Genomic DNA, 72,089 nt, shown 5'->3' with positions numbered 1-72,089 from the left:
CTTTCATCATGGTAATGGAGATATATGTGCAAGATACAGTGTTTTTCTCCTATGAAATTAGACACCCCCAGTTAAACAGCTATCTTGGGGTTTTGTATCAAACCACATATCTAGGAGTCCCCAAAGGGCTTGTTTTCCCACAGTTCCTGCAATATCTCTCAGTGTTTTTCTCCTTTCATCCCAACTCACATGTACAGTTGAAAAGGTGCTCCAGGAACTTCTCTTGAACTTCCTTTTTCTTTTAATTGTAGCGGGTTGGCTCTGTTTGGTATTCCAAGTGTGTCTTTTTGAGGATTTTCTGTTACCTGTCATTGTAATGTGATGGCATTAAAGTTAGATTTCAAATTCAGCTGATGCTTGTAAACATATGATGTGAGAAACTCTAAGGAGGTCAAGTGACTGTGGTCACTTGTTTTTCATCCAAACAGGTTGTATCTATATCATTTTGGAGCTGGACAAAATGTCCTGGGCAGTCTTTTTGTCATAAACATAAACATTAAGGTCGTCATGTATTGGGTGTAAGGATAAACATCCTCGCTTGTATTTAAATGTCCATCTTCCTCTCTCAATCAGATAGTGGAGTGACAATTGTGTGTGGGGTTTTTTTTGTTTATTTTGATTTTGTGGTGTGGAACACTCATATGAGCTTGGCTCATGATGGAATATCTCAATCACTGGCATATCCCACACAGGTTACATCAGTGCAGCTGAAAGCTCTCTCTGTAGTTATGCCACACAGGTTTACCTCCGTGCCCATAAAACCACATTCACCAGGGACCTCATCAATGCAAATACACTCAAGAGCAGCTAATGAGGATTTTAATTTAGCTTTAAATGCCTTTGGTGCTGGGTAGGCCTTTACAGCACCAGGCGGGGAAATCTCCGAAGCTCTGGCGGCTTTCACCATAAATGTCACTGCACTGTATTTATTGTTTGTTTTAGCTGCGTTTCTAATGACCAAAAAGCTCATTTCTCAGATTACACCGATGCTGTGTGTTGCTTCCCAGCACCTCGGTTTGTTTAAACACAGTGCAAGATGCAGGAGTTGGCCAGAAATAATTTTCCCTTATGGGACCAAATGTGCAAATGAGGGAGAACTGACAAAACATCTCCGGAAAGACTCCGAGGGAGACCCTGGGAAGGTCCTGACTTCACTGGGTGACAGGATTTTATGGAGGTGTGTGCTGAGGTGTTACAGATACCTGTGATCCTCTATCAGCATGGATCCTTGGAAGGACTTTCCCCAGGGTTACTCGATAAAGAACATTTTGCCGTATGTAGTTGAGCCAAACTTGTAAGATTAAGGTTTGTCTTGCCAATGTTTTATAACTGCCCAGACGTTTGCAGGCAACGATTACTTATTAATGCTGCTGTTATATTGAGTGTCACCTTTCCTTCTAATTCCTTCAATCCTCAGTGAGTCATTATAGACTTCAGAGCTGACTTCAGCCTTTCTCGAGGCCTGTGTTTGCCAGACCCTATCAATGGGAGATTTATTGCCCTGAGGTGGTATTTTCCAGCCTAGCTCCAGAACTGCTCTCATTTACGACAGGGTAGGGGCAGAGTTTTCAGAGGCTCACAGTCTTGGTGCTTGTTTGAGGTTTGAGGCACCTGTCTTAAGGTGTTACATACTCCCACTATGAGGTAGTTCTGGTGCTGCTCCTCCTCTTCTTTTTCACTTCACTTTTTTTTTATTTTCTCTCACCTGACACTTTCTCTCACCTGACACTTTCTCTCACAAACTTTCAAGAGTCCCTTTTGCACCACTTTTCCAGCTGATCTCCTACCCTTGGAGTGCCCAGAAATTCCAGCTTTTCTTCACCTTTTCTGCCTCTGCAGTTGACTCCTTCCACAGCCTGTTTCTCTTCTCGTGTTCCTTACAGTCCCAAGTTTTTGTTACCCCTTGTCCTACACAGAAAATTTATATCTGGTCTTATTCTGAGAGCTAGTAAAAAAAAAAATCTCAGTCACCAGCTGTCTGTGATTTAAGGCCACAGTATCTTATATATTACATAACTTCTTTAAATCAGGGGGAGAAAACCAAGATCCCCAAATCCCTTTTACCTTAGACACTGAGATGCTGGGCTATATCATCCCATGTCAACACTTGGTCCAGCAGTAGTAGGACATGAAGTGTTGGGCAAAGGGGCCTGATGAACTGCTGGGATAATAGTTCTTTGCTGTATTCCTCCAACTGGTTTAGGACTTGTAGTGCAGGCTTCTAGGAGTCTGTTTGCACAGCTGGAAACCTGCTGTAGCCAGCATGATTCCTCCATTTATAATGTCCTACTGCCTGACATGTTTGGTAGCTTTGGTGAGGTGCCTCTCAGATCTCACACCAGGGCCTGGCCTTGCTGTCAAAAACGCACCATCCTTTCAGCTCTGTGACCAGCCTCAGCAGAGACCAAGGATTAGCTTTGCATAAGCTTGAAGTACAGATAAAATGAGGTGAAAATCCCCCTTCTGGCTTTTCTTAATAGAGTTTGCAACACCTGCCTTTCCCAGGTGACAGGATTAAGTGCCCAGTAAACATGAGAAATATCCTTCTGTGTATACATTCAGGCACTATTAAAAGCCCACTACTATGAGCCTGTGCTCCAAATCCCAGCTTTCTCAGCTGTTTAAGGCCTGGCTCCTACCCCCGAGACATTGCACTGCTTGACAGCTGCTCTGAGGCCTTTATACAAAATGAGTCTGAAATCTCAATTTGATCATTCCAGGACTTGCAAGTGCATCACAGAATCCCTCTCACATCTTGGCAGCTGGGAAGGACATGCTGTAGATCTGGAGTTGGATGAATTCCTCTTGGAGTTTTGGAAACAGGCCTGCAATGCTACGCAGAGGTGCAGAACCAGAGACCTGGCAGACTTGGCAAAGCTTTCCCTTTCCAGGCTTGTACGTTGTGTTTGAATCCTGAAATGAAAACAATTTTTTCCAGCCCTTTAAAACTTGAAGAAATCTGTCCCTCTGTCCCACCTTCCACCACGAAATAGTTTCCTTCCTAACACCTGTTAGAGGCTGACGCAGAAGTCTCTGTGCTGGCCTGTCCAGGGAGACGCGGTGGGCTGGCAGGAGCCACCCCACAATACCTCAGCAGTTAACACTTCAGCTCACAGGGAAAGCAGCTGCTTTGCTCCACGCCTCATAAATCCCTGAACAAACTTTTACACATTTGTGCTGAGAGAAGGAATAGATACTCCTTATCCGCTTCCCCGCCAGCGCACAGCACGGCCCGGCAATTCCGACGGGCTGTAGTTATCAGGTGAGCAATGAGGAGGAGTGTGAGTGGAGATGGGGCTGGGCTGGGCACTGTGGCAACGAGCAGGTTATTGCAGCTCTGCTGGCGCCGGCGGGGCTGGCGCGCTGGCTCGGTGGCCCGCGAGGGAGGGCCACGCTCAGATGGCTCCTCACCCGAACAGAGATCAGTAAACAACACCCAACGTGACAGCCAGTGCCAGCCCTTGCTGTCACCTACCCTCCTTTATGGGGGAAGCTGAACTTTCACCTTGCTTCTGTTTGCCAGGTCTCCCTTTTGTATGTGCCCTGTCAAAATCAAAGCAAGGGAAGAGTTGGTCACTAGTTTTCTTCCTCACAACATGTCCTCCCCAAAATATTTTCCATGGTGGTTTCCAAGCAGTTCAGGAGCATCTGTCTGTGTGCTGGCTTTTCAAGGCTCTGTGCAGTAATTCACTGTCATGCTAACAGACCAACACTCCTCTGAAAAACCAGGACCTGTGTTACCAGATTTGTCAAGGGAGAAAATTCAGCTTCAAGTCTGAGGCTGTATTTACCAATCCAGCTGTTAAAACTGTGATTCTAAGTCAAGTGTCTTGCACATCAGTAATCACAGGGACACGAGAAACAAGGGGCTGAGATATATCAGGTTGTTGTGTTCCATTTTTTTCATGTATTGTGATATCAAGAGGTACAGAGGGTTAGTGGCAGATCTGGAAGCAGAATTGGGTTGTCTGATCTTGTGGGAATATATCTAAAGATCATCATTAGATTACTAGATTCTCAGTTTCTTTGTCAACCTTTTCTTGAAAGTAATCTTTTTTTAATCATAACACCATGCTTTTGATTTTTAGTGCTAATTAAAGAGGACACTTCTTACAGTTTCAGGAACCATCTTTTAATTATATCAGCTGATATGTATTCCAAGTTAAGTTTACAGAGAAGATTGAAATAAAGAAGGAAGTGTCCTCAGAAAGGAATGAAGAATCTCCTAGCAGTAATGAAGTGAGAGATGATCTGGCGGAAGGGCCATGGGGGTATGATCCAAGTCCCTGGAAATGCAAAACCTTGTGCAATCTGGGAAACCTTGACTCTCATTCTGAGCAGTTATCAGAGCATTTCTTCATCCCAGGGGTGTTACTATATGACAGTACTGTAGGAGATAGAAGTGACAGATGATTCAAAAGGAAAAGCAGTACTTAACTTGGATACCAATTACCCTTCCCCTTGTTGTAGCAAGTGCTTTACTAAATGGGGTTTCTAAATACGCTTTCTGATTTCTCTAGACTCTAGTTGTTCTTGGGAATTCTGAGTAGGTCTGAGATACTGAGTTCTGACAATCTTCAGTAACTAGCAATGCTTCATTAGCTAATTGCTCAGTGACAGTGACCTTTCTGGGTAAGTCCAAATGACAACCACATAAATACCACTCTACTGCTTCCTGATTAACTTTATAAACCATTTGCTGTATAGCTTTAGTCCTCAGCTAACAGCACCTTTGGCTTCACGTGACTTTGAGTGTCAGGGCTGGCCCAGGAGACAGGCTTTGCATGTTTGGAGTCCACAGGGAAGGTCAGCCTTCTCTTCAGGAAATACCTGAGGAATTTCTTCAGGGAACCCAGTCAACAGCACATGGATCGCTATTCTAGCAGTGGTGTGTTCCTGAACACCCTGCCCATGACCTGGCAATGCAGGAGCTTGTACTAGGTGTAGATAGGAGATCAAAGAGTGATGAGCAAAAGAGAAAATATGGGGTGAAACAGCTGGTCTTGGCCAGAGCTATGCTTTGCTGGCATGGTGGTGTGAGGGTGGCCTAAGGCAAGAGAACAGAGGTTCCTGGCAGTGTGTGAGTTGTGCTGCTCCTCTGCTGCAAGAAGGTCCAGCTCTCAGGAGGTTTCAGTGGGCAGGCAGTGCTGTGATGGGCTCCCCAGTGTCTAACACCCACCCTTACCCTTCATGCATCTGTTATCTGGAATGATAAGAGCTGCCCATATTGGGAGATACTAGCCTGGTATTGAATCATGGATCTTTTGGGAGACAGTATAAAGACAGAACAATTATAACTGGTCCATCCTTTCTTCCCCATGTGGGTACCCAAGGCATCAGAAGATTTCAAAGTCCTGTGCTTAAATGCATATAGAAATGATCAAAGTAGTAGAAAATTTGTTTAATCAGACTAGGCCTGGTTGTGAGGGTAGTTGATGCTCCAAGTCTTTGAAGTGTTTTCCTTACATTTTTAAACCATTGTGTTTTCCTTTTAGCAGCATCTTGAATAAACCTCTACTATTTTCTTTTATTTTCTTACTATTTTTTTTTTTTTTTTTGTGCTTGGGACTCTACTTAAGACGGATGATTTATGCCTAGCCCAAATATGTAAGCTATGGGATAACATCTCCAAAGTTTGATATCCTTCCCTCCTGTAGCTTAGTTAAAGATATGGGGCCATGTTGTGGAGTCATGATTTAACCCACCAGCTGTGGGTGAGAGTTTAAACACCATTTAGTGCCTCAACTCTTTTTTTTTTTTGATCTGGAGATAATGAGGAGGTTAAATAACTGCAGCCAATCTTAATGGAGATCACAACCATGGCGTATGTGGGTGTGGCCCATAAACTTTTATGATAGTCTTGCATATTACTGAGAGGTTTATGGCTATCTTGTCTTGGATCTTCAAGGATCTGCCTTTCATAGGGAGAGACCAGGTTACAAGTGGTTGTGTTGCAAAAGCCCTTAATAATCATGGGTATATGCAAAGGGTTGATGCTGGCTGTGGGCTTTGCTTTTGGATCTGTAGAAGTTTCAGTGAAGGCAGGAGGAAAACTAATCTGACACCCTTAGAAGAAAAAAGTTCTCCCTATTTCTGGTCTCACATTGTGCTTGTTATCACATGGGTTGTCACATCCTGGTCACTATGTGAACCTCCGGAGCATCCATCTCTCAGGTGACAAATCCCAAGGAAGAATTAAGGATGCATCTTGCAAAACCTGATGCAAGTTTACTTTCAGCAAGCATTGAATAAGATTGAAATTGGAGAGAGTGGAGAAAGGAGTGGCTCAGCAGAGATTTTGGTAAGGAAAGAAAGAGGACAGTTTAATGGAGCAATTTTCCTGTTGTTTCTCTTTTGATATCTTCCACTTCTCCTGGTTTTTAGGATCCCCTCTCTAGTCCAGTCTTGTTCAAGTTCCTGCTAAGAGCAGTGTTGTCTGCCCAGTGTAAAGCGTGGTTTAAGGCCTGACAACCAGACTTTTAAGACTGCTTAATTAGATGTTTCCTTCCCACCCTACGGCAAAGTAAGCTGTTGGTGCCATCATAAAGGCTGGTTGGGAGTAGATGTCATCCCAGTGACAAGAGAAGCATTGTTGATCATACTGGGGCCTTTTGGCATGTTTTTGGATGTGCCCTGTGTCAGGCATTTACACAGAGCAGAGGTTGCCTCGATGGGTTGTCTGTTCTGTGTTTCCTTACACGCTTGTGCAGTGTTGCTCTACACTCAGTACTGGGAGTTGTTTTGAATTTGGTGACAGTTGATTTATGGTGGGATGTATAATGGTGTAACCAAGGGCAGCACAGGCTCCAGGATATGAGCCTGGTGTTGTTGCCTCTGAAGTTAGGAACAATAATCCTGAGGATGGGTTGAAAAAAAGCCTGCAACTGTTCTGTCATCCCAGAGCCTTTTCCTTGTGGTGACATTTCAATACAGAGAAATTATATTCTCTATCTCTTTGCCCTTTTTTCCCCTGGGTTCTTTCTCTTTTACTTCCTATGCCTCATTTGTTTCACTGTTCTGAATCATAAATAGTTCTGGTAGTAAAACACATCTACCGGGGGTTGTATGAGCTGTTCTTGCAGTTCTTATTCCTTTGATGTATTCTTTGAATCCGTTATGTCTTACTTGGAGCCTGAAGAGATGTGACAAGACAAGTAATGCAGCTGGTAAATATTTTAGCATCCCACTTGGAGCACTTGAGAGCAGTCTGGTAATGTTCTCAGTGTCGGTGAGTTATTTTCACATGGATAATGCAGTGTCTTCACTGCTCCAAAGGATCTGAACTCTCACATCAGCTCAGATTTTGGGTGAAGAACACTGGAACCTCTGTCCCTGAATTTGTTTGGATGTCTGGTCCTGGGGTCTTATGTTGCTGCCTGGTTTTCCAATGCTGCTGAGAGAAGTGAAAATAAATGTTACCGCATTGCCCCGAGGAAGTTCACCTGCCTTGCACCAGAGATGGCCCAAGGTTTTAGTCACAGTTTATGAAGCTTTACACTTGATTAATTTTTGGGTAGGATCAGTGCAGCATGAAGCCAAACTTTCCCATTCTGCTGCAGCCTTTGCTGCAAAACCTAGGTTTCAGCCCCTCAATTCAGTTGAAGCAGCCATGCTGAATGTCTTGCTGAACTTCACCTGTAATTTTCAGATTCACACTCATTGCCCCAGATGTTTTCAGGTGATGCAGCCTCTCTAGGGATGCAGTTGGTGGGGCAGGATGGACCTGAAGCCATGATTCTGTTAGTGGTGGCCCTGAGAAGAGCATGGCTTTGTCACACTGCCACAGATAAGTGACATTCTGTGGCAGAGCAGTAGGAAAGGTCTGACTTACCTGAGCCTCATCTTCTGCTGGTCTAAAGCCCTTACAGCTTAACTTCACTGAAGATTAAATCAGACATTCAGTAGTGATAGTCCTGGGCTTCTACAGTGTTCTGAAATGTTTCTGTAGATTTAACAGGAATGCAATGAACAAGCTTTTCAGTTCAAGGCTAGTAGATAAATATGTAGATAACCTAGAGAAAGAAATGGGCACTGTTCTTTCTCCAAGACTTTTAAAAATATCTCTGTGGAATAACTTAGTGAGAACATAAATAAGAGATAAATGACAGGACCATGAATCCATACATAGCTTTTGCACTTGGCAAGTTTATGCTTTATCCTCTTTTTTCTGTATGTCCTTGCTGCTGCTATACTGAACAATGCCACAGGGCATAGCACAGGGGACATTTTTTCAGTGTTTTAAGGTGCAGCTTTAGTGCTGAGGTGACACAGGGATTTATACAGTCAGAGTCTATTCTTACCTGTGGAAAGCTCTATTAAATGCAGCCATCAGCTGCCCATAAAAACTTGGGTGAGTGTGGGCAAATGTCTCTTCATTGACTTAAACCACACCACTATATGAAGTTATTACAGTAGCAACTAGAAGCCACAACGAAGATCAAGTCCGTGTTTTATGCACCTAGAATGAGTGATTGCCTCAAAAATGGAAAAATCACATTTTAAAAAAAGAATAGTAAGATTCTTGCTGCCATTTCACAGATGGGAAGCGTGAAGAACAGTTGTGTGCTTGATGTCATAGGGGTTGTGTGACAGAGCTGAAATTGGTTTGCATGTCCAGTTCAAGGCCTTAATGCCATAGATTTCTCCTCTTCCTGGCTTATTCCTTCTTGGAGCTGCTGGTATTTTACACACCACTCCAGCTTAGCCCAGGCTGTCTCTCATTTGACTCCTCCTGACAGAATACTGTGTGCTACTTTTAAAAGCCTCCTGGGCTTGGAGTCTTTGGAAGCTCATCCCTCCCAGAGGCTGGTAGTGACAGCTCTGCTGGTTCCTACTGGCACTGCTTGGGAGTGTTGCAGAGGAATGGGAACAGGGTGTAACTGATCTGAAGTCAGGGCATGTTCATGTGATTTACATGCTGGGGGCCAGAGAAAAAGGGCTGCAGTCAATATTCCCACTGCCTTGTGTCTCCTACTCCCCACTTCCCTTCTGTCCCCTCTGTTGGGACATCAGAGGCAGCTTCTTGTTGTTGTTAATTGCTTACTGAGATGTGATGGACACATCAACTCAGGACAGGATTTACCCTCAGGGCAGAAAGCCTTTACTAGGAAAGGTGAAATTGTAAGGGTTCTGGACTGAAAAAAAAGAAAGAAAAGCAAAAAAATTCCTACCTGGGTAACTGAGAAATGGAAATCTGAAGAAGGCATGCTCTGGGCTGGGGAGATTCTTCATGTGCTTCTGAAATCATATTTCCTCTGAGACTGGGGCAGAAATGGTGACATTGAATTTCATTTTTCTTTACATTTGTATACCAAAAATAAACCCTGCCTAAGTCTTTCAGTGTCTTCTTGATGGTTTAGAAACAGTCAGGATGACAACAGCTGCTGGTCAGAATTGTCAGAATCAAGCCTCATTATCACAGCTTGCAGTACTTGACCTGGTGCTCTGGCCAGGAGGAGACATTCAATAGGGTTCCAGATTCCCTTTGAATTAAGATCTTGCATATGGAATTTGTGCTTCCTAGAAAGATGCTCTTCCTACTCACAGATATAATCAGGGAAACACTGGTACTAAGGTAAAATGGATGGGGAGCTGGACACCTCCAGTTCTCTGTTCCAAAGCCTTTAAGGGGTAAATCAGAGTTACAGAGAATATTCCCCCTCTGTGGGAAGGGTTCAGATGAATGAAGGGTGTGGTTTGCAGAGGAGTTCCATATCTGTTTTTTTACAGATAGAAAATCTGCACACTTTGCAGCATGGCTTAATTTTAGCCTCATGTCCATTGTCAGTTCCTGCCTTCCCTCCTCTCTTCCCTGCCTTCTTTTATCCTCTGTCCATCCCCTCTTGCTGAATCTGATCAAGACCTGAGACAACATCTTGGTACATGTGTCCTCCAAAATGTTTGTCCATTTTTTCCATTGAAATCAGATTTGTTACCAAGTTTTCACACAGTTTGCCCTTCAGCTTTGTGCTCAGCCCTCTAAATCAGAAGGGAAAGTTTGAAAATACTTGGATGAAGGCAGAACGGATGTCATAAAACTTTGGACTTTCATATATAAATCTTTTATCAAGGTCTTCAGAGCTGTCCAGATGTAATCAGATCTTGTGGTTTTGAGAATCCTGACTATTTCTGTGGGAAAATTCTTCATTTTCTATGCACACTAGGTTTTCAACAGCACAAAAAGAAGTTAGAAATATATTGTTTTAAAAATACTGGCATATCTAGATTTTTATCAAGTCTCCATAAAAAGAAGAGGGTTTGGCCTAAAAACTACAGAGAAGATAGATCTTCTATCAGTGCACAGCTTAAAAAAAGTCATTATTTTTAGCCAAACATACAAATACAAATGCCTTTTTATTTTTATGGGTTTGTTTTGGTTGTTTTCTTTTTACATCAAAAAATAAACTATAGACAAGCATGGGAAACAATAAATCTGGGTGTGTCAGTAGTAAATGCTCTAACAAGTTCCCATTGCATAGTGCTAAGAAATTCCTCTGGGAACGTATATTTTTATATACATGTCAGAGGTCTAAAAATACGTTACTAGAATAAACCATAGTGTTAGAAAAGAGGAAGAGGACTTTCCAATTTGTTTTATTGTTCTGTTTTGCAAATGCGAACTTGTAATCTGAATGGGAATTTTTTTTTTTTTTTTTTTTGCAAAACCTATGACAGAAAATCATCCAGATTAGACTGAATTAAGTGAAACTAAGACTGTGAGACTCTTCCATAAGGAAATGCATTGTGTTCCTCTGGAAATGGCTGCTGATCTTTCCATCTGAAATGATTGCTGGTCTTTCCATCTTTAGCTAGAGCTGTGTCAAACCCAGCAGTCCCAAGGGTTGTTTTCCCTCCAGTGCAGGCAAGAGATGATGGATCATGGAATGTTTTAGGGTCTGCTCTGCCAGCATTGCTTGCGTGGTTGTGCCTGAAACAGTGAGACAGGATCCAAACGTTGAGTGAGATAATGTGGATGTTCAGCCCTTTGTCCCTCTGGCTTTGGAAGCCTTTTCAGAGATGCTACATATGGTGCTGCTCCCCCTCTCTGGGAGTGGGGCTCAGAGTCTGGGAAAAAGGAGGTGCTCTGCTGCCTTTACAGCTGCCTCTCCAGGGCTGTGTCCCACCACAGGTCACCAGAGTAGCTGGAGATCACTCCAGCCCCATCAGCCCCACTCAGGAGCCCTGGGCCAGGCCCTGAGCTTTGGGAAATCCCTGTGTCCCTCCTGGCTTTGTTCCAAGCAGGATGGCCCCAGTTTGTGTGTGCTGAGGTTCTGATGCCAGGGCAGTGCGTGTGAAGCAGGACTGCTGGGATGGGATTTGGGCAAGGACACTGCAGTTCCTTGCTCTGCTGCCAGTGGAAAACAGGAAACGGGCAAGGTGGTGCCTCCTGTCCATGCCAGACTTAGAGCAAGTGGCTCCTTTATTCACACTAACTCTAACCTTGCCTTTGATATTTATGTTTCCTTGAGCTGGAGCAGTGCTGGGAGGCTTCATTTGGAAAAGGAGTTTGTTGCAGGGATGAGTACACATCCCCATACATAGGTGCACATGCACCTTCACTCAGACACACAGCCCTCACTGATGTCAGGAGAAATGGCCAGTCCTCTGCAAAACTGCTCTTTATCAGCTGTGATGAATGGAAAACTGATTTGGAAACAGATTGTCTGTCTTATTTATAATGGCCTAATCAGGCAGATCAAGAGAGCCTTTTTACCTGTGTTTTCTAATCAGAACATGCCACCAAGTCTGTTTGCTTATCTCTTAAACCTCTGCTGTCCAAACAGAACAGAGTATCTTTGCAATGACAAAAGTGAAGTCCTCAAACCCTGTCATCAGAGAGAGAGCTCAGGAAGATTTAGAAAATAATGGTGTTGTTCTGCTGCTGTCCATCAGATGGAAGTGCTGGGGCTGCCCTCACTGAAGGTGGATCCGGCTCCTCTCTTAGCTAGTGCTGGCCTGCAGTAGATGGGGTGTGCACTGCTGGGTGACCCCAACTCATCCTGAACAGCCCAGAGGCAAATGATGCCCTGTGAGACGTGTAACCTCAGGTACAGTGGGAATGTTTAGATCAGGAAGAGGAATAGTCACTGACTTTACCGAGCACAGACCCTGTGTTAGTGTGAGCTTGTTGTCATGGGTGGAGTCAGTTCTTTCTAATTTTGTCTTCTTTCTACATATTCTGGCAATGAACCTGCTTTTCAACAAAACTAGACTGGAACAGGCCAACTTTTCTTTTTTTTTTTTTTTTGTCATGAAAGACAGTATAGATGGTGTGAGTGAAGAAGAGGCAAGTATCAATTACCTTTCAGTTATACACAACACATGTCTCTGGTGTATAAATAGCATGAAGAGTTAAGCCCTCCTTAGTATTTCTCCTTCTTCTCTTGTACTGTGACTGAGTGATGACTGCGGTGACTCCCCTCAAACAAACACCTCTCCCCCCTCCACCCCTGTGCAGAGATTCTTCCCCTTCCCTTTCTTTTTTTGCCAAGATAAACTCTGTGTGTAAATTGGATGAGCACTGAGTACATTAAGCGGGAGGGGGGTGGAACAAAAATGAGACCCTAATTAATAGTTTTGTAACTAAGGGAATGAGAGGAGAATAATTCGAGGAATAACAAGAACAGCTTTCAATCTGTTACTTGCTGTGTGTTTGTGCATGTAGTTGTACACTAAAATAATTCCAGCTGTTCTTCCTTCTTTTAATAATGGTTCATTGCTTTCCCGTTGTGGGGCCATATTTGGACAAACATTAACCAGATCAAAGCCTAATGGATAGTTATGATGGCTCTGATTCAGCAAAGCACTTAAGCACAGTGTTTCATTGTAACTTCAATGGGACATGCTTTGACTTCAGCAAGATATAAGCACTGCTCCAGCCAGTGACAGGAGAAATGCCTGTGTGACTTGGCGTGGGTGTGTGTGCTGTGCTTAAAACTCTAAGGTAGAGTTCCCATTCTAAAGGATAATGGAGCCTTTTTCCTGTAAGGTATCACTGTTGGGCTAAGCACCTCTTTGCCTTCCTTAATCTTGGCCATTCCCACTGTGGAATGTTTTAATAGCTGTGCTAGAGCCAGAGTCAGTACTAGAGACAGAGAAGGTTGTGGAAACCAAGAATTCCAGTCAGAGGGAGGAAAGACAGAGGACTACCATGAGGGAAGAATGGGAATGTGCCCATGGAGCAGGGCTTCTGTCTGATGTAACTGCTGGAAGGTTCATCTGTCCCCAGAAATTCTCTCTGGCAGTGCCTTACAGCTGGTGCTTAGGAAGAGTTTTAAGAAATGGGAGAAGTCCTGAATACTCCCTTCCTTGGTGAGAGTCAGTGGCCGTGGGGATATGCTGAGCTGGACACTACAAATGGACTGTGATGGTTATTTTCTGTCAGGAACACAGTGAGGGTCCCTGCAGCCCTCCTGGTACTGGAATGATTTCATAGGAGAATTTAATTGTTGAGCAAGACATGAGAAAAAGAGGCTGAAATTATTTTTGCTGAAATCCTCCTGTTGATTCATCCTTGATGGCATAAAATCTTAAGAGTACAATTTTCTTGTCTCATCCAGGCCCTTAAAGTGTAATAAATTATGGCAGCTTCTAGGATTTAAGATACTTCTTTTAAGTGGCTGGGCTACACCACCTTGGAAACACTTGGAATTCCCCTTTGTGATTGTCTGGGAGTTATTTATAGTAAGTCTTATTCTGATGGCAGAGTCTACATCACAGAACTGCTGATTTGAAGGGGGTGTAGTTTCATTTAGAAGTATTGCTCGCTGTGTTTGCTGTTTCATGTTTCTGGTTTTTAAGCCGCTATCATGAGTGAACAGAAGCAGTTTGTGGCACGTTGCCACCACACACAGGGCAGGCTTGCTTCGCTTGGAGCACTCCCTCTGGAATAGCTTCCTGATGGGAACATCATTATCAGCATGGCCACGTGTATTGGGCCTCTGATGGGCCAGACTGTCCTGAGGTACCGGGGTGAAAACCTGGAGAGAATTGAGACATCGGGGGAGGAGAGGGAGGGGAATTTAATTTCCTTTGCCCTGACATTGATGTTGTTGTAAACTCTCTAAACTGGCACCTTCTGGCTCAGAATTAAGTAGCCACTATGACATGTCTCAGTTTGTCCAGACTGGTTTTCTTGTCCAGTTAAAGTGGGCGAGTCTTATGTCTTTAAAGCTTCCTGGCTCCCAGAAGGAAAATGCCAAACTTGTCAGAGAAAACAAACAGTGGCTGTCCCAGCCTGTGTGTGTTCCGATTAACGAATCTATTAGGCTATAAAACCTGGGACCCCCTTTCCTGGAGAAAGAGCATACATTAGGAAGCTGTTGACAGTTCCTAAGACTGACCCCTTGCACAGAGCTGGAGACCTATCAGCAGCTCCGAGGGGCTGTTTGTTCCAGGAGGTCTTGGAGAAGTTTTTGACGCTCCGTAAATGCCAGATGCATTCTTGTTGGTCTTGTTTTAATCTGTAACGTGGGAGGCCAGAGGGAGAAAAAAGGAGGAGCTGCAGCACAGCTGAGTGTTCCTGTTCTTTTGGTGTAATCAAAGTGTGTTTGGAGGCACATTACCTTGGGCTGGGATAATGTTGAGCAGGCCCTGCTTTATTGGCAAGTTCTTTGGTGGGTTTGCTGCAGTTACAGCAAACACCCAGTGTTGCAGTTGATGGCATCCCGTGCTTTTGGCTAAATGGGAAGGAATTGCCAGTGTTACATTCAGCATTCACTTCCCAAGAAGATGCAAACCCACAGTTGTGACATTTGAGGACATACAAACCCCATTTTACAAGAAAAGGAGTTAAGCCCTGTGTTCTTGGTGTATTTTCATGAAAACCATTACGTCTTCCTCATTTCCCCCTGCCCCTTTTCTGTGTGCTGTTTGCTTGTTAGAGAGGCAGCTTTTTTCTCTGGCATTATGGTATTCATCAAGCAGAAATGCAAAAAGCTCCTGCACTCCTTCATGCACTGCTGAGTGGTTTTACACATGGAGTGTTGTTGGAGCATTTCTCTTATGAAGAAGGGCTCAGGGAGCTGAGGTTACTCAGCCTCGAGAAGAGGTGGCTGAGAGGGGCCCTCAGCCCTGGGTATCCCTCTGTGCAGGGAGGGTCAGAGCAGGGCCCAGGCTCTGCTCCAGGGGCCTGGCAATGGCACCAGAGCCACAGGCAAAGACTGAGCCCAGGAACTGCCCCTGAACAGGAGGCAGAATTTTTTCCCTGGGCAATGACTGAACCCTGAACAGATTGTCCAGGGACGCTGTGGAGTCTCTTGCCTGTGGAATATCTCTTAGGGATATTCCAGAGCCCCCTGGACATAATCCTGTGCTCTGGGATGGCTCTGCTGGAGCAGGGAGGTGGCACCAGATGATCCACTATGGTCCCTTCCCACCTGACCCATTCTGTGACTCTGAAAATTTCCATGAGTTTCAGGTCACTACTCTGTCCCTAGCTGAGCCCCAGATGCACTGTCACAGCTGAAGGAGGCAGTTGCAGAGCAGGCTTTTGCTGTAATTCCTTCCCAGCCAGCCATGCACACAACTCCCAGCCTAGCACACAGCCAGCAAGGCTGGTCAAACCAGTGGTCTCCCCAGCCCATGCCATGAATGAGTCACCCTGCTTTTTGTAATTAGTAATTAAGATAACAAATATGTGTCAGTGAATACTGCAGAACGTATTGAAGAGTTACCAATACGTGACTCAACACGCTTGAGACAAATTGCTGTGCTGAACCAAACTTTGCCAAACCACGGAGAAGTTGAGCAGGAGCCCTGCAGTCCCAGTCCCTCGTGTCCCTGGTGGTCACAGGTGGGTCTTGGTGCTCTGCAGCCCAGGCTCTGTGTAGCAGGTGGCTTTTACCCTTGATAGAGCACACACCATTTAGGTCAGTTCCCAGGAGAGCTCCAAGCAGGAATACTGCAATTCACTGTAGCACTTTTAATTTGCTGGATGAGATCTCTGGTCTCTGGAACACAGGACTTGTTGTGAATCACAGCAGGAGATTCTCTTAAAGAGCCCAGCAGAGAGCTGCTGACAGTGTCCCGGGCGATGCTAATCCGACATCGCATTGGTCATGGCTCCTCGGGTTACCCGCGGCCCCGTCGCACAGGAGGCCTGTTAGTGTGGGAATGGGGGACCTCGTGCTGCAGGGACACAGTCGGGGCATTAGGAGGAAGAAAATCTATCCTCTTCCCATCACTTCCTGAAGGGAATGTGTCAGAATGACGCACGTACTCTGGGCTTTATTTGATGAGGGGGCCGAGGGGGAGCGGGAAAGGAATGAGAAGGTCTCAAGGGATGCGCGATTTGCCTTCACCGGGTCACAATGCTCTGAAAGTTCATTTGGAGTTGCTGAAACTGAAGCAGTGGAGAATAGTCCTGGCTGGACACACATTTGTCATCTTCGTGACTCAGGAGGGCTCTTGTGGATATTTTATACAGCCCAAGGATTATGGTGGGCTTTTCTCAGCCTCATAAACACGCCTCAGGAATGAGATGGGAGAATCCAAGGTGGTGGGATATGCTGGCTCTGTGGACATTCTCCCAAGGTGCTTCTGGGGTAAAAGCATCCCTTTCTTCACATTCCATCCTGCCCTAACCTCAGGCTAAATTGCAGTGTGTGTCTCGTAAATCTGTGTCCTCTCCAGCGCAATCTAATATTGACACAAGAAATGGAGCTTTAATCTTTTGGTGAGATTCTCGTGTTCTCTGATTGTCCATGCTCTATGAATGCTCTTGGGAAATAGGGCACCTCATGAATAGAAAACTTCCAGTCCAGTGTGTACTGACCAATGTGCAGTTACTTGTTGGCCTTAATCTCTTGTGTTCCTTTCCCACTCAGGAAATACAGATGTTGGTCAAATGAAGTATCTCAAAAATAGGTCCTGAAATCCATTGGTTAAAGCAGACACCATGTGCCCTACTGCTAGTTTTTGAAACTAGTCAGTACACTGGGGGGAAAAAAGCACTTTGGTATTTTTGTTTCAAATGAGAAACTTAGGAATTAACTTCAGTGTTATTTTTAAGTGTTTTTTCTTAGATCAAATTTAATGTTTTGTTTGAGGCCAAAACATTATGTGGCTCTGTTTTCCAGTTCACTGAAAAAAAAATTCAGAAAAAATAGTGTTTATTTTGGGCTGCTGCCCAACTAATCTCTCTTCCTTTATTTTTTCTATAATGCAAGCAAAATACAAAATCAGTTATTTATGCATCTCAAGTTTTAGCTTCTGTTTCAGCCATTCATCAGATTAACAGATACCACAGTATAGTAATTTTTTTTTACTCTTCAGACACAGAGCTGTATTTCTGTGCTTGTAAGGATTCTACAGTGAGGGAAGAAAGTCCTGAAATCAATGCAATGTTGGGTTCTGTTTGCTGGGCTGTTGAGTGATTCCCCAACTGAATAGAGAGCCTAGTTGAATGAAGGTGTTAACCTTGATCTTAATGCCAGTGTCCCCCTTGCCATTTGAGGAGTCAGCAAATGATTTGTTTTAGCTCTGGAATGATGGTTTAGTCCAGGTGCTGCTTCTCACAGCAAACTTTGTCTGAGGATAAATGGGAAGAGGCCATTGGTGTCCAAAAAGGAGGATTTGTTTAACGCGAGAAGGAAAGAACTGAATTAAAATACAAGAAGATCACATAATCTACCACCTCCTGCAACCTCATCTGGAGGCTTAACCTTTGATGCCTACTTTATTTTTCTTCATTTCTGCTGTTGTCCTCAGAATTCTCCATTTTCCCCACAGCTTGAGAGAAAACCCTGCAACAGAGTTTTACCCTGTGTACACGTGGCTTGTGCCTCAGCACTGGAGCCCTGTAAAATCACCCTCAGCCTTAATGGGGTTTGGTTGTTATAGGATTATTATTTCATCATTATTTTTTGTGCTCCTTTCATCAGAGCAACTCCTGTGGGCATGTACACATCACCTGGATGCTCGAGGTGCTGTTCTGGGTGTCGTGCCCAGGTGGGAATGCAGGAGATGACTCAGGTTTAGAGCAGTTTGTCTCTATTCCTCACTGCATTTACATGTCACTGCTTGGGCTTGGGAAATCAGTTTCTTTCCCTGTGCCTCCCTTGGCTGAACTGTCCTTCTTGCAGGAATTTGGGCTCGGCAGCACCTCTGAGCAGGTCTGCAGTTTCAGCGGGTGCCTGTAGGTGCTACCACAATACAAACAATAATCAATCACTGACCAACACCTCTGAGGCTCTCACTGAAACCAAACACAATAAAAAAGCCTCCCCAGGGGCCAAATCTACCAGGCTGTGTAAACGATTTTTTAGTGAAAGTGGTAGAGCCCTCATCTCCTGGGACATTTAAAGCACACTGCAGAAAGCTGGAGCAGTCGGTGTGGTGGGGAATAGACGTATGTTGGCCGAAAGATCAAATAAAGAGGATTTCATTATTCAGGAGTGCCTGTCCAGCAGAGATCACCATAAGTGAAGGCTCAATGACTTTCTAGATCTCTCTCAGCTTCTGACTGCTGCTCTCCTCCTCTGTAGGGGCTTAAAACCAATAAAGGAGGCAGAGAAGGCCTCAGCAAGATGGAACATGTATTTTTAGCCTTCTGGCCAAAATTTTGTATTTCCCTCAATTAGTTTTAGGTTTACTTAGGCCAATTCCTGAACTCCTTTGTTCAGGTCATTTGCTCCAGCAAAACACAGGGTAAATGTCTGCATTTGGAGATGCATTAGTAACTAATTATGGAGTGATAATAGCATTAAATCAAAAGTAAAATAAAACGAGAGAGTCCTGGTGAAGAACTGCAGCTCAGTGCAGGGGAAAATAGCTAAGTACAGATAGGAGAGGTTCCACCTGTATGAACCTGTATTAAACTGCATAACTTGGATTTCATTCTCATTTGTGTTTTTCAGTTTCCCCCATTCAACAGAACATACATTTTCCAGGTAGGTGAGTGCAGGCAGGAATGGAGTGAAAATCACCCAATGGAACGAGACAGGGTCATTCTCTAGTCCATATTCTGTTCTTACTCACCACACTAATTAGCTGTTGTGAGGCTGCTCCATCCTGGGTGGAAGCAGTGGCCCCCGCCTTGGAGCCGGTGCTAATCCCGACGAGAGGCATCTTTTCCAGGCAGCCCTGCAGGTGGCACAGCGAGCCTTGTCTTTCCAAGCCACGGGAGCAGTCCCTGGCTTCCCTTCCCAGCGGTTCACAGCAGCAGCAGCTGCGATGGGGGAAACCTTCCGTACAGAGAGGAGGCTGGCGTGATACGCTGGCTGCTGAAACATCCTCTCTGTTCCCGGGCTGTTTCAGGGCTTTGCTTTAGACAGGGACAGAGAAACCAAACCATTTTCTTCTTACTGCATCAAGATGTTTTGAATGCCTGTGTGCTACTTCCAAGCTAAAGTTGAGAAATAGAGTGCAGCCAAGCTCCTAAAAATCAAGATAACTTGGTTGTACTCTCTAAATGTATTCACTGTCAGGCAGGTCTCCTTATCAGATAATCTCTTTTGAAGCCATTGGAATAAAATGGAACTGATTTGGGACTTGTGGAGAAGGTGGATAGAAAAGGGCCGTATAGCCTGCAGGCCTGCTGGGAATTCCTGCTTGTTAGTCCTTATTCTCACTTTGCTTCTCTTCATGGCCTTGGGCAAGTCACTTAACTTCTTAATCTCTGGCTCAGTTTCTCTGCCTGTAAAATAAGATAACTATTACTATCACATACCTGTCTGACAGGATTTTCTCCCCTAGTAATAATTAACATTTGTAAAATGTTCTTTGACTATGTTTATTTTTATTATAATACTTCTAGATTATATTACAATACTGACGCTGTTGCTGTTGCAGATTTGAGCTCCTGTACAAGATTACACCGGAAATTAAGTAATTTCTCTAATAAGATATAAAACGACTTGTGGTCGGTGTGGTTAAGCTGAGTTTAAAGCTCGTTTGCAGCATGACAACAGTGTGAAGTAGCTGAAGCATTGCAGGGAATCTAACCTCAGTATCTGTGACAAAATGAACTGCATGCACTGAAGATTATCCATGATCTGATCTTACCCCTAACAGAAAGGTTACTTATTTAAAGTATTTGGTAAGTGGAGCTGAAGGTTTGAGGTTTCCTTTGCATTAGCAGAAGGTGTAAAGTGCCCCTGCACTCTTGGATCTGCAGTCCAGACTGAGCTCTGAAGAACTGGACTGAGAATTTGTGAGGATGTCTGCAAGGCTGAAGGATCTTTATTTGCATTTCTCTTTTTTTTTTTTTTTTTTTTTTTTTTTCAACTACAATGATAGAATGGGTTTGGATTGAGTTTGAAGCGATATTCAAGATCATCTCCTTCCTCAAGCATGAATTACCTAGAAATAACTTCAGTTTTCCCTCTGATGAAAGGAAGGAAGTCAGACTGAAACCTTGGCTCTGTGAACCTGCTGTTCATGAAGCTACTTTCTACCTCCAGCAACTCATCAGCATGAAGTTTGATTTTGTTAATGGACTTGGTGGTTCCAGTACCTTTGTCTCTACCTCTTGGATGCTCTGCTATCAAGACTGATCCCTTCCTTGTCTCCCTCTTTTCTGATCTCATCTGTATCCATGTAAACTTTCAGTATCTATCAAACTCATGGCAGTGAGTTGCACCATTTATCAGGGGTCTGGGTAAAGAGATGCTGTTTTTGCTGCTCTGAGCCTGATGTCTGCTACTCCATCCAGGTGTGGATTGGACAGACTTTTGTTTTCACTGCTTTGGTGAAGGATGAGGCTCTTTGGGCCTTTCCTGAGCCAAGGGAGGCTTGTCCTCATGGCACCCCCAGCTGAGTTCTTGAAGACTATCCAGGAAAGGTGTAGGGCCTTGTAATCCAAATTCCATTTCTGTGATGGGAGGAGGTGAGGGAAAGGCAGCAACTCCTTAAACAGCTGCTTCTCTGCTTGCTGTGCTCATTAGCACCCATGCATGTGACCTGTCCAAATAACACTGAGGAAAGTGTAAGCTAAGCAGGAATCAAATGCAAAGAAGTAGAAAATCAAAAGTGACTCCCTTTAACCTGACAAAGAGGAAATTGTTGACAAAGTTTCAGGCTTGATTGAGCAAACTTTTTTTTTAAACTCATCTTCTCCCCCCTTCCTGCCCTCTGCTCCCCTGGAGAGAAGTCTGGATGTAACACTATTGCTAGGACTAGGCCTATGATTAAGTTCTGTTTTTCAAAGGTGATCCCAGCATGATTAAAACCAGGTGGCCCCATGGCGCAGCAAGGGAGCCAGATGTGCTCTGCAACTGGATTGCCATTTCCTAGCCCAGCTGCAAACATTTGATTGTCCACTCACTCTGGGTATTACAGCCGTGACCTTCTCTCTTCCTTACCTCCCCCGTCTCCTGTCTGCTTCCCCCAGTGACATTTGAGAGCAGGAAAGTCCCCTTAGACTTGTTTGTCACTGTTACAACCATCCTTTTCTCCCTTCACCTCCCCACTCCCAGCCTGGGTTCTGCACTTCCATTATTCACAGATGTTGGAGGGTAGGAGCTGACAGCGTTGGCTTTTACCTCTCTCTTTCCTTCCTTGGATTTTTTCCCCTCTCTGTGTTCCGGCGTGTGTGCACTGACCCCAAAGCACTCCCAAGTCAACTGGCAGCGTCTGAATCCACTTAGAGGTGAAGGGATAAAGCAATTTTCTTCGAGATGTGGCATAAACTGTTTAGGTTTTGCTGTCTCCGAAGGCCTGTAATGAGAGGGTGGCCCTGTCCCAGAACAAGCCCTGATCTATAAAATTTGGAATAGGTTAATCTTTTCCCCCAGCACTGGCCTGTCAGCCCTTTTGTGCTGAATTAGGGCTCTAATGCATGGATGGTGTCAATAATTGCCTAGTAAGCCATACTTAAAAAAGAGTCACAATCAATCGTCCCCACATTAGGATGTCATAATGCATCAGTCCTGCATTAGGAAGTTGTAATCCATCAATTTGACATCAGAAGGGACAGTGTATGGTGGGATCTCAGCTCAGGCCTAGTGCAAGCTGGAACCACCCCACGGGCTTTGCATCAGCACTGGATTTGGTCTCAAAGGGTCACATTGTTTTGTTTTCCCACCTACCCTTTGCAGTTTAGTAATGAATTTAATGAATATTGAAATCTCTGGGAAGAGAAGGGCTCCTGATGCTGTTTCTAGGAGGTCTGGGACAACTGAGAGTTTCTCATCTCTTTCTCTCTAGCAAAGTAACTTTTTTCTTCCTCCATTGCATGAATTATGAATGAATTATGATTAATCCATAATTATTCCTGTCCTGACTGGTTTCCACTTTCTCTGGAAATGCTGATTTGTGCTAATTTGTAGATCACCTCTTGCATTATTCCATTTTATGATTCAGCTTCCCCAGATCAAACCTCAGTCTGGTCTGCAGCTCCTGTATAGAGCCTTCTCTGTTGTTTCAAATCCACAACTCTTCCTGTTGAGGGCAAACTCAGCTGCTTTTTCAGTTTTGTGACACAAGCCTGAGGATGGGAGGTGGTACTTGCAGCGAGGTCTGAATTCAGCTGAGTGCAGGTCAGGCTGTAGGGTTCTCTGGACACACTGTGTGTATATTCAGGCCACAGTTTTCAAAGCATGCAGAATTCCCTGAGTACTGTGTTGGGTGTGCAGTTCCAGCACAGGCTCCAGGTGCCTGGAAATCACCTCAATGCTTTTCTCCTTTCTTACCAGTTAATTAATGTTTCAGTGTTACAGGTTTGGAATGCAAGAGTCTTTATCCTGTGTCCTGAGGAAATAAAAACCAAACCAAGAAGCAAGCAAAATATCAGGAATTACATGGATCAGTTATTTCCCAGAGGCTGTGGAAAGGCAGGTCTGGGCTGCTCACCCACCTTTTGGGCAGTGCCTGTGGACAGCTGACTCTGCTGGTGTTTCCTCAGCTCTTCTGTCTGTCTGGTGATCCTGAGGTGACAACAAATCCCTAATGTCACTTGGGGTACCCTTCCTGAGCTGTTGGGCAGCTTGTGAGGAGCTGGGTTTGGGTGACAGCTGTGGGAACAGGCAGTTCTTGTCCTACTACTAAGTGAGACCTGCCTGAGTGCTGGAAGCAGGGCAAAATGCAAAATAAAGGTTTGACTGGTCACCCAGAGCAGAAAAAGGGAGAGGAGTCACAGGAGAGGAAGTCTTGGGGAGTAATCATTTCATTAAAAATGGGATGTCATTTCTTTTCAAGGGTGCAGGGAGAAGCAATCATGATGGAAATGTGAGTGCAGGAAAGGTGATGTTTGGTCAGTGGCAATGGGCCAGGTGGAGCATCCACAAGGAATGGCCACAAAGCCAAACACAGACTGTATTCTTGTGTCTGCTGACAGCACTTGGTTACTTTTTTGAAGAACTTTATCAAAATAGTTGGTTTTCTTTGTGTTTCTTACTTGTATTGTGTAGTTTCCTGTTTGAGCCCAAGTGTTATGAATCTTTACATTTGCTTGCCTTGAATTTAGTAATTACTGGCTTTGTGTGCATAGATGATGAACTGAATAAATACTAATGGTATTTTTTTTAGAGTGAGGGACAGCTTTTAATGTGGAGAGACAGTTAAGTTTTAACTCCTGTGTGATGTTTTTCAGTTAGTGTCCAATCCCTCAAAATATCAGAAATCCTTTCCTTTGAATGCCTTAAGATAGGGCTGAGATTAGCAGAGATAATATACTATAATAGTAGTAGTAATAGCAATAATATAATAATAATTTCCCAGCACATAAAGTGCAATTCTCTTGCTTTTAACCCCACATTGAAGGGCTCTGTCACCATGGCTAAAGCCCCTCTTTGGTGGCTCAAGGGCTTGGTGGCATTGACTGAGCAGAGACTCTGGTGCTGTGTCCCAGGGAAATCCAGATTTCTCCTCTATTCCCATATCATATTCCTTAGATCCTTTCTGGGTGAAGCACTGAGATGGTATTGAGAGAAATGCAGCAGTTTTGCTTCTGAAAGGTCCACACTGACAAGGCTCAGGCTAAGGGCTGAGCTGGGGTCAGTTTTAGGCTTAGCCTCTGGCTTTGGCAGGCTCGGTTAATCCTCTGGGAGGGTTTTAACCATGCACCAGCAGTGCCAAGAGTGACCACTAAATTCAGCTTTATTGGCTGAATTATCTCTGATGCCACGAGAACACCATTCAAAAGTGACCTTCGTAGTTGATCTGGTTCTAATTATAATCCAAGTAGTTTTAAACATTCATTTAAATGTCTTCTTAATTGCAACCTAATTTCTTCAATTGTAGCCCATTCATCAGTTGTTAATCATTTTTTAATTGTGTGGAAAGTTTGAAGGGTTAATAACAAGTCATTTGTTAGCTAGAGGTCATGAAAAGGGTTATAAAAATTGCTTGGCTAATTTTAAATAATAAATTAACAAATGGATGTCTTCCCAAATTTTAAGGTGCTTCAATATTTGCAATATTGCAAAATTATTGCAGGTCAGGAAGGATGGATTATATTTCTTGTACAAATATAGACTTTGGATGTGTGTTGTAAGTTAAACTCTGTTACTCTTGCTTCTCCAGAAAACAGTGAATGACAAAATGAAGAATTTTTAATAATGGTCTAATTGGAATTGGATGGAAGTGGCTGAGAATTCTGATGGTAATCTTTTAAGGCACGCACATTATGTGAAAGAAGGGGGAAAGAAAAGCAGTGCCTTTTTCAAGGTATATATTTTTAAAATAACATCTCTTGACTGCTTCTAATAAGAGCAGCTGTGAGCAGGAGTCGGTGGAAGAAGAAAGGATGTGAAGCTGAAATGAAACAGTGTTTGGGATCACATTTGTCACATCCGCGCATTCAGATCTGGTGTTTCAGTTCGTGCCTGCCTTGCTCTCCTTCCCAGGGATGACCTTATCTTCACTCCAGGCTCATTCCTGCAGGGAATCTGGGCACTGGGAGCTGCTAGGGGTGTTTTCTTACAGAAAAGCAGAGACTCTCTGCACCTTGGTAGTGTTAGGCTGAGACTCGAGGTGATGTGAAGCCCCAGCTGGAATAAATGTCTCAGCAGTTCCTTCTCTTTGGATACAGGATCATGGTGTCAGTCTGAGCATTGGGAGTCTGGGAAAATCCCTGCCACACTGTAAAAGAGTTTAGAGGAGTAACAAGAGTCTGAACTGTTCTGAAATAATCCCAGAGCATCACACTCCTCACACTGCAACAGTTGAAAGCCAAATTCCTCTGTAACTTCCACAGGCTGGAAATAGGCAGGGTGATGGCTACAACTGGTTGTATTTTCCTGGGAGGTGGGGTAGCAGAGCAAGACAAAAATCCTGCAAGGTAAGGCAGCCTTGATAAGAATTCTGTCTTTTAAAAAGTAGAGGGATTCCTTACTGTTTTTCATCTCCTAAATACAGACATTCCCCAAACTATTACATTTTTTCAAATGGTCTGTTCTGTACAGATGAAATTTTCCATTTATTTCTCTAGTCATCTTCCTTTGCCTCACTTCTCAGCTTAATATTTTGTAACTTTTGCTCCTGGTAAGAAATCCCACCTTCCTCCGCTCTTGCAGCGACCTCAGAGATGTCAGGGATGTGATTTAGTGCCGGGTTTCTATCGGAAGGTCCCTCCATTCAGCTGTAATTTAGAGCCACTGCTTAAATCCCTCCAAAGTTCACTTCTGGGAGCTTCCCTCCTTTGTACCCAGCCCGGGAAATAAGAATGCACATCTTCAGAGGAGGTTCCAATCTGCATCTGGGCAGGAGTGAGGATGGTGATTGGAAATTGAAAGCGGCTCTCTGCCATATATCAAGGAGGTATTTAGGATATATCATCTTTCCTGATGGGATGGGAAGGGAGCTGCAGGCAAAGCTCACGTATGGAGCACTCTCACCGGAAGGAGCAGATTACCAGAGGGAAAAACCCTTTAGACAATGCCTATGGAGCAGCCCAAGAATATTCTGTCCTGTTGGGACTTTCTAACCCCAGTGAACTATATTCTTATCCTTCCTGCTTTTCCCTCTCCCCACATCTGCCCCTGAGACTGGCAGCACTGAGAAATTTGTCTCCTCTCAAAAAGAGAAGAAGAGAAGAAGAGAAAAAAAATCCCAGGGAAGGGATAAAGCCCAGTTTTCCTGACCCTGATGCCTCACACAAATCACGCTATGGGAGGTGCACTTGCAGGGCTCAGTATGGCAGCCACAAGGCAAAATCCAGCAGTATGTACCGGGTCCAGCTGGGAAACTACCAACTCCACAGCTAGTGATGCATCTGATTTTATCAATTTGAATATATTTTATATCTTGCTTTGTATTTCCCAGCGTGGAACCCTTCTTTTTGCCTCTTCTTTTAATGTCAATTGCAAAGAAATGTGAATGAAGAGAAAATGAAGAGAAAACTTCTCTCACTTCCATGTACTAACCCTCTGCAGAGGATGGTGAAGGAGCTGGAATCTTGCACAGTTTGAGTCAATTTCTATAAAATAGGCGCTCATTCCATGAAAAGAGAAGTTTTACTATGGTGACTTTGTGCAGATAGCATGGAGCAGACCTGTGATTGAAATGATCTGCAAAAGACTGCTCCTAATTTTGTTTGCTTATTTTTGAGGTTAACCCAAGTTGCTTCTTTATTATTAAAGTCTCTAAGAGTTCTCTATTTATATTTGTTTCACATTTTTAAAAAAAGTATATTACTTGTGTCTTGAAAATACCATAAATATGAATTTACATCTGTTTTTCTGGAAGTGTGGTTGTGTTTGCCAGAGATATTCAGTGCTCTGGAATCTCAACTGGAGAGATAAGGGAGTTTTTAATGGAAATTATTTATGTCTGATATGTTGATAGTAATAGTCTTAAGTGTTGACAGAAAACCCCAAAAAGCAGACAACACTAAATGTTTGGTTGCTAAATTCCTTTACTTTTCAAGTTCTTCTTGACTTGATGCCACCATTTCAGTGGCACTCAGGGAATTCAGCTTGTGGCAGGAGGGGAAGCCCCATAGAGAGGGTCAAGGGGAAGGAGCTCTTTGCTCATACCTGCTCTGAGGGCTCATCCCAGCCTAGCCTCAGACTGTGGTGAGAGGAGACTTGGACAGAAATAAATTAAACTCTTCTATTTGTCAAGGGTTCTGAACACAACATTGCAGGCAACTTTTAAATGTGTAGAAGAAAAGTTATTTCTAATGGGGATTTCATCTACAACTGTGTGGAACTGTGCTCTGATCCAACAGTTCTGAGCAGCTGAAAATGCTTCTCTTGGCTTTCGCCTTTGTAACTGTGTGCAAGTGAAATAAAGCCCAAGCCCTTATGCTGATACCAATCTGTAAAGCTGCAGCATTTGTGTAGCTTTTGAGCATAGTGCTGATTATGTATATGGAATGTAATTTAATAATGATTTGAACTTTAAACCTTTCTCTTTGTATGCAGTTTTTCTTCAGTGGGTGATTTTCTTCATTTAAATATAAATCTTGTTTTTATATATAAATATATATATAAAGAATATAAAACTTGATACAATTTTTAGGATTTCTCTGCTGTATTCTCATCAAGATGACAGAGTAGTTAGCAATGAAATGAACTCACTGTTTTGGAAAAGCTCTCTGGTTTTTCATCCTGCTCTGTCTTACTGTGCTTTTGAGACCTATCTTTGGCTACTTGTCTGAATTTTCGTGTTCCAACTGACCAACCTGTCCCTTACTACATGGATTTGGTTTGTGGATTTGAAATGGAGCCTTCAAAGGAGCACTGGGGCAGGCTCAGGTGGGGCTGTTGTTCTTTCTTCCCCTCACTATTTCTAGGGTTTGGGAGTGCCTCAGGCCTGAATTTGGCTGTGCAAGTAGTAAGGAGAAGGGTTTTAAAATTCTGACTTTATCCTGCCTGATATGCTTTGAAGAGTGAGAAAAGGTAATGGAGTAAGAAAGGATGAGTGACTCTGAGTCACATCTTGGTAGGAATTAATTTCCTACAATTGCTGAATTAATGTGATCAGTAACCAGGGTCTATAATGGGCAGGAAACATCCAGAGGGACTAGAACAGTACTGAGCAGGATTCTTATTGAAGGAAGTTTTTGTATGAGAGAACTTCATTAAAACTTCTTTGTTAATTGCTAGGGAATGCATTGGTTTGGGATTCCTCCATAAAAATTAACAGTGGCCTTACCTTAGACATGGTTCTCTCTCACCCTCTGCTTGGTGATTCTCATGATTATTTAAGATTTCAGGCATTTAGTGGGGTGTGTCCTCATTCACACAGTGACTTTTGAATGTGTCTATTAAACAGAATTGTTGCAGTGGGCAGAGGGTCAGCAGTGTCCATGGAACATGTGAAGGTGCCCTGTGACCTGAGGGCTCCCTGTGAAGGGCTGAGCTGTGAAATATTGCATCCTGGCTGCCTTGGCTTTCTCCTCCTGGAATCTCCAGGCTTCTTTACACAGTGGAGCTGCTTGTAGAAAAAAACCCCATTTTTGCTTCCAGAAGCAGTAAATGGTAAACAGACCAGAGGGTGATCCAGCCCCTTTCTCCCCTGAGCCTTTCCAGGGGAAATTTTCTGGGAATGACTTTAGCAGAGCCTCTTGAAGAGTCATGAAATACACAGCGATGAGATCACAAGGACTCTCTTTAATAGGATTTCTTTTTTGGGGTCCCAGGAGTAATGTCATGCCAATAATTCACTACTGCAGCTCCCTTTCTGTTTCCTACCAGCAGTAAAGAACCCTAAACAGCTTCCTTTGGAAAAAAGTATCCTGAGTTCAAGGGCCTGATCCAAAATGCACAGCAGTCAGCAAACACTGATTGCAGTAATCTTTGTACAAATCTGATGCAAAACATCTTTGACACCAGCAGGTCTCTGAATTGTGTCTAGTTCAGGTTTCAGTGTGTTTCACCCTTGACCCTTAGAAAACAGAAACAAAGCAATAAACCTCAAACCCAAAAAGCTGCAAGGAAAATTATATTTTTGAAGGATGGACTCAGGCCAGATCAGGAAATGTTGAGTTATCCCATCAAATTCAGTAAAGAAAACATATTTACAGTTACAACACTGGCTTTGCGTAGAGAATTCACGTACTAAATGGGGAAGTAGAACCATGTTCAAAATAAAAAGCATTTCCTGAACTCACTTAATGTTCTTTCTGGGGGAGAAATAAAATCTAGGGGAGAGTTAAGCCTTGGAGCCAGATCTTGCAGGTCATTTGAAGGGAATGTGAATAAGGTAAGTGTTTTCCAGATCCCAGACCTGAGGAAGGACCTGTCCTGAGGGGTTTCTGGCTGGAGAATTCAGCTGGGCTCTGCAGCAGTCTCTCCCAAGTCCTCCTGCAACTGAGATGCTTCCCAGAGCTCCCACGGCTCTGTAACACACCCAGTGTGACCTTTCTCGGGGGACCCTGTGGCCTGTCTCTGTGGCTTGGACTTACTGGGTAAAACAGGCCCTTCAGCCATGAGGGGTTTTCATGAATTTGAGACAAACAATTGGAAAAAGTGACGTAAAGTGCTTTTTGACACAGTTTAGCCTTTTCCACTTCTAAGCCTGAATCAGAAAGTGCAAAACTTAGAGAATGGGGGTTTTGCAGCATTTGAGCATCACAGGATGATCTCATTTGAATGCCTTGTTCTCCCAACACTGGTATTTGGGAGGGCAGGCCAGAACAGTGGGAACTAAATCTCTGTGGTGATTTTTGGATGCCTGAGCTGTTATGCTGAGGACAACTGGTGAATGGGCTGGCACTTGTGTTTCCCTGCCCACAGTGTGTGTCCTTCAGCAACCCCCCGAAGCCTCCTCTTGCCTGTCATCTCTTCAGACAGATCATAGACAGCTCCCCCACCCCATCCTCCTCTTAAAGGGGATGTTAAGCAGGAACACAGGATTAAAGAAAGTGAAGTTTGCTTGCAGCTGCTCTGTGCTGTCCGTTCCACTCAGCATCAGTGGGATTAAATGCCTTCTTTTGGGTGTCAGGTTCTGTCTGTGCCTAGCACTGGGTTGCCAGCACAGCCCAGTGCCCTGATCACTCTCTCTTCCCAGATTGGTTCCACCTTTATATCCATTTCCTACCCCACTGGCTGGTGTCAGCAGCCTATTTGAAGTTGAATGAATTAGCACTGAAGAAATAACTGATAAAAAATACGCATTAGCACCAAGCAAACTACAAAGAAGGAACTGGCTTCCTGACGTGAGCGTTCAGTACCATCTGGGAACTCTCAGTGTCCAGGGACAGGCTATGTTTTGCCACAAATATTTGAGCTTCATTAAAATTTTTCCCAAAGGAAACAACCAATTCTGACACACAAATATTATTTTGAGTGGTGAGGCACTCAAAGTAAAGATTTTCCATCATGTAAATTGTCTTTCAGTCAGAATGGTCATTGTAAACTTACCTTTTTTTCCTTTGTAAATATAAAATTTTCTCCAAGTATGTGGATATTGACAGGACAGAGGAAATGTGTGTCCCAGGCTAATCTTTGGAGAGAAACATGCAAATAAAGCAGTGACAATAATGAGAATGGGCAGTTCATGTCCATGAGCTTTTTGGGAACCAACAGAACCCTGGCTGCTGTGATGGACTAAAGCCAGAGAAAATTCTCTTATTTTGGGTCATTTGTGAAACATCCTGAGTATTGTTTTCAAAGCAAGGGAACTTTCTAGGAAATATTTCCTAAGTGTTTTCATCTGTAATCCGATGTTGAGCTGCAGCAGAGCCTGTCTCTGGGATTTAGTGCTGATCCTCTGCACCTTCATCTGTGTTAAAGCCTTTTGTTCATTTCTAACCCCTAATTTTAGTGAAATGATCTCATGAGGGACCTCAATTTGCTTGACAGAACTCCAAGGGGTCTCACACACCCAGCTATGTGGCACCTTTGTAGGAGAATTCCCTTATCTTCAGGGGGGAAAAATGGCTCTGGGAATCCTGATGGCTGTTTTCCTTGGTTTTAGATCCCTAATTCTCAATTTCAAGGATTCCCAAGAGCATCCCTCCCTGCCCGGGCACCAAGCAGTGCTGTTAGTTCTAAATAGGGCAGATTGGAATCTATGGCAGATAAAAGGGAATTTACTTTTTTTTTTTTAAGATGTACTTGATAGACTTGAGATATTTCCTTAAAAAACAAAGTATCCCTATTCCAGAACATGAGCTGTTTGTTAAGATGTCTTACAGCATGGATTCTCCCATGAACAGAGCCTATGCTTTTTGCTGCTGCTGCATTAAAACCCCTCAACCTTGTCTTACTGATATCTTTATCAAATTCTTGTGGAAACATGTTGTTTTTTTTTTTTAAACACACACACACACACACACACAGACACAACCCAGCAGTGAAAGCTCTAAGTTAACGCCTCATGTTCTTCTCAGATTTCCAAAGCACTGAGGCCTTGAGAATATGTTTCCAATATCCTCTCATCTCTCTCTGTTAGTGTTTTACTCAGCTCCATGCTGGGGAGGTCCTGACCCTGGCAATCTCCAGGGAAGGGGGTGGGAAGGGGGGTCAGGCCATGGTGGAAAGCTGCAGGCCACAGCCTGTGAAATCAGCCCCGTTTCCTCGACTCCTTTAATACATTTAACCTGGAAGAGGCCGTCGCCGGCCAAAGATTAGATTACCAATGTTGGCATGTTTGGCCTAACAAATGGCAAATGGATGACGTGCCAGGCAACAGCTAATCAGTGCTGACACAGATCCATGGGCAGGCCTTTTCCAGGAGGGGATAGTGCATGGCTGCAGCCAACTTTTGTCCTGACGACTGAAAGGAGAGTTGAGAAGGGCACCAGAGTACCTGTCTCTTTGAATCTCAGGGCTCCCAAACTCTGTGTCATTTCTAAAGGTCTCACTGGCCCTCTCAGAGGACGATCTAAATGTCTCCTGCTCCTCCAGGCGATAGGACACAAGAGCTTGAACCTCTCTCGTAGCAAACCTGCTCTGTGTCTCTCTGTGTATGCACCTATATCCTGACTGTCACTAGTTCCTGGGCAGAAAGGAAAAGGATTTGTTTCTGCAGTGTTGGTTTGAAAGGATAGTGGGGTCACCAGCCTTGCTCAGAGCAATGGTTTTGAAAATATTTTCTGAAATGCCTTTCCGTGGCCGTGGCTTTTGGAGTGTTTCTGGCTCCTTTTCTGTGACATGGCTCTCACAGAGGGGTGCAGTGGGAGGTGATGACTGAGGTGCTGCTGGTCTCTCTGGCCCAGCAAGGCTGCTTTGCAGTGCTTGAGTTTAGTTTCAAATTCTCGTTCTTTGGTTCCTCTAATGTCCAGGAGCCTGTGTTGCATCTGTATTTTGCATTCTGCGAGTATTTTCACCTTTACTCCTAACTCACCTATGTGTGTATACCTGTCACTGGTGGGCCAATGAAGAAGAACCTTCTCTAAGTGTAATCAATTAAATTAATCTGAATTTTGGAAGGAAGAGCTGTCTAATTGCTAAAACTATCAGTCAGAAGATCCCAGTTCCATTCCTAGCTACTATCCTCTATAGCCTCAGTTGGATTAATGTCTTTTAACTTTGCAGTTCTCCAACTCTGAAATTAGGTGGAGTGTTTTACTGGATAAGTGGGTTCTGAAGGGGGTGAGGAGGAGGAGGAGCAGAATTGCTCTGAGACACTGAAAGAGTCTAAACAAGGCTGGGGAATAGAGATTGCAGTGAGGTCCTGTTTGAGAGCTCTGACTGTTGTTTTGGATAAGCTCAGCCTGTCTGGAACTCACTATGCTAAATCAAAGAACCTTTAGATTAAATAAATGTCCAGAGAAAGTCCATATGCTGTGCTCTGCCTCAGGAGGGATGAGTGGGGAGGACATGGAAGCAGGAGGTGATGGAAGGGGAGAGGAAGAGCACTTTAGCACAGTGTAACATGTCACAGGCTGAAGCTTTGCATCCAGTGAGCAGCAAACAGAACTGGATGTCAACTAAGAAATTATTGGAAATTCTACTAAGAGAGCATATGTTTTGTTTGCCTCACTGAACTGATGGCATTAGATCCAAAGTCTTCCTTTCTTGCTTTCCTGTGAGTATTCTGAGCTCATGTGCTTGATGGCAGGATATCACTCTGGTACCTTTCTTAGAAGGCATCTGCACAGTTGTGTTTGATGCTGTTGACAGCCTGGTCGGCTGCCAGTCAACTTTATCTTCAATGCCTGATTCCACTTGTAAGGATTTCTGTTGCAGATCAGATGTGCACCTAGATGCTTCAGACCTTCACAGACCTTGTCAGGCCAAGATACATCACAGATAATGTTTCCTTGGTCCAGAGCTCATCATATTTAATTTTAGACATAACTTTGGTCAAATCAAAGAGAACTGTCTGTGTTTCTAATGTAGTCATGGGAGAAGACCTGGCTGTTCTGCAGGGACTGTTCCTTCTGTCTTGAAGTGGAAGATCATGATTGAAATCAAGGAGTAGCCCCTCTGGAAGCTGTTCTCTCTTGCAGATAAAGGGAACCTAGTAACTAATTTAGATCTGGGATGCTGTTAGTCATGGGAAATGAATCCCAACTTTTGAGAGGATATCTGTGCCAGAAGTTGAAGACTAAGTACCTCTGGGAATAATGCAAGATCTCCAGGTGCCTTCAGACCACTGCCAGTAAAGTCCTGAGACACCTACCTTGTGCTGTAGCAGAAATAGTTGCTGCTGTTTGAAATTGCTTTTCTTCACATGTACTCCCAGATTTTGGATGTTGGCTCATGGTTGGAGAAGAGCATTTTGCCTTGGCTCCTTTGCTGTTCCTGGCTATTGGGATAGCCACTGCTTTATTATATTTGTACTGACAAGATGTTTTATCCTGTTTCATTGCCAGCAGAGCCATCAAGTACTAAAAGTGTGAGATTTGTCTTTCTAAACACAGTTACTGAGAAAAGAGAAATGCCTGCACATTGATGAAGCTCATGCATTTGTGAGGCCTGATCCTTTTTAATAATTTATTTACATTCTGGCCTTGCAATGTTGTTTTTAAATCCATATTTGGTTTGGGAAATACTTCGTTGCTTTGTTTAGCTTTAGTAACTGGAGGAATTAATGGATCTCTGCCCTATGGACATCTGTAGAGGGTGAGTCTTTCTTGCCAAGGTGGTGAGGCCCTAGCACAGGTTGCCCAGAGAAACTGGGGCTGGCTCATCTCTGGAAGTGTCTAAGGCCAGGTTGAATGGAGCTTGGAGCAAACTGAGATAATGTAAGGTGTCCCTGGTGGAACTGGATGGGCTTTGAGGTCCCTTCCAGTCCAAACCGTTCTGGGATTCTTTGATAAGGTGGTCTTGTTTTTGTTTTTGGAGTGATGGTGAACCTGCATTTGAAATGTTCACAGTCCAAGTAAAAACAAGTGAGGGAAGTAAGACAGAAAGTTGAGGGGTTTTCCCAGGATATATGTTTGCTGCTTTTGTTTTATTCAGGAATGAAGAGAAGAATAAAAGTGGGGAGGCAAATGGGCCAATGTGCCTAAGGAGGCTGGAGCTGGGCAAGACAGAGGCTGTGCAGCTCAGGGAAGTCTTATCAACCTCTGTCTCATGCTGAATGCTGCTCCTTGGTCATGCGTGCAAAGGGGATGAGATGGAGGCAGAGGAGGACCTGGGGGAAGGAAGAGAGCAAAGATGTTGAAGGGGGTGGGGGAAGATGTGGAAAAAACAAAACAGTTCCAGGGCAGAGGAAGGGAGGATGGTTCTGTTTAATTAGGAGGGAACATGAGCAAAAGCTCCAAGAGCACACGCACACACACGCATGCACACACCCTCTGCTCCACACCCACACCCCCCAGAGAAAAAAAATTCATCACACCGATTTTTTCATGGTCTGGCAGTCAAGTGATAAAATTATCAGATGAGGGTCCCATTCTCCTTTCCTGCAGTCACTTTTGCCAAGTGCACCACGTCTGAAATAATGAAGCAGATTTGATTAAATTTTCGCTGGCTGAAGCAGCCACGCTAATTTGGAGATGGGCTTATTAGTTTAATGACCGATCCGAATAATCAGAATTCATTAGCATTAGTGCCACTATTGTCAGCTCAACATTAGCCCTGGGCTCCAGTACACAAAGATGCATGCTTATATATTTATATAGAGGGAGGCTGTGTTTATAAAGGGTGAAATGGAGAGGGGGGGGGAGAAGCTAAAGAAAAACTATATATGTGCATTTACATTTTATACTCCTATTCTTATCCATTCCTGCATATCCTTGTGCATTAGCAATCCACTGAATGAGGAATCAAAACAAAACAAGGCTTTGTGAGAGGGTCAGTGTTGCTGTGCCCTGGGCCATGCAGCCCCGTGCTCGGGGCAGGTGAACTTCGGGGCCTAATTTGCAGATCAAAGCATTCAGGGCTGTTTCCCCATAAGATGCTGCTGACTTCGATGGCCATTACTTGGATCCGGAGATGCTCAGGAAGTCCTTAGGGTTTGGAGCTGGGAGAAGCCACGAGGGAAGCCCAGAGATTTTAAGGTATTTACTCTGCTTCTCTCTAACGAAATGAGTGAGCTGTCACTTGGTGAAAGTCTCTCAGAAAGACTTTGAGCTTCATTTTCTGTCACTGTGAAGGTATGATCTGGTAGTTCCTCTACCAAAATCAGTGAAGCTTGCAGAAGGTTGGCTTAAATGAAGAGAAAAGAAATTCAGTTCCCAGAGCTCTGATGGTGGTTGCAATTTAGCTGTCAGCTCCAACTACTGCTCAGTTAAATGCAATAAAACAAGATTAATTTAACATTAAGGCTGCACAAAATGTCAAAAAATACAAATTATGAACCCTGATGTTTACTCAGGCTGACTGTGTGTCATGTCTGTCTTCTGATAAACATCTTTTCATGGAGAGAATACTATATTAAATCCTGTACTTAGCAGAAAATGCAGGAATGTGCAAGACAACTTATGCCATAGGAAAGAATGAATGTTGTAGTTATTAGTAGTGTTTGCATTTCATTCCACTGGGATCATTTAAAATGGTGAAATTCTATCACTATATCTGTTGCTTTTTTGGGTGGTTGGGATTTTTTATCTAAGATTCTCGTTCACATTTATGAAATGTATGTTATAATATCTAGGTTAATATGTGTCACCTTAGAACTAAAGCATGCAGGAAGCCTTCACTTTCCAGAGGATTTCTCCAGGTATTGGTCTAAAATGTGTCAGGCAAATAGTTTAATGAGTGTAGGTTTTATTCCTCACAGAAGCTTGGCCAGTGTCTGTTCCTGTGCATGACTTGCCCTGGCTTTACAGTGTGTTGGGGTGTGGTGGGAGAACCCTGTGAGATCCAAACCTGAGATACCTTGTACTGACATCCATTTAATTCCTGTTGCAGCACATGTGTTTCTGAGACAGTATCTAACACATCTTGCTCATTTTCTTTCCCTCATTTCTCTGCTGCTTTGAACAGAGGTGCTTTGCTTTTCACCTGGAGGGGCATTCCATCACCATTATATTGACAAAGTAAGATGTATTAAAATAATATTTTAGGGACTGGGTATAAATCACTAATATTTGGGGAAGCAGTGTAACACCCATCTGTCCGTGACCTCTGTTTATATATTGATGTATTGGGGTGAGCACAAAGCACTGGAGTCAGGTGAGTAATAGCAAAGGCAAAAGCATTTACACACCTAAGGATGATTGAGTACAGAGTTCCTCACCTGCTGCATTTGAACCCATCTGAAAGCTCTGCTGCAGGCAGATATATTGATTTTAACATTGCACCTTCAGCTTAGATCCCTGGAATGGGATCCTCAGTGAGTCTCATGTCTCAGAGAAGTACATCCTGTGGAGAAATGTGTTATAAATGTGCAGTTCAGTTGCTTTCACGTAACCATTGGTATCACTGGATTTAATCAAGTTTGGGGAACTGAAAAAAATTCCACTGCCTTTATTAATTTCTGCTCCTCAGAAGTTTCACCTCTTGGGATGCTTCTCACTGTGCTCAGCACCACTGACAGTCTCACTGTGTCCTCCCCCTGGGTCTTCACAGCTGCTGTCGGGCTGGGCTGACAAACAGGTAGTTGGAATATTAATTTCTCCAGGCACATGAGGTTAGGACTGGGCTTAAAATCCCAGCAGCATGGTATTGGTGGGCATCTAAAACTGAGGCCATGCAGTGTCTTGCTGTTTTCAGGAGAATCAGATAAAGGAGAACTCAGTACTGGTGTTGGGGGTCACTTTTTACTTGTTTCCACTGGGTGTAGTTTAGTGAGTCTTGGACTGATTTGATGAATCCCATCTCTGCATCACTGACTGATTCTTGTCACTCATTAGGTTGTCTCTTTGGCATCTCTTCATGACTGCCAGATGTGGGAGTGGGATCTTTTAGAAGTCCTGATTCCTGTTTAGCCATCTGAATAAAATGAGCAGACTGTTACGTGTCCAGCCCTCTTCTGGAAATCTGCCCTCTAAGGCATTCAGTAGATGTTTAGTTATTGGAAGTCTGGTGCTGATTTGATGGGTTTGAGTCCTTTAAAAACCTGACTCTTAGTTCATTCAATAGTCTGACTCCATGTTTCAGTTTTGGATGGAGTTCAGAGTGACAGATATTAACCTTGAATTGCTGTTTGGTGTCTTGGTTCATGCAGTGTTGGGTGTTGGAGATATTGATCCTGGTTTTTGCTTTGTTATTAACTTGTGGTGCAGATGAGGATTTATTTCTCCCTGTGATCCATTGTCCTGCAGAGCTGGGGAGTCTGGCTGAGTCCAACATTTACACTGGGCTTGGTACTGTCCTAGGAACAGTAAGTGACAGTTCACTCCATGTAGATGTGTATTGCATGTAAATTCACCATCATGAAGGTCTGCAAGCTGTACACAAAAAGGCTTCACTCCTTCCATTAATTTTTGTTGGTGTTCCTGAGCACTAATGTTTGAACAAGAAGTTGAATCTTCAGATGTTGGATGGATCTTGCTGGGTCAGCACCAGCTCCAGCTTCTCCTTGTCACCACTGAGGCTTTTCTGCTGTCTCACTTGGCAGAGGGGTGGATGCATGAAGGGCATTTGTTTCCACTTTGGGCACAATGAGGGGAGTTATCCACACCCTTTTTCACTAGTTGGCTGTTAGGAATCACATCCAGAAGAATTGACATCAAGGGTGTTCCCTGCATAGTTGAAACAACTGCTGGCAGCTGTCCCCCTCTCTGTGAGCTCAGGGTCTCTGTGTTTCTAGTACTGTACTGAAGGCACAATTAGCGTGAGACTTGTATTGCCAAAAGGCCCTAATGGACTTCAAGTGTCTGCTGGAGCTTCGATAGTTAATGGGAATATCTTTGGCTAGTGTACCCATGGGGATTTTGAAGAAGCATAACACTTTTGTGGAGAATGAAATGGAGGGGAAAGGTTGAGAGATCTTGATGAGGGTGGGGATAGTCTAGAGAGAATCCCAGAATCAGTAGGATTGGAAAAGCCCTCTGGGTCTCAAGTCCTACCTTTGACCCAACACCACCCTGTCAACCAGACCAAAGCACTGAGTGCCACATCCAGTCTCTCCTTAAACACCTCCAGGGATAGTGACTCCGCCACCTCCACAATAGAGTGGAGTCAGGAGATATTTTATATGAAAGCCATTGTTAAGAGGCCAGGACATGGAAGAAAAATGAATCTCCCATAACAGGAAATCTGCTAAAATACCTAATATAAGAAGCCAGGTCTCCCATCAGTGTGGAGACATGACTGAAGTATGCACAATTGCAGGGATGAGAAAGCCCTTCTCTTCCAGCAGAGGTAAGGCAAAGCTGAAGCTCACTGTAGGGTGTCTGTGTGTCAGTTCTGTTGACTTCACAGCCTCTGGGAATGAGGCAACTGGAGCTGACCAGCAAAGTCTTTCCCCAGGCCATTCCATCTCTAGTCTGGGCAAATCAGGAATGTGTCAGCATGATGGTATGAGGATGAGTAAGTCTGCAACACCTAAAAGCTGGCACGAGAGAAGTACAGTGTGATTTCCTGCCCAGCTGGCACGGATCTGGGGCCAGCAGCTCGACATGAGCCAAGTGGGGAATGGAGGGAAACTGAGCTCGAGCTTGCTTGGTCCAGTGCAGGGCTTGCACACAGGATCCTGCCAGAGGTGAATGGTTCCTGTGCTTCTGTAGGAAGAACTTGGAATCCATAAAACACCTACAAATAAGCACCTGGGTCATTGTCTGACACACCACATCGTGTGACAACGTGTCTGCACATGGGTAGAAAGGTTTTTTGGAGAAGTTTAAAAGCTTTTCTTGGTGAGACCAGGGAGCAGCAGGTGTGAGTGTTATCCTGGAATTGCTGTTTACAACAGCCTCTTTTGGTGGCCAAAATAGCACTAGGACATGGCATCAGCCCAGAGTTTTCTCCTCTGAGCAGTTTCTTGAACAGCAGTTCCTTGTGACTTGCATTGGAAAGCTGGCTTGGGAGGAGCAGCTGGGCAGGGTGGGTTTGGAAGGAGCTTTGCCAAGCTAAATTTCTAAGTTGTGTGCACTTCTCCTTGTTTTGAAATCTTTGTTCTGTTCAGTAATCCACTAATTTTCATGCTCTTCATACTTTCCTGTGAAGAGAGTATTTCTTTCCAAGGACCTGCAGGTTGTGCACCAGTAATTAAATAATAATTTTGGCTTACCCTCAGTAAACCTCTGATTTAGCTTGTGTGGTTTTTTGTTTTTTTAATTCAATAGGAAAAAATACTCTGCTACATAAAAATAACAAATTTATAGCACATCACTTCACAAAACACTTGAGAATTACACCACTGAACAGAATGATCAGCTGCCATGAGAATTAAAACACACATTTAGGTGGAATGTTATTTACACCATAGACAGCTGAATTTAAAATCAGTGAAGGTTCTTTTCCAGGTTTTTGAAATTGGAAACCAGCATGTTACATTGCATCATTCCTTGGGAGTGTGAGGCAGCACTCAGGTTGGAAACTACTTGGATTGTGCCCTGTGCCATGGGATTCCTGCCCATGGAGAACATTCCTCGGGCTGTGTCTGTGCCCTGACTTCACCTGCAGCCCCTCAGAGCCCAAGTGTTCATCGGGCCATGGCCCTCACAGCACCTTGCTCAGCACACCTGAAGGCACTCAGGGTCTCATAAAACTGCTTGTTATCTTGCTGGGGAGTGGCAGCAGGAAAGCTCCTTTTGGACTGGGATTATGGGATACAAACCACGCACCTACGCAAACATCCATGTTTCATTTCCCTGATTTATTGGTTTGAGCTTCTTGCACCTTCAGGGATGGAGTATTACCTGCTGTTCCTGTGAAAGGGAAATGCTCTTGCTCCCTTCTTTGTTGGCAGCTGGAGGAAAACCCGTGGCTGTTGCAGAGCAGAGCTTTGGGAATAGAATGAACTGCAGTGGAACTGCTACTCCTTTCGAGCTGCTAAAAGATGCCATGGGATACAGTGGGGATTTAGAGCTGTTACAGTCCCTGATTGCCCCACAACAGAGAGAAATTTCCAAGAGGAGTTTTAATCGAGTGGCTGGTGCCTCCAGGCTCCCAGTTCTGCTGGAATACTTGGAGGGAGAACTATACACACTGCAGCTTCCTGAGGTTGGAAGTTCTGCTCACTCAGAGGACTTGCCCTGCCCTGGAGTGCTCCATCCAGGACAAATGCTAGCAGGAAGGAGTGTCCAGAAGCTGAGGCAGCTTCTGCTTCACTTTCATTTGGGCAAGAAGGGAGAAAGGAAATTCACTTGGAATACCAAGGGAATACTTGGAATACAATCCTGCAGTCTTGTGGCAAATGCTGACTCCTGGTCAGCTGCAGTGGGTCTGTACAAATCATCCTCTCTGGTCACCCACTGACAGCCCCAGTGTGTTTCTGACAGGCTGTTACAGCAAATGTGAAACTGGGAGGGAATTGGTTGTTGCCTGCTTGTCAGGAACTCTCAGTGGTGCAAAATAGAGCTTTGATATTTCTCCATGGCTGTCCCAATTTCCACTTAAAAGGAAAAAAATAGGTTTTTCAATAAAGGGGTTCTTGACAGGCAATTATTGTAACACTGGCACAGATTCTCAAGACTGGCTGATTTGAGTGAGCCAAGATTGCAACACTTTTGGAATCTTTTGGTCAGAGGTATGGAGCTGGCTTTCTTGTGAGGTTTCTAGTTCTTCTTGGCGTAGAAGGAAAGGTGGGCTGCCAAGAGGTAGAGGCATAAAAATCTTTCCTTTTGAAGTTAATCAAATAATTTGAACATTTCTCACCTCTACCTTAAGACTGTTGGGATTAATCCAGTGGCATGTGGTAACCTTGAAAGACCTCCAGCATCCATATCAGAGTTGTCTCTCTGGTTTTAATATGTGTGAATTCTCCCCTGCAATCTTTCCTCATTCCTGGTGATGTTACCAAATCTCTGCACAGCTCTGGAGGATTTCTCCAGAGATGCCCCAAAGCAAGAGCAGCTGTGGCATCCGAGGAGAGCTGAAGGATCAGGGCACTGTGTGCTCCCAGGAGAGCCTGAGCAGGGAGCCTGCAGTGAAATCCTGGGACACAGGTGAACTGGAAAGTTTATTTATTTGCAGCTCTTTGTGCTTTTCAAACTTGCCGTTTACTTACAAAGTAACAGAGACAAAACCTTGAAATTGCTCTGAGAGCATTGTAGGGAGAAAACCAAGGAATTTGGGAGCTCTTGGCTACAGCAGATGCTCCTGTCCTTCTGAGGATGCCCTGCTGGCAGTAGTTTGAGCCTAAGGACATGGCAGAGCTGGATGATTCAATGGTGAGATGCAAACCTGGGAACTGGTGGATTTATGACAGAGTCATTGTCACTGTTTTGTCAAAACTTTCTGTGTGATCTCATGCAAAATGCAAAAAGATTAGGATTGTGAGTTTTGAAATGTGTTTTTTTAAAAAGACCAATAAAACCCAAGGCCACTGTGTTTGGAGCAGGCCAGCCTGTTGGTACTTGCACAGTAACTTGAGCAGCAGCTGGTTTGGCTGTAGCTAAACTTGCCAGACTTTGACTTCCTCAGGAACAGGACTAATTGTTTTTTGTCACCTGACAAAAAGCATTGAGAGGATGAAAGGTTGTGAAGTTGCCTTTAAATTCAGGTGTGAGGAGAATGAAATATCACACAATTACAGAGGTGAAGGGAGCTCCTTCATCCATCCATGAGGATATTCTCTCTTTTGCTGCAAGACAATGTAGGTAAGCCAAAGGTGGGGGGAATAGGCCATGAGCAGCATCTGAATTACTGCTTTTACACAGAATTGTTACATCTGTGAGGTTATAATTGAAAAAACCTTTGAGGTCATCCTACTCCAACATGGGATTATTTGGAAGGCATGGAGATTTCAGAGACTTGGCTTTGCTTTGCCTCCCAAATAAAGAATTGCTGCTGCTCCTGAGGTAGGAGGATTTACCCACTGAGCTTCTGGAGCAGCATGATGGGAAAAGCCAAACAGCAAATAAGTTAATGTAAAAGAAAAACAGATGCAAATCTTTATCTAAGAACTAAGCTGATACAGAACTTTGGTTTTTTTTCCTTCCCCTGACTTGGAAAACAGTTCTAGTCATTGTAATTATTCCTTATGGGTTTTTTTGGGGCTGCATGGATCCAGAATAAGAATGCTCTGAAGCTCTTCAGGAAAGTTCCCTGTGGTGTCAGCCACACTGTATTCCAGATTACGCAGCAGTTAAATTCAGATAAAAATCTGTACTTGCTTTGATTCAGCAAAGCAATTAACCATGTGCTTTAGATCCACTTGGGATTTGAGCATAACCTTAGAGTTAAGCATGTACTTAACATTTTGCTGAGCAGGGCCCTGAGTCTTTAACCCTTGCTGGGACCCCTTTCTAATGAGTGTTGGCATAGAACAGGCCTGTTTCTCAAAAATGTTTGATTTTTTGCAACCTAGAAGTCTTTCTCTTAGCTTCAGTGGGCTTTGGATCAGGGCCCAAGAATGCAATCCAGAAATAATAATTTACCATATTTACATTGCATGTAAATTATATATGAAGAAATGAAATGGCATAATGAATCAACCACAGGGGCTTTTCTTCCCCTCTGATACCAGGAGAGAAAAAGCCTGTAGGCAGCTCACAACTTTTCTTACTAATACTCTTGAGCCCTTCTCTTATTAAGTCTTCTGTTTTCTCTGGCAAAGCCTTCCCTAATGTTACCCTCAATACAACCTTCTTAGTCCATAAATGAGATTTTGATTCTGCTGTTATTAAAATGTACCATTGAGCACAGGGTTTACTGGTGGGAAAATCCCATTAAGTATTTCTGAAATACCCTTTAACTATTTGATTTTTAAGATGATAGGCAAAACTTAACACTCCTCACAATTGTATGTACAATAGCTGATACACTCACCAGTTTGGAGATGTGAAGGGGAAAAGAGTAGATATAGTACTTGTGATATAATGGCTTTGCTGAGTGAGGGGTGTGGAGGGCCCTGATTTTAATATAAATTACTGAAGCTTTGAGCTTGTTCTGTGAAAATACACTGGGATGAGTCAGTCCAGGATCACTTACAAGTGGAACTGTGAATCAAGAGGTATATGAGCTGGAGGTCTCAAAACAAAAATGCATTTTGTGTGGAAAAGGCTCCACCACTGGAGATGATAGTCCAGGGGGTTCCCTGTTCCTCTACACTGCCAGAGCTGTGTCAGCAGTTTGGCACAAATGAGTGGTTTAGGTCACTCAGAGCAAAGGTATCAGCAACAGTGAAGTGAAAGGGCAGCAGAGTTTGTAGGCTAGTTCACTCTACTACTTACTAGGTGCTGGAAGCACACAGAAATATCAGATTAAAATTTAAATTAATTAATCTGAAACTAAAATCAACCTAAAATGATCCACATGGAAGCTGGGGATAGAAAAAGGGTAAAGATGGGAAAGAGTAAGGAAAGAAGGGAGTAAGGGAGACCCTTCCATTGAGTCACAAGGTTCACTGGGTATATCAGTGAGAACTTTCTAGGCAGAGCTGGAGTTGGCACATACACACTTAAGAGTTTCTAGTCCAAGAACATTAAACAGAGAACTTTGCAATAGTTTGTTTCATTACTGGAATCTCTGCCTCCATTTATTCATTCATGGCTGATGTTTTCCCCACAGGAATCATTGAGCTAGAGAATTCTGGAAAGGGTTGGGTTGAGAGGGGTTTTAAAGCCCATTTCATCCCATCCCCTGCCATGGGGACACCTTCCACTATCCCAGATTGCTCCAAGTCCCATCCAACTCGGCCTTGGATGGGGCAGCCACAGCTTCTCTGGGCATCTTGATGTTCTTCCTCCCTTATTGTCCACCTCTGAGATGGACTGATCCCACAGAATTCAGGGAGTTTCAAAATACTTTTAGGCTGAACTAATGCATCAGATGTAATCTCCAGGAGCAGGTTTGAACTGAACCCATGATTCAAAATCAGTTTCTTAGGCCCGGTAAAACATGGCTGCAAAATGTGTAGCTCTTCTTCTTCTTTGGCCAGTTGTTATTTCTCCATTTGGTGAAACATTACAGTAAGAGTATATTCATAAATAAATTTAAAAGGATTAATGCATGATGAATAGACTGTGTAAGCATATTACAGGCATGGTTATTATGTGATATAGGTGATCATAAGTCATGGTTAAATGCAACCTATTGACCAACTGGACTCTGTAAAAGTCTGTAACAAGACATTAGCCACTTGTTAACAGAGCTAGTAATCATTTATTGATCTTTCATGCAGTATTTATACATCCGCCACCCTAGAAAGTGTGGAATCCAATTCCAGGATCTGCTTTCAAGTCCCACTTACTCTAATGGGGGACACAAATCTCTCACTTCAGAATGTTGAGCTGTCAGAAATTGTCAGGGCTGGCAAGAGGTGAGTGCTGTTCTCAGGTGCATGAGGGTCTGATGCTGTTCTGCCATAGTGGTGTGAGCACTGGGCTGCCTGGCTTGGAGAGAGAAGTAACTCAGCTTTTGTGAAGGATATTGATATTTTTTGCATTTGGTTTTATTTAGCTTAGAAATGAAATACCCACATTTGGAAGATCATCACTGACAAGTATTGAGACCATCAGCAGGGACAGCCCCAGTGATGGGCTTCCTAAGAGACCACTGCTGCAGAAGTCCCAGTCAAGGCTCTCAATGGGAAATGAGGCAGACCAGCCCATACCTGCTCAATCTTTGTTTAGTAATTTCCAAAAGAAATGCTTTGCTTGAATTGTTCTCTCAATCTTTCTTCATCTCATCCAAACACAAGTGAGAAAGCAGAGGGATCCAACTGTCCCTACACAGTGAGATAAGAAACAAATAAGGTCCTCAAAAGTCATAGTTAAAATTTTAGCTCTAGTGACCAGACCATTTGGTAATGATCTCCCTTTGAAAGATTGGTAACTGGTGTTAGGAGAGTGGCAAATTGTCAGAGTAGATTGGGCAGGAAGGAGGAACAAAAGGTCAAAGGTGCAGGGAAATGAAAGAGAAAGAAGGAGAGAAATAAGCAGTGAGGAAAGGGAATCACCCTTGTCCAAGGAAGGCAGTGCAATAATTGGAAAGCCCACAGCTCAGTCCTGGAGTGTAGAGTGACACTGGAAAGAGCCCTGCATTTCTCTCTTTCTGGTGGGTGGAAGGAGTGATTTTATCATGAAAGTGAGAAAAAAATGATGGAATGGCACGTTCATGAAACAACAGAGTGAGGAAATGAAGACACACAGCGCTGGAGGCTGGCAGAGGATGGCCCTTAATTCCCTGTCTCCCTGTGTTCCTCTGGCTCTGGGCCTCGGAGCACACACAGCCCATCTGATTTAATAAAGGCAGGAAGCAAACGGTGCTGGAGCCTTGAGAGACTGCAGAGAGGGGTTGGAGAAGGGTCAAACTCATTTGTCATATGATGGGATGAGGAGTGTGGGGAGGGGGAGATGCTTGGAGGGTTAAGAGGAGTGGAAATAGTTACAGTGCTGGAAAAATGGATGTTACCACAGCTGACCTGAGTGCTGTGCTGCAGTGTGACTTCTGGGGGTAAGGACAACATCCTGGCCTTTCATCCTCACCCCTTTCTCACTTTGGGACAGGGTTTTGCAGTTTCATTCTTTACAGCTTATTCAGTGTCCCTGAGAGCTGGCTATATTTAGTGTTGTAGCACACAGGGACTCAAGTCAGGGGTCCCTGCAGGGCTACTGCTGCTCCAAAACATCTGTCCTTCACAAACTGATGCTCCCTCCTAATTGTAGCTGGGGCTTCTCAAGCTGTGTGTTCCTCCTGCAGCAAGACTCCAAATGAACTTTCCACTCACATGCAGAGGGACTTCAAAGGGTCTTTGTTGACCATGGCAAGTGATGAAGCACAAACTCAAGAGATAACAAGGGAGAGAACTCTCATCCACAGCCCACACATTCATTCCTCTCGCTTGGGGAGAGCCTGAGGAAAGGTTCTGGGATGTCCACTCTGTCATGGGGAGTTTTCCTGCTCATGCTCCTTGAGAGCAGGAGCAGCACAGGCAGCTGCCCTGGTGCCAGGCTGGGGGCAAGGTGGTCACTAATTTCCCATGAGGGGTATCTGGGTAATGCCTGGACTTCAGCAGGAATGGTCACAAATAGATGTCACCCTGTCATTAATAAACTGCATGAATATATATCCATTAAAAGCACATCAATAGTTTAAAAAGTGCTTTCATTCCAGGAGGAAGTTCAAGAGTTCTAGGTGTTGTGTTGAATCTCAGGACAAATTTTGCTCATGGCAACAAATCTGTTTATTTCTATTGTTGTCTTTTTTGATTGAAAACAAGTTGTTGTTTTGGGGTTTTTTAAAATATGAAACTAAAACCAGATCAGCAAACAATGAGAACAGATCTGAACTTTCCCTCAGAGATGTTTATTGAAGTTCAAGGGGTCTTTCTCACTCCCTCTTTCTTGCTGTGGAAGGAAATCCTAAAATAGCACAGTCAGAACTTTTTTCTCAGCATGTTTCTGGTTCAGCAAGGAATTAGAATTATTGAGTCATAAAGGGTGGGAAAATCCAGTTTTTGAGAGAAAATATTTTCCTAATTTTTCTCCTTCCTAATTTCTCTGAAGTTTGAAAGGTATTTGCAAATTTCATAGTCTTATATACAGCTCTGTAGCTGACTGAAGCAGGTACTGTTCCCTGAGGTCTCTATTTCTGTCCCCAGTTAAATAAGCAAATTTAATTTGGCAAAAACTCAGTCTGTACCAAACATTATAAACTCACCAGCCCTAAAGATAATTTTTACTTCTTCAGTGCCTGCTCCATCCACATTGTCTCTAATAAATGGGCTGATGAGTGACAAGGCTCAGGCTGATGGCTGATACAGGATCAGGAAAACTCTGCAGATTGATATCCTCAGAATATCTTGTCCTGGGTTTACTTGTGCATCTGTAATTCAATGTAGTATCTCTTAGAGATATGTGATACCTTCTCTCTCCTGGGGTTCCCTCAGCATGGCTCTGCAGAAGATGGCAAAATGCCTTTTGGGGTCCTCTCAGCACCCCAAAACCTCACAGAAGGCTGCAAGCACTGGCTGTACCTGGAGTAGGGTAGGGATGAGACTGACAGAATATACTTCAGGCTGACTGATGGAGGAAGGCTGGCTTTTCATCCTTACAAGTGCAAGTGATAAATGGTGAATTAATGCTCATTTGCTATGCTGAATGGTTTAGAGCTGCAGCTGAAATCCTGGGAATGCAGATCCTATCAATTGATGGATTAGTCATAATTTCATACAAGCATTGTAGGACTGGGCTGTTTGAAATGCAACATTTGGAGAGGATTTCATTGCATATTTGGCCCATTGTGTGTTCAGATGCACCAGAGGTACCAAACACAGCCCAAGCAATGGGTTCTGGCTTTTTCCATGCTCCAAAGCCTGGTGCCTGCCTCAGGCAGGAAGGTCTCTGTAGCTATGCAATTTGGACTATGACAATGTAGAGTGGACACTTGGGTTTAGTGCTTTGATTGATGTTTTGTCATCCTACTGCATTTTTAGACCAGGCATTTATCCATAAACCATTATACATTTAGCAAGGGTTTTCCTTATCTTCCTGTAACCTGCATTTACCTCAGTTTTTCTCTGTCAGCAATGGCAAAGTCTTTTTAGTCTCTTTACCTTGTTTTAATACATAATTATTTCGTTTACCCTTGGATCAGGCACCTGCAGCATTCTGGGAGCAGGCAGATGCCCCGAGCAGCAGTGACTTGTGCTGTACCATCCCCTCCTTTGTAATTAAGCTTTTCTCCCTTCCTCCTTCAGCCCCCTGGCCTAACATGTCCTCTGCCGTTTTCCCCAAGTCAAACAAACGTGTTCCTTGGAAGGTCAGTGTAACCTGTAGGAAATTCCTGCTGTCTCTGAGCTGGCTCATTCATCACTAGTCATAACCATTCTGGAATGTGAACTCGTAGTCTGTTATCTGGCTACTGCTAGTGATGATGCCTGGAGACGACAGCTTGGTTTTCAAAAGCTGGGTTGACCCTGAGGGGCGAGGAAAACTTGTTTTGACAGAGCAAACATGACACGGAAGCAACACAAGTGCCAATATGTGCAGGAACAAGGTGTTATTTTCTCAAGGTGGATACTTTTTTTTCCCAACTGGGGAAGGCACAGCAGTGTACGGGAAACAAAATATTTAGTGTTTTTTCCTTCCCAAAAATGCAATTAAAGCACAAAGGCTATCTGTGTGTACATTGAATGAGAGAAAAAAAAATGAAGCAGATTCATCTGGGAAGGGAGCAAGGTGTGTCCTCATTCACCTGTCTAACAGATAAGCTGTGAGTTAGTGGTCCTGAGACTCCGCTGCTGTCCTGCCCTTGTTCTCTCCTCTCTTTCCCCATCTTCCCCTTGGGAAGTGCTCTCTCTGAATGGGGGTCTCTGGTCCAGTCCTAAAAAGAACAACAATCTCAACTCTTGACCTTGGTGCAGTCATTGTTCCTACATGTTCTGCTTCTCTGAAAGACAGGACAGAACAGATGACTGTGGATATTTTAAAATGTCAGCCTGACATTGTGGCATTAGTATAATTTAAGCCAAGCACTGCCAGTTAATTCACTTTGCTTTCTACTGGCTGAATGTCTTGCATGCATTGTTTGTGGGGTTCAAAGTCATGTGATTCCATAACACTCCTGATCCTGCTAATCCACCATTTCCAAACTGGAACAGGCACATGCTTCTTCCATCACTTGTGCGTGGCCTGGCCTGTGTGTGGGGGCTGTGACTGTCACTGGCTGTGTCAGAGAGAATAAAATGTCTCTCTGCTCAAGCCACGCTGTGATGTGGCTCTTTTTGGGGAAAAGAGCTTCTCCCTGGAAACCAGGACTGTCACTGAAGTAGGGAGGAAGAAGGACAGTGCTGAGGCAAAGCACTCCACAGATAACAATAATGTTTGTGAAAACCAGGAGTGGAATTTGCTTCTTACTAGCCTCTCTCCTTTTATTTTTTTTTTTTTTTTTTTTTTTTTTTTTACAATGACATCTGTGACAGACTGGTTTTAAAGTCCCTGGTTCTGTGTGCTGCTAACACACCTGATAGACCTATGTGGTATTTGAGAATACAAGTCAAAAATATGATCTTGAGTGTTTTAGCAGCAACTTAGGTCTTAGAGAAATCTGTGTTTGAAGGCAGAAAATGCTTAGCTAAGTAGACAAGAGTCTCTTCCTTAGTCCCTGTAAAGTACTTCAGAAGTCTGAAGATATCTTTCACAACTTCAGTGTGAAGTCGAAAAACACTTGCTGAAGACTTAACAGCAGGCTGTGATTGTGATAAGTTAAGATGGTTTATGTTTTGATGCTGACATCTCACTTCCTCTTTGTGCTGGAACCAGTCCTGACCTCAGAGCAGTGTCAAGGGGAGAAGCAGCATCTTCCCGTGGCTGGTGGGAGAGGAGCAGTGGGAAAGTCCAGCCGTGGGCAGTCCCATGCAGGATGCTCCTCTGTGTAACTCCCACTGTCCCAAGGTTAATTCCACTGCACAGCTGCACTGCTTGGGGCGATAAGGATGCATTAAATAAAAAGGGATTTCCCTCCTTGGGAAGCAAATTAGAGCAATCCAGTTCAGGCCAGTTCTTTTATCTCATTCTCACCCCAACAGGAAGTTTAGACACCAGTCCCCAAAGGTCCTTTTCTGGTTAGAAACATCTCCAAGGCACTGAACTGGAGGAGTGTGGGGATAGTGCTGATATCCTGGCTGTTGGGAAGATGGACATTGCTACTCAGTGTCTGAGGAGAAAAATGAGGAGGCTGAACTTGCAAACACTGGGGACTGCTTGGAGTCATGGATTAATCCCAGACATGAATGGCAGAGCTGTTCCTGGGGAGCAGAGCTGCCAGCAGTAGCACTGTCACTGCAGCACGTGGGAGGCCCCCTGTCTTTGACCTCTATGCAAAGACCTATGCAAAATACGGAAGGAAAGGAAAGAATACAGCTGTAAGAAAACATATTTCTCTTGTAAAGTTTACTGTCTGAGCATGGGTCAGACATGGTGAGTTCAAGAGAGTTCTTGGTTCAGTGTTATTCCATAGAGAAAAACAAAAATAACTCCATCAGAAGGTTGAAAATGCAGTATCTGGCTGGCTTCTGGGTGGGATTCTCAGCCCAGAGCTAACAGAAAAATAGTAAGAGCTGATAAAAATGAATGACTGTTGATCTGTGACTCGAGTGAGAGGAGTTGGTGGTCTCGGTCCAATCCTAATTAGATCAGAGCTCACAGCATGGAAAACCAGCAGTGACCTTGCTACTGCTGTGGCTGGAGCTGGAACAGCTGATGGGGAATGAACTCCCCTGACACAGAACTGCTCCTGAAGTTGGGCCAGGGGGCTCAGCTTCCAGCACGAGGCTATTCCCATCACACAAGCAAAGCAGCTGTACAGCACATCAGCTCTTTGTGTGTTTGCTGGCATCAAGACTTGTAAGACTTTGTTCTTTTCCCTGTATCAGACCTCTAAACCCCTCCAGGGGACTGGCGGCATTCACCACAAAATCCTATAGAACTGTCTGGTAGCTGATGTAGCAGAACTTCCCTCCAGTAAGTGGCATAAAATGCAGCACTGATAAGGTGCCTCTCTCAATTTTTTTTCTGTGTGCACTAAAACCATCTTTTAAAGTTGGTTCTGCCCAAGGTCAGTTGAATATGGCCAGTGCTATAGAAGCCTCTAATGCTTTTTGCAACAATAATGCCTTCATTGTCTATGCAGCTAAATTGCAATCAGTAGAAATCCAGATGTTTGTCTGAAGGGAGACCATGCTCGGGCATTATTTACCTTACAACTCACACCAGAGATGCAAACAATAGCAGCACATTTATCCCCATTTTGGCATTAATCCCGTGAAAACAATGGACCATATTCATCACTGATAAAACTCCATTGTTTTACTGGAGTCTCACAAGAAGAGACATTGCCTGGTAGAAAGATGGTATTGCTGCTCTTCTTGGAGAGAGTGGAAAAAGATTTTGTCTCCTTTGATACCAACACAAATGGTATTCTAATCTCCACTGGCACACGAGAACAATTATCAGCTTTTCAAACCCAATACATACAAAACAAGACAATAATCGTAATGTTGCCAAGTGACATCCTTAGATCATTTCCACAGGCTTTTGTTGTCTTCTGTGTCTGGCCAGAATTCCTTTGGGCACATTGATGTTGCTTTCTGTGCATCCGTCATTTATTCTGTTCGACAGCCAGCGTCAAACGCTGAGAAATCCAGCAAAGGAAGGCAGAGGTCAGACTTGTGACATCTTCTGAGCTCTGTGTGTTGGTGTAACCCAGCAGGGTTCATTTCCATCAGGGATGGAAAGAGCAGGATGGCTGCTGCTGGGAGTGAGGGTGGGAGCGTGGCTGGGAAGGGCTGTGTGGAGGCAGCTCTCTGCTCTGCCTGCAGCTCTCATTCCATACTGCTCTCACTGGCTTCCTGGAAGGGCCCATTCTCTTTATGTATTGCTGTTGGAAGTTTATCTGTAAAATAAATGGGGGGAAAGGAGGAGGGAGAACCTGCAGCATCCCAAAGGGAGCCACTTCCCAGCGAGCCACTCTTTGTGAGCTCTTCAGTGCTTGCAGCCATGGAGGGAAAGGAGGAAAAGCAGTGAGAACATTTTGGGTGCATGCTGGAAACCGATGGAACTGCTATGCCTTATGTGCATGTGGAAGGATTTTAGAAGCCTGTTCCTGCTTTTCTTTGCAGACTTGGCAGCTGATGGATATTCATGGCAGAGAGACCTCAGTCTTTGTGTCCAGTTGGGAAAAAAATTGTCCTTTTCTTCTCCTCTTCTCCCTGGTTAGCTTTCCTCAGTCTCTGTTCTGCCCACAGCACTGTCCCTTGGGAAAGTGTGGCTAGAGTGGATTTGTTGCTGGAGGCAGCATTGTGACAGTTCCCTTGTCTTGTTATGGCATTATTGGAGCTTTCTGGCCTTTTCTCTGCCTTTCAGGAGTCACTCTCCATAGGAGTCACTCAGAAAGAGTTGATTAACTGAGCTAATTGTTCCCCTGATTTCCTAAGTTAAGGCCTGGTATTAACTAAGTAGCTATTACCTGCTTCTGATTTGGCAAAGATCGCTGAGGTGACTCCTGATTTTAATCTGTTTCTATGTGTGTGCTGTGACACTTTCATTTAAACATGTGCTGGGAACAAAGATGAAACTTTCATTTATGGAAGTGTTGGGAATGTGTTTGTGAATGCCTGGAGTGTGCTTTGAGAGCCAGGCATAGAAGTGACCAGGTATATTCAACACACCAAAAATCCCACAATGATTAACTCTAAAATATAGGTACTTGCTATTCCTTCTCATGGTCCTAAACAGGAGAGGAAGCTGGAGGTTTCCCCTAAAGACAAGCATTTAAGATGACTGAAATACTGCTCCTCTATTTATCTAGTTATTGAGCTACTTACAGTTTGCTGTCTGCACTCCTCATCTAGTCAGGGCCCACATGAGGTAATGGCTCTGTGTGAAGTCAGTTCAGAGCTTGTGCACTCTAGCAGAACCTCCCTTGCAGACAGTAAATCACTGTCCCCAGCAGGTTGAGGACAGCTTGGTGAGATAACAGTTCTCTGCGTTCCTGGGGACTCAGGGCCCTGCCTCGATGGAGCCTGGCTGCTGAGTAAACACTCAGGGAAACATTTTTCTTGTCCTACAGAGCTTGCAATCCCAATAGACCAGAAGCAAAGGGGGAGTCTTAAGGAAAACAGAAGCTGCAGTTGCTCAGCCAGCCATACTCACCAAGCCTGTGGATCCTGTGCAGTTACCTGTGAGATGTGCTTGGGTACAGGGCTGCTCTTACTGAGTGTTCCTTCACTGGGGACACCCCACTGCAATTCTGCTGTAAGGTCACACAAGTGATGGCCTTATTAAAGTTGGATCTGTTGGGAGAAAGACGAGAGGAAACAGCTTTGCCCTGAGCAGTAGATGACCAGGAAAGCAGGAAGTAGCTGTTCCATGTTACAGAACAACTCCTGACTGGTCATGGCATTAGCTGGGCTGTTCTCACAGCACTTCACCTGCTCTGGAGAACTACAGCTCCTTTGTGACCATCCTCATTCATTTCAAAATAATTCTGAAAGCTAGAAAGGTGGTTTTTTTTTGGTGTAGAACCATTTCTCTGAGCACACGGGGTGGTCAGAAGGCTGATTAAGACAGTGTGAGCATCTCAGCCAGTTACACAGCCAGAGCTGCTTTCCTGCAACTGGAATTAAGAGTTCAGATGATGTGTTCAAGATTTATGTTTTCCACTGGGGTTTGTGCTGCTGACATTTGTTCTGCTTCACACAACGTGTTCCATCCCATAATGAACTCTGTCAAGAGTAGAGAAAATAAAGCCATTGTCTCCTGGCAAACTCTGCCTGTGCAGTCACCCTTCAGTGCCAGGCATGAATATGTGAATGTTTCAGAGTGTGAGATGTAGCTGGGGGCTGTTGAGGTTGGTTTCAGGGAAAGGAGCCTTAAGGTGTGTCAGTAAGGGAAGGAGATAAAGGAGCTGGAGGTTGCTCACAAAAACAGGTTTTGGCCTGTAGCTGAAGGAAGACTGTGAACAGATGGTTCTTTTCCAGATTTCTTGACCCCTGGATTCTCTTGCACGACTGTGTTATTCAGAGAGTGATTCTGTGAGGTCAGAGATTGATTCCAGGTTTTTGTCTTTCTTTAAATATTTAAATGGGCACCAAAATGGGCAGAAGACTGTGTTCACCCTCATGATCACAGAGCATCAAGTTGGACTTTGGTCTTGCTGTTCTGCTCCTCATGGTGGCATAGGCACAATGTCACCCCTGTGATAGGGCATGAGGAAATGGAATGAAGCTACATCAAGGGAAGCTCAGATTGGGCAGTAGGGAAAGGTCCTTCACCCAGGGGCTGATGAGGCACTGGAACAGGCTCCTGAGGGAAGCAGTCACTGCACCAAGCCTCAAGGAGCATCTGGACAACACTCTCAGCCAGGTCTAGCTTTGGGTGCTCTCACGAGGGGCAAGGAGCTGGGCTTGGTGATGCTTATGGGTCTCTTCCAACGTGAGATACTCTGTGATCCCTGAGTCACTGGGATTGTGTGGGAAATGGAGTGAGGGAGAGGAGACATGCTTCCTGCTGCACAGTGCTCTCCAAGAGAGGCATGGAATTTCACCTGCAGAGCCTGGGCACTTAGAAATGCATTGTCCTAAGTAGAGCTGAGGGAACTTGGAGATTGGAAACATTAAAATACCACAGCGGAGGTTGCTCTTGCAGTATTTATGATCAGAGTGAAAGCAGAATGTACCAGAAAGCTTCTGTTGGTGTCTCTTAACTCTTCTCACGAGGTTTCCCATCCTTCATCCTCGAGAGCCTGGGAGAATTTGGATAGACTTCAACTACACACCCAAACTTTGTGTGATTATCTGTACTGAACATCTGACCCCTTTTGAGGTTTGGGCATCTTTGGGCAAATGGAATCTAGCAGAGATAAAATCAGGCTTTATTTTTCATGCCTGAACTTCAAAAGTGCCTGTTTTGGTTAATGAAGCTGTGGCATGCCCGTGGGGGTTGTGTGCCTCTGGGGTCTCTGAGCAGGGCCAAATCTCTTGCTGAGAGTGGTGCTCCTTGCCAATGTGCTGCCCACTGTTTTTCACAGCTCCATCACTTAACAACTCTGTTTTCTATTCAGATAGAAATGTTTCTCATTGCTTTTATTTGGATATCTTATGGGAGTGAATTTTAGCCCACAGTGGTGTTTGCTAACTACTGATTCAGACCCTCTTTTTAGTTGCTGGTCCATTTGTGTTTGTGTTGTGAGGTTTATTATATCTCACAAGAAAAGCAGTTCCTCAGCTGCTGTAAAATATTATCATTCCAAAGGCCCTGATGAAGCTATGAGTAATCAGGATGATTCCTGATTTCTAGCTGAGGATTTAGATCCTCAGTGGGTTTTTTACAATTCCTCTATTTAAATTAAGTGAAATAGCTAAAGCAGAGTGTTAAATGAGCATTAGTGAGTAGTGAAAAGTTGCTGTTATGAGACTTTCTCAACCTTTGTCTGTTATACCAGAGGTCCTAAAATATTTCTGGATGCACTTATAAATCATCACAGTACTTGCAAAAAGTCTTTGCTTCTTGAATTACACCAAAGCAAACTCACTAAGATTGATGGGCCTTTGACCTGCAAGTTGCATAGGTGTTTATGTCACAGTGAAGCAGAGGTGAAATTAGACCTTGATCTGGCACATTTTTGTCTCCACTTTGAACTGATTTTGTTGTAAGGCAATGACCAGACAAGGTATTGTCCATGATGTGGGATTCAGTGAGCCCTCACTCTGCCCTTGTCTCCTTCTGCAGTAACACAAACAGCCCCAAAGCCTCTGTACTCCAGGAGAAGCTGAGCACATGTGGGGAAAAGAAACCACTGTGTGTGGGGCAGAGTTTTGTGCTTGCTTACAGCCCTCCACCTCCCCTGAACCCCATGGATCTGTTCTGGAGTGCAGAGGGCTGAGAGCAGCATCCTTCCTGCACTGCATTAACACATCAGGGATGGGACACGTGGCAGAGGAGAGAAAAGGACCTAGACTGACAGACAGACAGGGCTCCATAGACAGCCAGACAACAATTATAAATAGCACCCTTTTGAGCTCTGTTTGATGTGTTGCCCAAGGCCAGGTGGAAAATCTTTCCGTTGCTGCCTCTTCAACTAATCGCTTTCCCCTCATTTTTCAATAAAGATTCCAAGTTTGGTCACTTCTTTGGCACATTTGTTTCCCATTAGAATACTTTGTGCTATTTCACTGTGTTATGCTAGATAATTGCTCTAATAACAAACCAAGGGAAAGCTTTTGAACATTTTAGGAAGTAATTTTTTCCCTTATGAAAATTCAGCGAACACTGACAGAGATCTGGGGAATAGAGAAGGAAAGGCAGAGAGAGAGAAAGGGGGAAAGGAGTGTATAGACTTTTATTGATGGTATTTCTGCACTTACATGTAAACCACATGCCAAAAATTTAATTGCAGTCCAACTGAATATTTATATAGCACTTTATCACTTTCAAAGCTTTTTAGTGAGTATTGTTCAAGCAAACCTCATGGTATCCTGAGCTTAGGGACACAAGGTTATTGTGTTCTGCTGCTGCTGGAGAAGTGAGACACTGTCTTTTTTAAATGGCAAAATGGTTGCAAAGCAAAGATAGGAATTGAAGAGGTCCTCACTCTGCTAAACTTCCCCACTTCCCATATATCAAGGGCATGATTGCTTCAAGTGCCCCAGTAATTGTCCAACTCGGCTTCCGCTCATGGCAGAGTGAGTTTTAGCAGAGTAGTGCAGAAGAAAACAATTAGAACATGTTTAGTACTTTCAATAAACTCCCCCTCTGTGTTTGCATACTGCCAAGATGCCTTTCAGAATTTAGTGTGGTCAAGGGGATAGGGAGATAAATAATACAAACCGAGGAAAGGAGACTTCAGGCTGATTTACTGAGGCCTCTTAGCTAAATTCTTTCCACTCAGACTCTGCTAGAGGTGGAGCTTTTGCTCTGCAGTGCCTGTTCATTTCCCATCTTACACAAAAAGCTCCAAGTGCACTCAGGGCTCAGAATTTCTGGGATGGAGGTGTCTGAGGTTAGAGACAGATGTTGATAAGGGTGCAGGACACACCTCACCTGCTATTAGGCCTTGACTGGGTTTGTACTTTCCCATCATTTGAAGCTTCAGTCCCCTGTTTCATGGAGGTGGAAGGATGACACTTCCCTCCTTTGCAGAGTGTTTTTAAATCTAGGGCTGAAAAACATCCTAAGAGCTGGTTTTATATCTGTTGGCTCCTTCCAGAATTAATCTCTGCTCTTGTCTTCAAGCAGGATTTTCACTTATTTATTGTCTTCCTTTTTTTCAAAGCATCCAGATTTTTGTGAGGAGGGGGAAGGAACTAAGAAAATAATCTTCTGCTAAATTTCACTTATTTGACCTCTGGATTTGGTGCAGATGGCCCAGCTCTGATAGCTCCCCTGCTGTGAGTCTATGGCCTAGATTCTGCATTTGCTTATGAGACATAGTGTCATCCTTCCACTAAGCCAGTCCTGCTAAATCCCAAACACCAGCACAGCAATTGCTCCTGCTGGTCATCCCCTCTGCCTTCCCCAGGGCCTTGATGTTGTCTGGTTTTGGTTTCTCTCTCTATTGGCATTGAGTTCTGCTCAGCACAGCAGCTGCTGGGTTACACTGCCTTGATCCTGGGCTGGGAGAAAAGGGAGAGGCAGTAAAAGTCATGTGTCTCTCCCCTTTTTTCCTTCTCCTTTCTGGGAAGCTGTTTGGATGTTGCAGGATCCATGGCAGAAAATGCTGAATCCATGGGTAAAAGGGGCACTGCAGCTCTCAGCCACTTCTCTTCTGCAAATTCCCAAGCAGCTGACAATCCTTTGATGACAGCCCCAGAGAGTTAATGAACTAAAAGGGCTGCGGGTTATCTGTTCCCAGAGATTGGGGAGCATGAATTAAATGGTCTTTTGGAAGATGGGAAATAATTATTCTTCTGCTTCAAAGCCATGTCCAATTGAATGATGTCGCCAGCCCGAATCAGCAATCACAATCTCTGATGAAGACCCATTAAACAGATTGGGCTGAGTAATGCACAGGAAAAGATGTCAGGAGCATCTTTAATTCTGAGTCTCTCAACCCTACAATAGTATTTTTTTCTTTTATTTAGTGGTTTGTTTTTTTTTTTTTTTTTTTAAGAAACTCTTTAAATGCCATGAGCTTTTCTACCTCAGCACTTCCAAGCTGGAAATAGCTAGGAATGCATTTCTGCACCATCCCTGATGGAAAGGCAAGGACGTGAGTAGCCAACTTTGCTGGGGTATTGTCTGGGATATCTGAAGAATATTGTTTAGGATATGTAAAGGAAAGAAACCGTTTGGGAAAAGGCTTGGGCAAGACCAATTGGCAGCCCCTCCTTTGGGATATTGTTCTCCAGGTCACTTCCTTCTGGCAGGGGATAGGAAGGAGGGGCCTTCCCCAGGGCCAACACTTTCAGACACTTTAAGAGGAGGGAGAGTGTTGAGTGATCCTTACTGAAAGAAAGACACATTCTTCTGTACTTCAGCTATTGCAAAAGTGACATAATGAAGTCAAACATTAGGGCATGATCATTAGGGGAATTCATTAGGAACGCTTGGCTGTACAATGAAGTCAGTTGGAAGTTATGAACTATAACTCCTTAGTGTTACTGGAGAGAGGAAATCTTATTGCAGTGCTTTGCCTTTTCACCATATGAGATGCAACTTGAGGGATGTTTCAGTAAAGGTAAACTTGGCCACTTTATGCATGTGCCAGAGAAGCAGCTACTTAGGTTGGGCTGCAGCTGAACTGACTGGATGAAGTCTAGCATTTCCTCCAGAGGAGAGCAAGTTACAGAAGTAATATAAGGAGACTGAGAAAGGCCCTTATTTTGGAATAAAAGAGCTGTCACTGGGGTCTGTCTGGTTACCTAGTGTGGTCCTTACTACTGTATAATCTGCCTTACCATTATACCTCATTTTAATCCCTCATAGATCAAACCTGGTACATCACAATATTCCCAAAAGAAATCTGGGAAGGGACAATGGCACTTGTGTTTTGTGGAGATGGAGGAAAACCCCAAATATTCTAGGGCTGTACTAAACAGCAGCCCTGGACTGTTTCTGTGGATGTAGCCCTGGGGTTGTGTGAGGATGCTGAGAAGGAGCTGTAGCCCCAGCTGGAGCATCCTCTCTCCAACGCCCTCACATCTGGCTGGCTTTCAGCTGCCCAGATGTACTGAACAGCCTGTTGTGTCTCATCTGGACCAACCTCACTGGCAACAGTGAAAAGACATTGCTGAGGCAATTTACCTTATAGGAGCCATCCAGAGCAGGTCAGATGGTCTGGAAATGCCAGTTCTTTTCCATTTATGATAAAATCGAGTTTATTATCTCATCTCTAGTGATCCAATAGCAGTGGACCTCTTATCTCAGAGGTCAACCTCATTTTCCTTCCCTTCTCACAGACATCCCCAGATTTCCAACTGTCACAGATGTAAAGTTTGAAAATATGGCCTGAGTGGTGTTTGCCTGATTGTGCAGCCTGTCTGAAACACAAACTTCAACAAATACAAACCATGGCCCTCCCACTGGAGACAAGATAACAGAGATGTGTGTATGGCAGGGCCATGGAGGTATCCCTGAAACTTGGCTTGGCTTTGCTTCAGCCCAGGGGCAGTGAGGGGATCTCCACACACAGTGGTCAAAGACCACATCCTTAATGCCAGTAGTGGATTTTCCACATAAAACCTGGGGGAATGTCACTGGAGTAAAAATGAGAAGGAGCTGAGCTCAGGAGCATTCGCTCAGGTCTGGAACCCTGTTATTGCACACTGAGAACACCACAGTGCTCTCTGTCATGGGTGTTGAGGAATTACAATTTGAGGCCCTTTAGCCAAGATTTATTTACTGAAGAACTTAAACCCAATGGTGACCCACATATAATGGATCAGCCCTTCAGACGTCCCATTCAGTGCACTCAGAGGAACTGCAGGTGGGCTCAGCAGCTGATGCCATGTACCAAGGAAGGGCTTTACAACAGAAATGTTTGTAACTTCTGAAAAAATACCCTGGGGACTTTGAGTCTGGGTTGGCTACTCTGCTTGTGGTGGCTGATGGGGATCAGAGCCCGTTTTCCTCTCCGGGGTGTGATGTGTGGGGAAGTCCTGTGTCCACCCGGATGTGGGCACGTTCCAGCTGCAGAGCAAACAATGCCTGCTTGTTTTGCCCAGCAGGTTAGAAGCTGCTTTGGAGGCTGTGTCATGGTGTTGGAATGTGATGTGGTGTGAAAGACTCAGCCCTGTTTTACTGGGGTGTCGTGCAGGGCCCTGCTGCGGATGGGAGGGGAAGGCTGCAGGGCACGTATTCCATGTGCAGGAGCACTCTTCTCTCAGCCTCTCTGTGTGTGGAGGGTTTGCTTTCTAAAGGTGTTCAGCATTTTTTAATCTCTGGTGGGCTTTATCCATTGTTCTCCACCTTGCCCTTTGACATGCACTAGCTGAAAATTAGATCTGAAGTTAGCTGAGAAATTACCTGTGCCAGAAAAAGTTACTCCATGACCTCCATTGAGTATGATGCTCTTGGGAATGCCCCCTGAGATTGGTATGACTGTAATAACAAGAACAAAAAACCAAGGGTAAAGTGGGAAAAAATAAATTCCTTGTAAAAACATATTTTGCAGGTGGTTAAATCCAAAAGAACCTCTTCTGCCTCTGAAAACTGAAATGACAATTCTCACTTGTCCTGTTACCAGTCTTTCCTAGACATTGTCACAGTTGGGTAGAGAGCATGAGCTGAACCACGGCCTCTCCCAAAATGAGTTCACATGGTTTAAGAAATAAAGGAGACAGGGACACTGAGGAATGAGTGCTGTGTTTTGCTCTGGTGGGTTGGGCAGGATATGGTCTCATGGCCTTCCTGCAAAGAGGAACAGTTGAGAGTTTGGACCAATTTTTCTACCAGTTATCCTGGGCAGCCCTGTGGAGCTGGGTAAAATTCACTGAGGTTGATGAGATGCATTCCTCTGTGTGGTTGGATGGGAAATTTGGAGATGCTGGAAAACTGCCTTGTGCTAATCTGGAGTGAAAAGTCCTGAAAAATGTCATGTGATGACAGGCTAAGAGGAAAAAATGTGAAGTTTTGCTCGGTTGAAATGTTTTGTTTTGTCATTTCTATGTAAAGCTGAGAAAAAGGGAAAAATCAAAATGAAACATTTCAAAATGCAAATAAACTACACAGAAAGCTCATTTGAACAAAAAGCAAATGTTCAGTGACTGTTCAACCAGCATGTTTTGCTTGTTTGGGACTTTTTTTTCCCACATATATTTTTCTTTTTTTTTTCTCTTGTGTTGGAAATTAAGTGACACCAAACCATTCCTCGAAAAAAGGTTTTGGTTTGGATGAACCTACATTTTTCAACAGCGACATATTTTGTGAGAAAATTCCCTGCTGCTTCTGCTCATCAATAAAGTTGATGAGTTTAACTAGTCTCATGACTGGCTAGGGAAAAAAAGATCCCCAAGTTAGTGAAGTGGATAAATAACTTGGCACAAAGTCCTTCTCTGTTGACTCAGTTTACTTTGTGGACCCGGGCATGATTGTCATAATAAATTAAAGCATGAACATTCCCATTTGTCACTTCACCGCTTCCTTTTGCTGCCTTCCAACATGTGGTAAAACCATTAGTTTTAACAGAGAGAAAAGAGCAGAGAGGGGCAGAAAATAGTGCTGGAATTATGGGGAGAAAGGAGAGGACTGCAGGGTGCAGTGGAGGCAATGCTGAAGCAGCTCCAGTTGTGCATTTACATATATATATATTTATAACCTTATCAGAATCATTGGGGTTTGTCATCTCCCTGTGCAGATGTAAAGGAGATTGTGGCACTTCTGGGACTCACTATCAACACCTCCCAAGTGCTTAGGGTGCCCCCAAATCTAAGGGCAGGGGAAGACTCCTCTTGGTCACTGTGTCCCAGGATTTTAATCTGCTGTGTCCTGCACTCTCAGGTGTTCCTCGCTGTCTCCTCAGCTCTGCACAGCTTCTCCTTGTTTTCCCGTGCCATCCTCTGTGGGAATTTCCAAAAGCTAAAGGAGGATGTGTTCAGATCAGGCCCCTTGTTGACAAGGTGTGAACAGATTAATGGGCATCCCATCCCACCTGGCCTACTGGGCTTTCCGGGGAATCCCCCTCTGAACTGGAGCCTGCAGGAACAGAGGTTTCAGCTCTAAAGAGGAGCAGAGGTCACATTCACAAAGGGAGAAGGGTGTGGGGGGGTGTTTATGTGTGCTGGGAGGCTCGGAAGAATGTGAGTCTGAGATTTGAAAGCATCCCACTCCTGAATTATGATTATTTATTGTCATTATAATGCCTAAAGGCCCAGTCTGGTTGTGCTGAGGACTCTGCAGACACAAAATGAAGGCACAGCCCCTGCCTTGAAGGTGAGTGAGGAAAACCTCCCTAAAGGGGGCTGGGAACAGGTGTGGCACGTATCCATCAGCCTGATGAACTCCTTACGGGGTGTGTGTAAGTGTGGGCAAGTGGAGGAGAAACAGCAGGAGTAGGAGAAAGTTGGATGTCAATTTTCATCTCTCTGGCTTCCCTTCTAAAGTGAAGAAGGGGCTTCACCTTTTTATATTAATTATTTTTATTCTCACCTTTCTTCTCCGGTAACGATAATCCACAGGTAAGATAAGAATTAACAGAGCATTTTTAGTGGTTTTGCTAAAAATCTGAATGCTGAAAGACGTGATTCAATAATTTATTCGCTATCTTCATGCAAGTCACTTCTACTTAGACTTTTTCTGAAAGGTAATTCAGTACCTAGACCCCAAAATCACTCTTAAAAAATATACTGCTTTTTATCTTTTAGTGCTTCAGTTTTGCTTAGTCTGTGTGGATAGGAAAGCAAAGGAGCAAAGAAAGATTTTGCATGAGGAGCAGGGTTAACAAAGCCTGTTGTCCCCATGGACTTGTGTCTTACAACCCAAAGAGCTCATGACATTCCTGTCCTTGCTGTGTTCCACCACCCAGGACAAGACATGCAATGTGTTATTTGGGGCTTTTGGGTCCTGCTGCTGCTCCTGCCAAGGAAACTGCTGAGTTTCCAATGCCTCTCCTTCATTTGGAAACTCATTTGAAACCTCTGCCCCTCTATCAGGTTTGTCCAAGACTGGACTATGGGCCCCAAAGTTGTGAGACCAACATCACACAGAAGGTCAGATTTTTAGGGGGTTGGGTTTGCATAGGGATTCACTTTGCTCCTGGAAACCTGGGGATAAAAACTGCAAGATATTGAGGAATGCTCTGCTTGTTATGGGTTAATAAAATAATGAAGCTCATAAAAGAGGGGAATAGAGTATTTTGCACCTCGGTGGGATATGGTGGTTCTTGAGTACTTCAGACAGAAAAAGGAACAGGAGATAAATGTATAATCTTTTTTCTTTTAGTTCTTAAAACAATCACCAACAAGAAGAAACTTGGCTATTCTTAGTTACATCTTGGGGCTCTGCATAATCTTTCCTTCTGAATTATGGAATATGATAGCTTTTATTAAATCCATTACAATTACAGCCTCTCTGCTGCACAGATTTAGAATATGGAATAACTAGGGTGCATAATTTCAAATAAATATTTAAGATTTTGATGCATGATACAGTTTTAGACTCTTAGGAGATTGAATTATATTTGGATATAATTTTTCTTTTAATTCACGCAAACTTTCCTATCAGCTACTTTATAGTGCTGGATACTATTAAAAAAAGAACGTAGTTTTGGGGAAGAGATCAAGGCTGATGCTGTTTTGCTCAAGATTTTGTCTGTGCTGGTGATTTGGGTCTTCTATATGATGCCTGGAAATACAAAGTAGCTGAACAAGAAAAGTCATAAACATTTTTCTTTTGAAAGTTTGGATTAATGTTCGGATGAGCATGCAACTGGAAAAATTACTAATTAAAATTTTGTCAAAAAATTACAACAAATGTACCAAAAAAAAAAAAGTACAAAAAAGTACAACATTCGGACAAGGTGATATTATTGTGGAATTTGGATTGTGCCTCTTTGCAGGGAGCCCAGGAGAACAGGAAATCCGAGTGTGGCTCTTGCCGTGGATCTCCAGAAGCAGCTGGTGGTGGGATCTCCCTCCCTGCAGTGCCTTGGCTTTGTGGTGGCTGCTTCCAAACCCCTCTAGTGACAGGAATACCTGGCCCGTGCAGTAGCAGGACAAGGACAGTCAGGAGCTCCCAGAGGAGCTCACCTTGCAGGAGTCCGGAAATGTGACAGAGGAGATGCTGAAGAGCAGCGACCTCGTCACCTCTTAGAGGAGCAAGGGTGCCAATGTCTGAGCGTGAGGCCGGGAGGGAAACCCCCTGTGGATGGCTCTGTGCTCCTCCTTTGTGATCCCCACACCTGCTCCCTCTTCTCTTCCGCTCTCCCCACCCACCCGCCAAGAAGATGCTCTGGGTGTTGGCTTTCCTCGGCTGCCAGTGCTCTGCGGAGACGTGTTAATTATGATTGGCAGCTTTTAAAAGCCCTGTTTCAACACCTTGCTGTCACCACACCTCATACTTCAGCAGCTTAGCACATGTTCCAAGGTGTTTAAAGAGCTTCCCGTGCAGCCCTTTTCCAGGCACCAGCCTCTTGCCAGGAGCAGTAGCGCTCCTGACCGCACTTTTCTGGCTGCGACCTTGTTGGTGTTTGCCTAAGACATGTAAATGAGCAGCACGGTCGTTAGCGAGAGAAATGTGTAATGTTTTCCATTGTGTGGCAGGCTTAGAGCTGACAAGAGCCGAGCTCGTGTTCCAAACTCTAAAGCAGTTGGCAGGTTTCTCAGTACCAGTTTTTTATGCCCCCGAGTGGGTCATGGAGCGGAAAAGGGGGTGGAGAGGGAAGGAGAGGGAGGAATGTGTGTGGATGTGTGGTGGGGGGAGACTTCGCGGCAGAGAAGGGCCATTTGCAAGCCACCAGCTCCGAATGTCACTTGCTGGGCCTTGTGGTGCTGCTGAAGGGCCCTCTGGAGCGTTTGATTGACTCGAGGCTTGATGCTGCTTGCCACTTACCAGCACTTGTCTTTGCTCATTAGCAGGGAGATTGTGGGCAAATATTTAGATATTCAAGAGAGGAAATGTTAATCTTTGCAGTGTTCACTGAATATTTAAATGAGGCAGCAGGCAGTTCTGCTCTGCGTTTGACCTAGACTTCCAATGCTGAGCAAATGACTCAGTCTTGGGATGAATTTAGTCCTGCACCTCCCTGCTCTGGGGTTCAGGTTGTGGGGTAGAGTCCAGACCCTCTCAGAAAAGGCAGCACAGTCTGCACAAGCCCAGCTAAATGTAAATGGCCCAGGAGCCTTGATCTGGGCAGTTTCAGGCACAGGGAAGTGCAGCCCCCGTGGAGTCAGAGGGACATGGGCTTGTTGCAGACACTGCCCTAGGGAGGAGATGGCCTTGCACTGGAGGCTGAAGGCAACAGTGACTGGGCTCTTGGGGTGCTCTCTTTGATAGAAAATGAGGACAATAAGGACATTGCCTTGGGCTTTGGGCAGGCAGCTCTCCCAAAGAACAGTGTTAATTAAGAACTTCAGATATTTGGAGATGAGCATGGCTTTAGACCACCTGTGTCACTGGAGTATGAATTCAGGTGGGTTAGTCTGCATTGACACACTTGAAGCAGGTAAAGTGTTTTGCACCACATTAATACCCAGAAATTATTCTAAACTTGCTTAATTTCAGTTTTCTTTCTTCATTTTTCCATTGGTACCTTCCAGCATTATTCTAGACAACAAACATGGAGGCAGCAAAATCTAATTGCAGAACGTTGCAGCATTATAAGAGATGAATGTTGAATTAGCAGTTCCTGATATCAGCACTTGAATCTTGATTATTTTTTATCAGAATCTGGTCAGGAATGTTCTGTGTAGGATGTATATTCTTTGGGATATTTAACATCTACTGTAGTTCCTTAAAGAAAACTCTAGGCTAGGAGTTGAGAATTGTACTGTTGTATGGGGTTAAAAGACAAATATATTAATATACAGCTTAATGGAAAAAGAACCAAAAGGATTTAATCTGGCAATTGCTTATTTAATGGCCACTTAAAAGGTATATAACCTAAAATGAACATAGTATCGCCTTTAACAGAAGTTCAGAACCCACCAAGTGCTGAGCATCTACCCTAACCTGGCTGTATTTCTGTGTTTCACAGCCCCTATATTTAAGGCAATTCAGTTAACCTGGAATAATTTTCATTTCATTTTATTCAGTTACAGCAAAATTACCAAGGAAATTATTTACTTATTCCTAAATACAGTCACTGGCTACATCCTGACAGGATGAAGTGAAAAACATTTATATGGATTTTATTATTGATGGAGTTCCTAAACACAGTTTGTTTTCTGACTCTCTTATTCCAGTAGCTGCTAGTCAATTAAATATTTCTCCAGTAAATTTGAGGCTTAGAGAATCACTTGGGATTTGTAGAAGTCCTTTTAGTGGGAATTAAAAGCCAGTTACTGTATGTTTAGGCACATCTGACAGTTCCAACCCTCTGTTCACAGCTGTGCCTTCCTACCTGGGATCTCTTCCTGTTTTTTCCTTGGGCATTTTTTCTTTTTGTCTTTGTTAGTCTTTTTCTTTCTGTCATAGCATTGCTCTGGGGAGGACAGCCAGTCCTTGTTCACTCTCCATTTGACCTTCACTTGAGGCAGGGGGTCAGGATTGCAAGGCACGGTTTTATTCTGCACGGGCCGGTTGTTCCCTGGGAATGAGAAGCAGCAGAGATCTCACTGGAGCCAGCAGGCAGCAGTGATTTTAGTCACAGCCACAGCTTTGAATCACACCCCTGTACAGAGACTGGCAGGCTAGGGGTGATAGGTGGAGATCCCACATTTCTCCCATCTGCTTTCACTGTTTTGGCTTTTTCAGGTTGGCAGAGCTGTTCCACGTGCTCAGGAAATGGCTGTGTGGGTTGGATTTTTACAATGCCCTCTCTGAGCTGCTTTCATTGTCAGATTTGTGTGTTGCTGCTCCTCCTGACTCGGGCTGGCACGGTGCTCTGAGAGCCCTGGCTCGTGGCTCTGTGCAGATATAGGGCACTCACTGCTCTAGGGAGAGGCGAGCTGGGCGAGAGCAGCCCGGCGCTCCTGCCCCGCACTGTCACTGCACTCCGAGCATCACACCCGGCACCAGAGCTCTGGGACTGCTGCTTCCCCCATACACTCAGCTCTCCCTGCAGCCGCTGGCACTGCAGTGCTGGAACTTGGGGGCAACAGGAAAATAACCCTGCAAGAGTCCAACACCAAACAAATTCCCACCCGTGGAGTTCAGCTCCTCGCCTTTGCTCTACGGAAGGGCTGTTCCCCAGTTGCTGGGACACCTGCTAGAGCAGGCATTTGAATTTAAACACTGTAGCGTTCTTTGCATTTTTCCTTCTGTTTAAGATCTGGGTCTCAGCTGCTAGTGCCAGACTGAAAATCTTAGTTCAGAAATCAGCTGAAACTGTGCAGTCACAGAAAGTTTAATCTCTGTCACTTCTTGAATTATACCTTTGATAATTCAAATACAAAATTAATTCCCTAACAGTTTTTAGAAGCTGGTGTGAAACAGATCTAACTTATTTACGTGCTGCTATCTAGAGAAATTTGTCTGATAAAGCATTGTCATCAGGCTGAGACAGATGGTGCTGTTCAGCTTGGAGAAGGCTGTGGGGAGATCTTGCAGCACCTTCCAGTATCTAAAGGGGATACAGGGAAGTCTAAAAGGAACCTCCTGGAACTGTAGTGTCCAGGGCCATGGGATGGGGCTGGGAGCAGCCTGGGACAGTGGAAGGTGTCCCATGGCAGGGGATGGGATGAGATGGCTTCAAGGTCCCTTCCAACCCAAACCATTCTGTGCTTCTGTCACTGATTTGGACAGGCAGTAACGTGCCAGGACAGATTCAGTGTTGGCTTGAAGACCCATTTACAGAGGCAGGATGGATTCTGTGCTGCTGGAACTATTCTTCTTCCCAAGGAATTTACACTCTCTTTAGCCCTCACTGCTGACTTCCCAAGAGGAATTTTTGAATGGACTTTTACATAGCAGTGAATGTCAGTCCATATGGAGAGACTCTTCTGTCCCCAGGATTGTTTCTCTCCTGTTTTTTCCCTACATGATACTATTGTTGGCTCGTTGATTTTGGGCTTTGCTGTTGTTGGTTTGGTTTTGTTATTTAAAAAAAAAAGTAATAATAAAAAACAAAGAAATGAACCTTCCCTTCATCCCCAACCCAGAAGCCAGAAACAAAGCAGGCAGTTTGTGATCCTTGATTGCATGTGGCAAGAAGAAAATACTGAATTGAGTTTCCAATGAGAGCCATTGTGAACTTGAAAGGGATGTCATCAAGTAATTTGATTTTCCCACAAAGTGTTGCAACCTTCCAAAGAGAGGAGAGTGTCTTTTTGGTGTGGTATATGCCAGGCTCCAGGAAGGAAAATGCTGCTGAGGCAGTGCCAGCTGGCTGTGATCCCAACCTCCATTCCCAAAGCCAAGGCCATGGCATCAGCAAGGCTGGCATGGGAGTGCAAACAAAAGAGTCTTGACTGCAGGCTCCCTCTGGAACTGCTCCCATGTGAGGCAGATGAGGAGGTGGGTGAAAAAAATATTTTCCCAAGTAAAAACCATTGAAAAAGAAAAGGCCAGTGAAGCAAGTTGTTGACAAAATGTGGGGTTCTGTGGAAATCCAAGACTCTGGGGAGCAGTCAGTCTCAGTGAGAGATTTCAGCAGGAAAAGTCTAAATCCTTCATTTTTACAAGTAGCAGAATGGTAAATATTAGCAGCATTGAAACATTGATAATAATTCTATTCCAGGTTTTTTATGGGATGGTACATTTCTAATTCTAGGATGGAAACATTCCATTTGTTTGTATTACATTTATTATTATGGCAATATTCAATTCAGTAAAAACATAACTGTTGATACCAAAACGAAACCTTTGAGCTTTACTGGACAAGCTGTCATTCCCACAGGGTTGCTGAATTTGGGTAATTCTCAATTTTCACTTTCAGGTTCTGGTTCAGTGCAGTTAAGGAGTTTATTTCTTTGATTATGATGATTTCTATGGAAACTGCTTCCAGACCACTTTAACCAAAGTCTTCTTTAGAAGCATTTTAACTGTGGAAACACAATTTTATCTTTCCATGTATTTTAGAACAAGAAGAGGACCTAGGATGAAATACATAGAGAACTCTTGGGTTGCAGTGTGAGGGTCACATTACCTGGGATACAGCCCCATCCACCCTCTGTTGAACTTTGTGGGAGGGAAATGCTCCCATTTTGCCTGGAATACTTATTAGGAATGCAGGGAGAGGATGAAACATGTCCCAGAATTCCTTAAGATTCTCAGGAGCAGGAGGTACATCAAGGGGTTAAAGGGATCTTTTGAATCAGTGGAGAAGGAAAGGAGGCAGTCAAAGGGAAAAGGAAAATTCCAGAGGAGCTCAATATTCCTTTGCTCCATCTTTCTTCTTTTGCAGTAAATGCTTGCAGTGGTTCCTGCTAAAACTTTTTCAGATAACAAAGGTGAGGCACTTGGGTGCCAAGAAATGGGAGTATGGATGGATTAAATGGATCACATCCAAGAGCTATGGAGAAATGAAGGTCCACGGTATGACTCAAACAAGCACCCTCTGTGAGATTTGCTAGTGGTTTACTAGATAGTTTTTTCTAGCTCTTCAAGTAATAATCAAAACTGTAATTTCTAAAAGTTTTTATTTTAGTTTCTTGGGATTTTTGTTTGTTGAATTTTTTTTAATTTTTGGCAAACTTTTTGGAGGCAAGAGAAGGCAGGATTGGGCCAGACAGGATTGTACTAAGCTATACAGTTGAGTGCTATGTGTTGTCTTGGAAATTACCTACTCCTGGGCTATATTTCAATACCTGGTAACTAAAAATGGCTTTGTGGTCAGAAAGCCATTGATGTTTGCTTCAGAGGTAGTAGGTATTGGCAGATGCCCAATAAAAGGCAGAACAATTATATTATCTGTCAAGGAGACAGGATGGTGGGGTTTAGGACTGCTGCCTTGTTTTATGATGTAGATGCCCACATCTGTTAATTCTATTCTTAATTACCTGTATCAGTCTGGGTTTGCTGCTTTTGTTTGATGCTGTGTTTTATCTGCAATTGACTATTTACTTTTATTTTTTTTGGAAAGCGAAAGATGTAAGAGCAGCTCCTGGAGTCAGTCTTTATTGACTGCCAGTGCAGTTCCTGGTGACCCTGACCCACATGAAGAGATGGTGCCCAGGCAATATTTAGTGTGCCACAAGAATCCCTGTGTGGACGTGCTGATCACTCCAACATCCCAGTGTGGCTTCCTCTGCTTGCAGGGGAGCTGAGGAGAGAGGAGGAACCAGCAGGTCTGTTCTACTCCTTTGCTCTCCGCTGTGTTCTCAACCACCCAGATCTGTTTGTGAAACAAATCCTGGTGTTTGATTCCTGCTGAAGAAGGAGCACTGCAGAAGGCCCGACTCGTGCTGTGTCCTCCTCGGTGTTTTCAGGATGCAGGTCCTGCCCGTGGCTGTGTGCCAGACCCGCTCCCGTTCCCCGGGCAGGCAGCGGCAGCTCCCGCAGCGAGGCTGCGCCGCTCCCCGGCCATGGAGGCGGGAGTTTCTCCCCTGTGTCGCTGGGGTTTATGGCCCTGCAGTGACGCAATCCTCAACGTGCGGGCTTGGGAGATACCATCAGGACAAACGGAGATCTTGGAGCTCAGGCCCCAACAGGCAGCTGGTGATCCTGATCACCCCAAGGGCAGGGAACGCTGTGCCTGCACACACCCTCTTAACGAGTGCACACTCTCTGAAATTTACATTTTCCTTGCAAATTGGCCCTGAAATGGCTCTGAACCCAGTTCAAAATCACCGTGGGTCTCTGGCTTATGAACTGATTGTAGCTGGGAGTGGATCCACCTGCAAATGTAGGTGTAGAAATGCCAAATCTTCAAGAGCTAACCCGGAAATATCTACAGCTGTCGCAGGAGATATTATCAGCTCTTCTTTTCCTTCCCTGGACTTTTTGCTCTTTTTTCATAAATCTCTGAATCTGTTTTGGGAATCCTAATCCCCAGTAAGTCCCAGAAAGGGAGAGGCAGCAGTGTTGGAGGGGCTGGCAGTGAGTGGAGGGGAGCCAGTGCTCACTGAGGACTGCTGGCCTCACCAGCCTGTCCCATCCTGGCATCTGGCACAGCTGGCTCTGCACTGGACCTGGCTGCTGGATGGGTCAGGGCATGTTTGGCCAGGCCTGTGACTGTCTGCCAGACACCCCCCAGCCCTGTCTCCATGTATCCCTGCATTTCCACATTCCTTCCTCTTTTTATATGGACATGTTCCTGTGCCTGTCTCCCCTCTCCCTTCCCTCAGACATCACTGCAGTGTGTGCATTATTGCCAAATAGGAATAATCTTATTCTGATAATTCCCTGCCAGAGAGAGAAACTTTTTTTCCCCTTTTTTCTCTTCCCACTTTTCCTTACGCTTCCTTTTCTGCTTTCCTTTATCAATCTTCTGCTCCTTTTCCCTGTCTCTCCTGATCTGAGCACATTACTCCTGTTAAAAGCAATGGCTTTTACCTGCTAATAGGAGAGCTGTTCTCTCCTGTCCTTTGCTCTTTGGCAACCCCTGAGCTTTGTTATCTCCTGTGGTGTTTGATAAGTCTGGAAACTCCTTTGGCAAGTACTGGACTAGCACAGGACTTGCCTGCTCCATGTATTTGAGTGGATACTCATAGCTTCTCTTGGATCATCACACCTACACACTGTCACAGTTCAGTCCTGAGAGCCCTGCAGAGCTTTCACTGAACATCCAGCTACAAAATGAATTTTATGAGCCATATTACGGGTATGAAGCAGCTTTTATTAGGGAGGTATGTGCCAGGGAAAACCTTGCAGTGAAGATTTCCCAATAGGAATGCACACTGCATCCTATTTTCAGTGGATGTAAGAGATGGTTCATCCCTTATTTCTACTTCTCATGAAAGCCAAACAAATTTTGCATTTTTAATCCCTTCTCTGGGTAGAAGCTCTGGCGAGGCAGTTGCTTGTGGTGTTTGCTCCAAAACACCAAACCAGCAGGTGCTGCATGGTCCCTAAATATTGCCTGAGTGCTTCAAGGGAATAAAGACTCTAAAGAAAGGAGAAGGGAAAAAGCAGCTCTGTTTCCTTATTGCCACTGGATTCAGAAGAAAACAAAAGGGTTTCATTTGCTGAGGAAAAGCAAGGCCAGCTTTAGCAATGTCTCTTAACCCAAAATACATTTCTGTGTTGGTATTTTTGTATTGTGTATGTGATATGTTTTTATAGAGTTTTTGACTTACTTTATTTACATATATTATAACCTCCCTACTGAGTAAACAAG

The sequence above is a fragment of the Erithacus rubecula genome (genome assembly GCF_903797595.1).
Source record: "Erithacus rubecula genome assembly, chromosome: 19".
Taxonomy (NCBI): domain Eukaryota; kingdom Metazoa; phylum Chordata; class Aves; order Passeriformes; family Muscicapidae; genus Erithacus; species Erithacus rubecula.
The sequence above is the reverse complement of the archived record's forward strand: the minus strand, read 5'-3'. Positions refer to the sequence as shown.